Below are 71,502 nucleotides of genomic sequence, written 5' to 3'. Positions count from 1 at the left end.
CCAGTGTCTTAGGTAGGGCTATGCCCTGAGTTCTGTTTCAACTGAGTAGTCCTGGATGCTGACAGGAAATTCAGTAGTTTAGGGACTAAGTAGCTATTGCAAAATCCAGAGACCTTTGTTTTCTTTTTTGTGGTGCTGATGATTGAATTCCCAACTTCACACAGGTAGAAAAGTGCTCTACCACCGGCCTGCACTCGCGGCCCAACTCTGACAACTTGCCATGGTACCTTGGACCAGGGTAGAGGGCATGAAGCTGCAGAGAAAAGGGCTGGTGTGGAACGCCTTCGCATGGTTAAGCAGGGCAGACCTGCTGGGCGACCTGCTGTGGCTCCATGCTTGGTCCAATCTCACTGATGAGGTTCTTGGTTTTCCTTCTGGAGAAGACAGTGATGATCAGGCAACAAAGGGATCTGATTCGCCTCCAGTCATCTGACCACGAGTGTAAGTGACTCAGCCTCAGCTTTGAGTTGGTGGAAGAGTCATGTGGATAAAGAGATAAAGATGACCCCACAACCGAGAACTGAGGGGCAGACAGCGAGTGTACTAGAGAGGGAGGTACAGAGGACATCGTGACCACGGTGCGGTGCTGGCCCAGTGGCTACTGACGCCAAATGGATTCCACTCTAATTCACAGACACCCTTGTAAGTCTTACCCCTAACCCACACGGTTAATGAAAATAAGGCATGAATATATTGTTATTTGAGACAGGATCTTGCTATATAATTCAGCCTCGAACATACTGTGTAAACTAGGCTAGCCTTGAACTTGCCCTTCTCCTGCCTCAGCTTCCCAGAAGCTGAGATTACAGATGCGGGCAACCACACCAGGCAGTTCTTACTAAACGGATGTGCTTTGTAAAAGTAATACAGTTAGTCTCACATCAGTAATTTAGGGTGTGTCGTAAAGACCTCTGCCTCCCACAGTAAAGTACACTGCCGGGCCTGTATTATCTAAACATTTTTTATAAATGTCATGCACCTGTAATCTCAGCACTGGAAGATTGGAGCAAAAAGATTCTGATTTCAAGGACATCTGGGCTACAGTGAGACCCAACCTCAAATAACGATAAAATAAGAGGGCTGTGCCAGGTGGTGGTAGCACCCACCTTTTTGATCCCAGCACTCTGGAGGCAGAGGCAGTGGACCTCTCTGAGTTCAAGCCCCCAAACAGGCCCCCGACCAGCCTGGTCTACACAGAGAGAGTTGCAGGACAGCCCAAAGCTACAGTGAGAAGCCCTGTCTCTAAAAACAAACAGGGCCAGAGAGATGGCTCAGCAGTTAAAAGCACTGACTACCTGCTCTTCCAGAGAAATTCATTTTTCTGGAAATGTCAATTCCAGAGAAATGACATTATTACCTGTAATGTCAGCTCCCAGGGATCTGACAACTTCTTCTGCCCTCCTTGGGCACCCAAATGCATGCAGCATATACTCACACAAACAGGTTAGGGTTGGGGTTAGACATACACATAGAGACAGACACAGACACACACACCAAAATAAAATCTTTCGAAAACCCTATATGTGCTCTCTTCCAGTCTCTTTGGCCTCAGCGGCAGAAGCAAGATGAGGAAAAGACGTCATCCTTTGGAAAGCAACACAGTAAGACACACATGCTGTGCCGGCGCTAAGGCCTGCCACCCTCAAAAGTCCACCCGTGGCACACGTGCCTACCCTGCCAAGTACAAGAGGAAGTATAATTTGCAGCGCTAAGGCCAAGAGACGAAACTCAACTGGGACTGGGCACACAAGGTGCCTAAAAATTGTCTACGGCAGATTCAGACATGGATTCTGGGAAGGAACAACACCTAAACCCAAGAGGGCAGCTGTTGCAGCATCGAGTTCATATTGAGGATTTCAATCAGTCATAAAATAAATGCTCTGGTTTAAAAAGAAAAAAATGCTAAATATTGTTTCTGGAAGGTCGAGCGAGTGCTTGTGCTCAAACATGAGGACTGGGCTTTATGCCCTACACCCATGTTTAAAAAAGAAAGAAAAAAATCCAAGCTAAGAGGCATGCAGTTATAAAGCCTAGCTCTGGGAAAGCAGAGAAAGGTGGGTCCCTGGGGCTGGCTGACCAATCAGCCAGTGTGCGACCCTGTCTCAGAGAACAAGGTGGACAGTTCCTGGAGAATGACACCCACGCATGGCTTCTAGCCTCCACATGCTCACACAAAAGAAGCGCCTGCATGCACTTAGACACGCATGTCTGCCTCCTCCCCATTCCACAGTGTAAGCACATAGTTGTGACCTGGAGACTAGAAAAATGGCCAGCAGTTTGTGAGGTCCCAGATTACACAGTTTGAAACGAGCACGGACTTCTGATCACTACAAGGATGTGGGTAAGAAGAATTGTGGGTAAGAGAGAACTCCATCTACTGCCGGAGAGCCAGAACGAGGGCCCTCTAGGTCAGCTTTCTCCATCCTGCCCAGAAGCAGCTGGTGTCCCATGCTGCTGTGTCTCTCCTGCTCCCCCCCCCCCCCGGCATGCTCCCCAGCCTCTCCCTGCCAGCCTTCTCTGATTCTGCTCGTTGTGAGAAGGAAGAGGGCCCAGGATCAAGGTGGGGATAGGAATCTCGCGTGGGAGGGAGTGTCTAAGTGTATTTGGAGTACGGTGAGAGGCCCCATTTGTACAAACCACAGGTGTCCTACTAGGGAAGGAGAGGCAGCCCTGGAAGGACGTTAGCGTAGTTTATGAGAGGATCTTGAATTTTGCACTAGAAAATAAAAAGGCGTCGGGCGGTGGTGGCCTTTAATCCCAGCACTCGGGAGGCAGAGGCAGGCGGATCGCTATGAGTTCGAAGCCAGCCTGGTCTACAAAGCAAGTCCAGGATAGTTAAAGCTACACAGAGAAGCCCTGTCTCAAACAAACAAACAAACAAACAAACAACCCCACAGAAAATAAAAAGGCTCTTGGGAGATCACGCGAGAGTCATTGCTTCTTTGCAAGCAGACAGCGTCTCTTGTATGCCTCTGGAAAATCCTTCTTGGTACTATCTGTTCAGGATGGGCTGGGAGAGGTTAGGCTGCAGAGAAGGTGACAGTGCTGGATACAGGCTCATTACAACAGCCACGGTCAGGCAAGCCTGAGCCTGAGTAGTGGTTATAAACTGGGATGAAACCAGGTGAACACAGGTTACTCAAGACTGATTTTATCATATTCCACCTTTTCGTAAAAACCTGTAGAAGCATCTTTGGTTTTTATTACTTTACCAGACTTGGGCTCTTGTGCAAGCCCATTATTATCTGATTCTATTCTGTCTGCCCAGCTGATTTCTCAGCAGATGTTAAAGTCTTTAGAGCCAGGAACCACACCTTGCGTGCCTTCAGCCCTTACCACAGCGTAGGTGAATACCAAATAATTGCTGGTTAATTGACCCAGAATCAAAAATCTCCAAGACCTTGCTCTGGCTCCCGAATTCTTTGTCTTTCTGAGTTCTTTTGTTTGTTTGTTTGTTTTTTGTTTGTTTGTTTTGTTTTTTCCAGTTTCCCTGGGTTTATGGAGAAGCAATTGTCCGTCTCTAGTCCAGTGTTTTTCCACCTTCCCAATGCTGCGACCCTTTGATATGGTTCCTCGTGATCTGGTGACCCCCCCAACCATGAAATTATTTTCATTGCTACTTCATAACTGTAATTTTGCTACTGTTATGAATCTTAACGTAAATATTTTTGGAGACAGAGGTTTGGCCCACAGGTTGAAAAACACAGAAAGTCTAAGCTGAGATTTAAAGCTTTATGCTAATGCTTTTACATATTCTAGGCAGACTTTTTCAAACAGAGGTATTGGTGTTATATTTTCTAGTTTGTGATTTAGCACATGGCAGGAAGTGAAAGAGTATAGACAGTGTCATCATGGGGCTAAGGGAGGACTATATTAAAATTACAGTGGGGAGGCAAGATTGCTGTGTATAAAAGAGTTTACTGAATAAGCCTGATGATCCACACTTAAAAGCCAGAATTTATAGAGAACAGACTCTGAAAATTGTCTTTGTGCCTCTACCACACACATGCCGTGGTATGTACCCCTCCTCTGTCTCTCTCTCTCTCTCTCTCTCTCTCTCTCTCTCTCTCTCTCTCTCTCTCTCTCTCTCTCTCTCACACACACACACACACACACACACACATCAATAAAATAAAGATCTCATTGATTGTTAAAATTCTAGCAGGCAGCAATTTCTCAGGCTGTTTGATGGGCAATCTGTATTCTTGTTTTAAGAGTGACTCTGACAGGTAGTTCTAGTATATGCTTAATAAGCAGATCCTTGGGAATCTCCATATCTACATACTTTGGCAAGGCATGGACCAGGTTAGCTATGCTTACCTGTAGGAAGGTAAATAGAATTGGAGTGGTGGGAAGCAGGTGAGAAGCAGAAGAGCTAGCTGAACAAAAGCATTGGTCATTAGTAGGGGAGACTGAATAGAGGGCCTAGTGGATGCTGGGAAAGCACTCACTGCTAAGCTGCATCCGTGCCCTCTTTTTTCACTTTTTATTTTGAGACAGGGTCTTATGTTATCCAGCCTGGTCTGAAACTCACTCTGTGGTTCAGGCAGCTTTGAAGTTGTGATTCTAAATCTATGGCCTCCCAAGTGGCTGAGCTCATGGGCTTGTGTCACCAGGCGCAACTAGGCATTCAATTTGTAAAATCATTATTCTTTGTAATTTGGGTACTTTTGGAGATTTTTGTCTGCTTTTATCACACACACTCACAAACATAAACACACATACAGTGGGAGAAGGGATGTAACTCGGTAGTAGAGTGTTTGCATTAGCTTCTATCTCCAGAGAACAAATAAATAAAAACTATTAAAATTCAGGTATTAAATTTACACTAAGACTATTTTACAGAATGTTGTGTCTCTATTTAGAGACCTAATATCAGGTAGATAAAAGGAAGGTGATGACTGAACAAATTGCTCTAAGAGGAACCCACCCAGTGAGCACATTCCACGTTGTTGTGTCACTGACCATGCCAATCAGATAATCAGACAGGGTCCAGTCAGTCTTGCTCTACGGAACAATGAGACTTCATCTGGAGAGGCTGCCGTTGCTGTGACTACAAAAGCCAGGCATCTCCAGGCTCCTTTAGGAGAGGACCACAATATATCTGTTCCAGATCCTGCTGCTGCCCTTCAAAGTCATTTCCAGAAGGTTCTGAAAGAACCGTTCCACACATTCTGTATGTCATTCCCCGTAGCATTTGTGCTAGTTAACTTTTTGTCAACTTGACGGCATGCAAGAGTCATCTTGGAAAAGTGAGCCTCAGCTAAGGATTACTTTCATCACCTTGGCCCGTGGGCAAGTATATGAGGTATTTTCTTGATTTATGACTGATGTGGGAAGGCCCAGACCACTGCGGTCTTGAACAAGCCAGTCAGCAATATTCCTCATCAGCTTCTGCATCACTTCCTGCCTTCAGGTTCCTCCCCTGACTGACTCCTTCGGTGATCAACTGCGACTAGGATGTGCAAACCAAACCAACCTTTTCTTCTTAAGTTGTTGATGGTCATGTTGTTTATCACAAGAATCCAAATCAAAGTAGGACAGTATAGTCAGACGGAGACAGGTATACCAAGATTTGGTGACCATTATGGCAAGGTCTGGTTAACTCCTTTCAAAACATCAGCTCAATGTATTTGTTTCTTAGCTATATGTTTAGGGCTATTTGCAACACTTTAAATTCAGTTAAGCGCAACGAGACCAAGTACATTGCTTGATAGCTTCAAATGCTAACAGAAAAAAATCATTTGAAATTAAAATATAAAGGAAAATTGCTGTCCATTATCAGACAACAGCAGTAAAGTAGATTTACTTAAGTGGAAATGCCATTTTCCCCCCTTAAGTATTGACCTCATTTTTCTAGAAAGGGGTTTAAACTAAGTTGGTTGTTAATATCATATATAATAATTTGCTAAGAACCTAGAGTTCTTGTAATGCCTCCATTAAAGGGATTTTGAAATGAAGTCTAGTTTATATCTAACGGCTTTTAGTCAATAATTAACTCATCTCACAGACATTTGCACTCTTGTTGGCTATTTAAAAAGCAAAACCCAAAACCTTTGTGTATTCTAGAATCTTTCTAGTTTAGCTGACCCAGTGTTGGTGGCCATCTAAAAACTTCTCTGTCTTTTTTTTTTTTTTTTTTCCCTGCATTATTTTCTGCCTTCACATGAACGTACCTTGTGATCATAGAGCTACCAAAAGGCAGCTCTGCCATTTTGTTCGTTAACATCTTACTGGTGGAGAAGTCCACACACACCATATTGAATAGCTGAGTAACAGAACAAGTGGCTCACAAAATGAACAGTGGCTGATGGGAGAAACAGGTGAGTTCTATGTGATGAGAAGAAACCTGCTTAAATGCTTTATTCTAAAGCCCCCTGAAAGCGCCATCTTCTGTGCACACAAGCTTGGCCCAGGTCATTCTAGCCTTTGGGAATCAGAGGCCAGAAGACTGTGGGCTATATAGCAACTTCCAGTCAGCCTGATCTCCTGACTTATATACGGAGACCTTGTCTTAAAAATAAAACAAAAGAGCATGCAGATATTTTATTTGCTTTGTAATACTTCACAGTGGTTGAGGCAAAAAACCTTTCCCATGATTTAGCTATTCTACTTGTGAGATAAATCTCCAAACAGACTGAAAATAAAATGTGTGTGCAAATCTTCATAACAGCTACATTCACAGTAGTCAGAAGTCCAAATGACTACTGAAGATGAATAAACCATGCATTTTCACTTAGGAATATTATTTGGCCAGAAAAGAAAATGAAGTGCTGGTACATGCTACAGTGCTGACGAACATATTGCTATTTAAAAGAAGCAGCAACCGAAAGTCACTTTGTAGATACAGATAAGTAAATCTGCAGAAGCAGAAAGCTGATTAGGAATCACCAAGGACTAGGAGAAGGTGATACCCCACCAGCTACTTAGTCAGTGTGGACTTTAGCTTTGGGGTCATAAAAATGTTTGGGAACGGGAGAGCAGCAGTAGCTGTATAGCATGGGTGTATTAACTGACACAGAGCTGTTTATTTTTAAATGGCTAATATCAAGCCGTATAAAATTCATCTCAATAAAGACAAACAACAGAAACCCCCCCCCCCTTCGAATTTCTAAGAATGCAGTCGGGAGAACGCTTGTGGAAAAGAACACCAGGTCCCTTGGTCTCAAGTGAGGTGGGGGATTTAAAAGACTGAACCCGACTTATAGACCGGCCACTCTATTCTTCTGTATACTGCATTCAGCAAATGAGAGGCTCTTAGTTTTGGAATGGATGGTTCTAGAAGTCTTACCGCAACCCTGGAGGTTCTTGGTGGGCATTGTAGGAAGAGAACAATCAGCCATTGCCGATGTTTTTGACTCATGGTTGTCTGAAGTTGAAACAGTGAAAGCTGTAGACACAGAGGGCTGGCTGCAGGCTATATCCTCTGGAGGTTAGTACTGTTCGTGGCCACGTGGAGGTATGTGAGGGTGCACGGTGAGGAGGCCTGTGGGTGAAGGCACGTGAGGGTGCACGGTGAGGAGGCCTGTGGGTGAAGGCACGTGAGAGTGTACGGTGAGGAGGCCTGTGGGTGAAGGCATGTGAGGGTGCACGGTGAGGAGGCCTGTGGGTGAAGGCTTGTCAGGGTGCAGGGTAAAGAGGCCTGTGTAGTTCATTTAGGCCCGAGGGCCTCAAACTTCCTTGTCCCACTCTGAAATGAGAAGCCAGTTACCAAGAGGGTAGAAACTACTTCGGTGGAAGACACCCCTGCGTTGATTCAATCAGGGTAAACATTTGGGTCATGAGGAATTATTCACTAGAATCACAAATTACCCACAAGGTGGATAACGTGCAATAACGTAGTTAGGTGGAAAGGGAAGAGTTTCAGATCTCTGCCCTGTTCTGGTTTGCCCTGGCTCTGCCTGGTGGAGAATGTTTTATTACAAGGCTGACTCAGAAATGCTGATGGCTTTGCTGTTTGCATGCCTTGTAGTTGACTTGAAATGATAGAACTATGTATAAAAATGCTAATCTATTTCTGTTAGACACAATAACAGTTGCAGCCTGGCAAAAAGAAGAATCTGATCACAAGGCCATAGAGGAAGCGACTGAACTGGGTGGATTTGGGTTTTTGGTGACCCTCACTTTTATCTCTTTATTCCTTTGTATTTAATTTATGATTTTCAAATTGTTAACAGGAGGAATGGAACAAGTTGGGCAGCCTTGTGGGATACCCCTAATTAGCACCTAATTAACGTGGGCAACACTAGCAGGTCTTGTCAGGCCAGTTGGCTTTTGAACCACGATAGGGCTCCTTCATTAAAACATTTCAGTGAGTGTCAGCTGGGTGGTGGTGGTGCATGCCTTTAATCTCAGCACCTTAGAGGCAGAGGCAGGTGGATCTCTGTGAGTTTGAGGCCAACCTGGTCTACAAAGGAAGTCCAGGACAGCCAGGGCTACACAGAGAAACTATCTTGAGAAAAGAAAGAAAGAAAGAAAGAAAGAAAGAAAGAAAGAAAGAAAGAAAGAAAGAAAGAAAGAAAGAAAAAACCATTTCAGTGAGTGTCAATATTGATCCCCTTTCTTGTTGTAAATAAGAGTTTCTTCTGAATTCCAGGCCCCAGAGCCGGCTGCTGCCTTAGCAAGCTTGGCTCCCTTGTGTAAGGTAATTTTCTGTGCTGCCGAGCAGTTAAGAATTTCCTCAGCCTACTTAATCACTAGCGAATTGATAGAGACAAATTAGATTATTGCTCTTTGCTGTTCCAAGTCCTTCTGCCATTTTGGATTAGCGTTTCCAGTGTCTGATGGTCCCCTGAGCCATTCTAAAGGAGCCAAGAACAGAGAACAGTGGTCTGGTGTGGAACAGGCATCAGGATGCAACTTCTCAACTAAAAGAAGGGTAAAACTGAAAAGGTAGAAAAGACAACTTAATAAATGTTGTGATGCTGAGAGAAGAGACTGGGCCTTAGGTATTGGTGGCAGGTGCGGTACCACTGAGCTACACGCTCAGCCCTGAAGAGATTGTTATAATTAAGGAAGACTGTCACTTGGTTTTAAAATGACAAAAAATAAAATAAGAAGATTCAGGAAGAAAATTGGAATATATTTTTCTTGAATTTCATTGATTTTATAAAAAAAATAATCTGTTTTGTAGAGTGTTTTGCATCTAATTTCACTAAACTGTTATCACACAAACACAAAGAGTTAAAATACAACAAAATATTGAGAAATACCATGCAATTAAACCCTGGAGAGACTGATGCTGGGACCGTTCTGCCAGGTAGGGAGAAGTCTAAAGAAGGGAATTGTGTCCTCCTATGCTAGCAGGCTGTTAGAACAATGGTCCCAACAGAATTGGAGTTTCTCCTGGAATTCTGTGCTAGAGCCTGGAAAGCCTAGAGCCAGCCAGTGTGGGAACCCACTTTCAGTAAGAGATTTCACACTCTTCTGACAGCTTGTCAGACCACCCCCCAGGGAAGACTTGGAGTGGATGCTGGCGTTTGGTTGCCTCTTTCCTTTTAATCTATGGCAGTCAGGGTGGTCTTCCCACCTCAGTTAACCTAGTCTGGAAACTTTCATAGGCTTGCCCGCAGCCTAATTCGTTTCAGTAGCATTTTACAGGCATGCCCAGGGGCTGATCCACGCAATCCCAGAGTCTGCCGAAGTGACAATCACTATTCGCCACCCCAGGAGTCACCAAAGCCACACTGAGCCAATATTCTTCCTCGACTTTCCACCATTCCCGGCATCTTTAAATATGGAGAACAGATAGCCAAATCTAGCTTGTTAGGCTGCCAGAGTCCAGGCTCTAGCCCAGCGATGCCTGGAACAGAAGGCCTGTGGAGCCAGACATGGAGTTCCCACTTGTAATCCAGCTCCGAGGAGTCACTGATCCCGAGGAGGCAGAGGAATCAGGAGCCCCTGGCCAGCCTGGGCTACCTGGGCTATATAGTGAGATCCTGTCTCCAAAATGAGAAAAGAAAAAAAAAAAAAAAAAAAAAGAGGAGTGTGTGTGTGAGAGAGAGTGGGCGAGGGGGGGAGGAGGAGAAAGGGGAAAGAGAGAGAGAAAGAGAGAGAGAGATTTGGAACTTGACTTTTCTTATAAGATGCTCTTCAAGATCAGATATTACCTCCTCTCAAGCCATCCTTAACTTCTAGTGGATGGGGTCCTCGGCACACTGTTTTATACTCTATCTGTTCCTTTACTAGTCTATTAAAGAATTGAAAGTTTGCTGGGCGTGATGGCGCATGCCTTTGATCCTAGCACTTGAGAGGCAGATCTTCATGAGCTCAAGCCAGCCTGGTCTGCAAAGCAAGCCCAGTCAGCCAGGGCTATAACACAGAGAACCCCTGCCTCAAAAAACAAAAACCAAACAACAGCAAAAAACCCACAAACAAACAAACAACAACAAAAACCAACATTTTTTTTTTTTTCATTTACATGCTTTCTTCTCCTACGTCATCAGGATGCCCAAGAGAACAAAACTATCATCCATTCCAAACATACAGTTCATTGCACAGGTACTGAGTAATTCCTACATGCTACCCCTGAAGCACTCAGTGCTCACCTTCTATTTCTGGCCTTGGAAACATGCAGCGTGATTACTGAGCAGGCATTCAGGAACTGGTTGCCACGTAATCAGATAGCCGAGTGAGTGGAAAGCTCAGTGGCTGAATAGACTCTATTGTGTGAGGTAGAAAAGGCATCGATTTTTTTTTTTTTTTTTTTTTTTTTTAAACAGGGCAGTTTCAGTTCCCCGATTACAAACAGAACAGTCAGCACAGAAAAGTCAAGTTGGGAAGAAGTGAGGAGTTGGCATTCGGCTGGGCAACGGTAGCCGCCGCGCAGTTTCTAGAAAGCCAGCAGCAGGGAACACAGGAACTGGGCTGCGCAGACATCTTTAAAGAAATTGTGGCAGATGGCAGACCCTATCTGGTTCCTTCTAGGTGTGTGTCCGAGCTCTATTCTAGTCTGAGAAGTCAGAAGACAGATTGCTGAGTCAGGCTGACTCTCATGGCCCTGCTGCTACCAACCAACCTGAGGGTGTGGGAGCGGGGACGATGCCACCCCTTGGGGCAGAAGGCTTGCTGAGGAACGGGCAGCCCAAACTCACTGATTCCTGCCTTGTGGTAGTCTATCTTACCTCAAGAGTAATGTACGACTCTTCAGCTGCTGCAGATCACTTTTGAGAGCGGGGAGAACTTTTCCCAGGGGCTCCAGGGCCTTCCTCAGCCTGAGCCTGCTGTCAGCAGTGTGTTCCCACAGGGGTTGCCCGGTTTGCCTCAGACTGCTTTCTGTTTCTCTGAATCTCACACGTGGGACCCAATCTCATGACACAGCTTCTGTGAGACCTGTGATTGGGTTTGGCCCAAGGAAGGTGAGTACAGAGAAGCCATCACCTTTGACCGTGTTCCCTGCCGAGCCCCTGTCCCATTCTGCACAGCTATGCCAATCCCTTGCCTGCCTTGCCGTACCACCTCACTGTCAGCAGGTGGCGAAGCTCTCATCCGGTTTCACAGAGATAACATTTTTCCTTCTTTTCTTTCCACGCCGTGCCTGCCTTTACTTGTTCTCTCATATCCTTACACTTCAGAAAAAGAAGGTATATAAGCTATCTATTGCTGGATAACAAATTAGTTCCTAATTTAATGGCTTAAAAGAGTAAGCATTTTGGTGGTGTGGCTAGAGAGATGGCACAGTGGTTAAGAGCACTTACTGTTCTTCCAAAGGACCAGAGTTCAGTTCCCAGCACCAATCTTGTGCACGTCATACCCACCTGTACCTGTACCTCCAGGGGATCCAGTGCCCTCTTCTGTCTTCCACAGGTAGCAGGTAGTCATTCATACACACACATACACACACACACACACACACACACACACTACTATTAATAATTATTATTATTATTATCATCATTATTATTATTATTATTAATCTTTTTAAAAGACCAAGCATTCATGACCTCACAACTCCTGAGATGGCAGCTTGGAAGTCATTTGTTAGGCACCTCTGGCTCAGGGCCTTTCACAGGATCACAGTCAAGGTATCACTGGGTCACTGTCATTTGGAGATTCTATTCCAAGGTAGCATACCAACAGGGCTGTTTACAAAAGGCCCTCATTATTTGGATGTGTGTGTGTGTGTGTGTGTGTGTGTGTGTGTGTGTGTGTGCGCGTGCGTGTGTGTATGGTGTGTGTGTGTGTGTGTGGTGTGTGCATGTGTGTGTTTGCCCAGCCTGGTGAGCTACGAGAATCACATGGAGTAAGCTGTAATGTCTATTGTAGTTCACTCAAAGCTGCATATAAAACCTTCCTCAAAACAAAAAAACAAAAAACAAAAACAACCTTCTTCCAACTTGTGTTAATTGAAGGCAGTGACTAGACGCTGCCTGCTCTATCTCTGGAATAAAAGCGTACCAAAGAATTTGTGGACATCTTTTCAATCCACCCCAGAGGGACTGCCCTTCCTTTCAGGACTAACTCCTCCCCTGTGAGCCTGCACCCAGCCTTCCCTCTAGGACATGGCTCGTCAATGATGCTCTCTTGTTCTCTCAGTGGTGGGCTCTGTTCATGAAGCTCTCACCGTATCTTCCTACCATATATTTTATGTGGGTAATCTCAACACTACAGCAACTCCGCCCACATGGTGGGGGAAGGCAAGGAAGGCTCAGAAGTTCGAGAAGTTCAACGTCACACAAAGAGTACACATTTCTATTTAAACTCAGTCCCAGCTGAGCATGTAGCACACATCTGTCTTTCCCGGCATTTGCCAGGCCTAGGATCATTGAGAGCAGCCTGAGCAACAGAGCGAGTTTTAGTTCAGCCTGGGCTGCATAGGGACAACCCCAGCCCTCCACGGTAGTCAGGCCCCACTAGTTTACCCTACACTGCCCCGTGCATTCCTTCCACCTCCAACCCCCAGTCAGTTTCTCCCGCTAACTTCTCAGTTCCTCCTTCTTAGCCTCATCACAAACTTCATCCCAGGTGCCCTCTCTCTACATTTGTTGCCAAAGCAGTCCACGCACCGTGTCACCTTGTGGACCTCTTACCATGGCAACCCACAGCCCTGCTCCTACTTGCCTTTTAGGCCCTGCAACTTCCTGACCCCCAAGTTTAGGGCATCCTTTCCCGGCCATATTCTGCCACATCCTGCCCATTTCAAGTTAGACCATGTTTTTATTATCTCTGAAATAGGGATGCTTTCAAGCCAATCAGCAGCACTTTAAATTTGATAGAAAAAAAAAAAAAGGGCTGCTTGTTCCTTGTTGAATTTCAGCACCGCTCAGTTACTTTTCATGGAGCTTTTGAGTCCCATGCCATGGCATTCCTGTGCTAGACAGTTTTATGTCAACTTGACAGAAGCTAGAGCCATCAGAGAGGAGGGAACCGCCTCAACTGAGAAAATGCCTCCATAAGATTCAGCTGTAGGGAGGGTCCAGCCATTGTGGGGAGTGCCATCCCTGGGCTGGTGGCCCTGGGTTCTATAAGAACGCAGCCTGAGAAAGCCATAGGGAGCAAGCACGTAAGCAGCATCCCTCCATGCCCTCTGCATCTGCTCCTGCCTCCAGGTTTGCCTGTCCTGTTTGACTCCCATTCCCACTTCCTCCAACGATGGACTATGATGTGGACGTGTAAGCCAAATGCACCCTTTCCTCCCCAACCTGCTTTTGGTGGTGGAGTTTCATCACCATGATGTGGCCTCAACTAAGACAGTCCCTGTGGAAGGTCCTGACGGCTCTGCTGAGTCTTTTCCGTTGACCCTTCTCATCAGTTGACTCAGATGGCAGTATGGGCAGGTGCAATGACTCACCTTCTGATCCTGTGTGTTCCTGGGTGGTGCACCTTCCACAATCCTCCTTTCTGCAGCCATGTTTCCTCTCAGTCTCATCTCTTCCTGTGTAACCTACAGGTACCACAATTCTGTCTGGTCCACATCTTAACCCCCCCCTTCTAAGTCTCCCCACTGCCCCCATCTTTCATGTTGGCATCAACTTTGCAAAGGACGTTTCAGAGGCAGCTCAGTTTAAATCACAATTGACACTCTCATACGAAGGGCATCCGTCATACATAGATTGCCACTGGCTTAGCTGCTGCTCCATTGCTGTGAAGAGACACCATGACCAGAGCAACTTATAGAAGGAAGCATTTAAGTGGGGGCTGGCTTACAGTTTCAGAGGATGCATTCCATGATCATCGTGGTGGGGAACATGGCAACAGGCAGGCGAATATGTCTCTAGAGCAGCAGGTGAGAGCTCACATCTTATTGGCAATTTGGACAGAGAGAGACAGCAAGACTGGGCCTGCTATGGGCTTTTGAAACTTCAAAGCTCACGACCTCTCCCTCCAGTGACACACCTCCTCCAACAAGGCCACACCTCCTAATCCTTCCTAAAACAGTTCAATCAACTGAAGGCCAGGTGTTCAATTACAGAAGCCTATGGGGGGGGGGGGCAGGAAAAAGGGGCGGCGGTGGGGGTGGGGGGCGGTGTGCAGCGAGGTGCCATTCTCATTCAAACCACCTCAGTCACCAAATAAGCAAAACAGTTGCTAAAGTAAAAACCCAGTAGTGAGCAATAAGAGATTTGTTTGGGAGATGGCTCAGTTGGTAAAGGCTCTCTCTCTCTCTCTCTCTCTCTCACACACACACACACACACACACACACACACACACACACACACACGAGGACCTGAGCTTCTTATCCCGAGGATAGCTGGGGTTTCTGGCTTGGTGGTTTGGATGCAGTTATCTCCACTGGATACTGACTTGAGACAAAGCCCTTAGCACCATTTAAGCAGCAGGACAGCAGGCTGCGGAGGAGTTTTCGCAGTGTGAGGCGCCATAAATATGATTTTAAAAGACACTTGGATACACTTTGCATTTAGCACCATAATTAACCTAGACCTAGCTGGAGGTAGAGTCTAATGTACCTCCCGTCCCCACACCCACGCCGCCCTGGCATTCCCACAATTCTTTTGAGGTTTTTGAAACTTTCAGGACTAGCATGGTTGCAATTGAACAGTTTAAGCAGAGCCAGGAGTTTGCAAGTCTGGCTGCTTAGACAGATAAGGTACTTTCAGAGGTGTTGTGTGTTGCCAGGATTATTTTAAATGTTGGTCTTCTTTTGAATAGCTGCTACCTGGGGCCATCTTGCAGATGACTGGCAGAATTATGTCTTTTCCTGATAAGACAGTGGACTTAATGTCAGACCTTGACTTAATGATGACTGGGACCCTATGCTGCTCCTTGAGACAGACACTTGTGAGGAGCGAGCCTCTGGGGGTGGGCCTTGGGGCTGGCCAAGCCTTGTGAACACTCACATCTTGGACGGTTAGCATACTAGTTATCTTTCCTGTGTTTGGGGTGGGGAGGTGGGGGATTGAGGGGGTTGGGAGGGTAGAGGGGAGGGTTACAACTTTCCCTAGCTCTTGGTTGCCTACATTCCACTTTCTGCTTCTACAAACCTGACCCCTTTAAATATCCCTTATGTCTTAGTTAGGGCTACATCGCTGTGATGAAACATCATGACCAAAGGCAACTTGGAGAGGAAAGCGTTTATTTTGCTGGCGCTTCCAGGTTACACTTCATCACAGAGGGAAGTCAGGGCAGGAACTCAAACATGGTAGGAACCTTGAGGCAGGAGCTGATGCAGAGGCCATGGAGGGGTGCTGCTTACTGGCTTGCTCCCCATGGCTTGCTTATAGAACCCAGGACCACCAGCTCAGGGATGGCACCACCTATAGTGAGCTGACCCTCTCAACTCAATCATTAAGAGGTTGTCCCACAGGCTTGCCCACAGCCTGGTCTTATGTAGGCATTTTTCTCAACTGAAGTTCCCTTCCCTCAGTTGACTCTAGCTTGTGTCAAATTGACATAAAACTAACCAGCGTATCATATAGATGAAATTACGTGATAATTGTCTTTTTGTATGTGATTTATCTCACTTGGCATGTGTCCCCAAGGCTCTTTTCTCTGTGCTGTGTAGTAATATCCCCTTCCTTTTTATGGCTGAATAACAGTCCATTTGGTACACAAGCCCTGTTTCTCGGCTGTGAAGGTACACTTGAGTTGCGGCCACCCGCCAGCTTTTGTAACTAGTGCTTCCATGAAGTAGGGAACTGTGTTAGGCGCAACCTCAGGTTGCGATGCCGCTTGGCCTTCCCACTTTACTACACCCAGATCTGGCTAGCCTGAGCTACGTAGCAAGGCTCTGTATCAAAAATCACACGACAGTGGCAGCAACCAAAGGGGAGACTACCCGGCTCATGGAATGTGATAGAGCGCTTTCCTGTAATGTCAGAGGCCCTAGATTCATCTGTTAGCTCTTCCCAAATCAACCACACAGGAAAGTACACACAGGGCCGTTTCTCCAAGCCTTCCCACTGTCTTTTCCTTTCATTTCTACCCTAGTCTAGGAGCATCTATCTGTACGCGCCGTCATACTGAACCATGTTAGACACCATTATTTCCACCAGGGGGCAGCACTGTACTAGCAAGCGCTGATGTTCTCTCACAGTTTGCCCTAACGAAATTGGAAGAGACCAGTTTCTTGCAGGTTGTTGTTGTTTGCTTGTTTTATTTGCCCTTAGTATTCCACAGTGCCCTGAAAATCAAGTCTGAGCTCCGGCGTCAAGTGGATCTTGGATTTGTCTTTCTAGAAAGCGACAAAGGCTATGTTGTGTCTCATCCTTGGGCTGGCTCAAAGTTTGGTTTTGAGACTGGCTGATCTTGCTTTTCTCATCTGCAAAGCCAGGGCTGTGGCGCCACCCACTGTATGGGGTGTGACGATGAAATGCTTCTACCACAGACCCTGCCAATGTTAGTTTTTAGGGAATAGACTAGCTGAGTTATAAGCTCTGTTGGTCTCCAGGCTTCTCCTGCTCTCTAGCCAAGAATAAACCTTTCATTTTTAATGTTCATTATTATAACCATATAGGCAGAGAAAATAACTAATGGTGGTTAATTCTAGTAAAAGAATGAGAAGTGATTTTAAATTTCTTAATCTTCCAAGTCCCCTTCAGCATGCGATGGTTTTGTCTTTTGGGGCTCGAGCAAGAGACTCCTGAGTGCCAGCCAAGTGCTCTAGCCCGGAGCCACACCGATGGGCCACCAAACACCGCTTACTAACCACAAAGAGGCAATGCAATATAGTAACAGCTTGTTGATCTTAACGCGACAGTTTCCGGAAAACATCCAAATGCTTTCATCCTTGTCCAGGGAGCATCCAAGGATGAGCTGTTTGGCGATTTTTTTTTTTTTTTTTTTTTTTTAATGTTAAACATGTCCCTTGACACGGAGTAGGTAGCCGGTACTCAGTTTCTAGAAGACTCACAAAGGTGGCTTGCTTCAATTTCAGAGCTCAGATCTCTTCTCTAAGGTCCCTCTTTCCTCACCTACCTCTAAGTGGTGGTCCTAACTAAGCCCGCTCCCTGCTGAACTCCTCCTGGCTGGTTTTCGTCAGGTTTCGGGAAGCCCCTCACCAGCGTGCCCAGACCTCCTGACAGGAAGAGTAGTAGAGGCGGGTTCTTGAGTTGAGGTCCAATCTTTTCAGCAGCTAAGTGAAAACGCAACGCCCAGGACCATGGCACAAAGCGATGATAAAAGTAAATTAAAATGCACCACGACATGGACGAATGTTAGTTCTCCCTGAGTCTTGAGTGGGCTTTCCTGGGGTGATGCGAGCGACCGTCTAACACAGGCAAGCCACGCGCTTTGGCCCTGCCTTAGCGGTTTCTCATCTGTGGCTCCTGAGCTGCTGTGGTCTTCAGTGCTCTGCCTCCAGAGGCGCCCTCCATCTCCTCCACGACGCTGAGGATGGTGCTGGGCTGTTGCTGTTGTTTGACTCCTGTGGTCTTTGCCTCATCAGTAAAGCGGTCCAGACCTTCTCCATGGGAGGGCAGGCCAAGCATGACATACCTGGTGTTTCTCTCACAAAAACAAAATAAAAGTAGCAATGCCAAACGTGCTACAGACGTCCTGCAGACAAAAGTTCCAGTGCTTGGACGACCTGGACTGGACTGACCCTTCACTGCCTTGGTGGAAATTTGCTACACAACTTTTGCTTGTGTTTAGCGTTTAATATTTGGATTCCTTGCTATTAAGGGCCCCTTGCTACGGCTAGAGCTGGGATAATGTAACAACTCTTATAAAGGCCAGTGTTACTAAGAATAAAACTAATGGTAGTTCCCTGAGAGAATCAGCTATGAAAAAAAAAAAAAAAAATGGAGTCCTCGTGGGCGGGAATGAAGGGTTTTTTTGAGACAGGGTCTTTCTGTGTAGCCTTGGCCTACTCGGACTCGCTTTCTAGACCAGACTGGCCTCAAACTCATAGCGATCTGCCTGACTCTGCCTCCTCAGTGCTGGGATTAAAGGCGTGTGCAACCACGCCTGACTTAGAAAATATTATTTAAGTGGTAATTAGTAAGAAGGAGACACTGCATCTGAGGGGAAACATTAAAGAAGAAAATCATAGGGAAAGTCTAGGAGCTGACAAACTCTAACTGAATCGTTAAATTTTCACATTACTCTTCTGTGCATATCCAGCCTCAGAAACATGGAACTAGTATAACAGGAAAAGATTTTGATTAAATAATTAATGACAAACCTTGGTACCTGCCTGAAGGCACAGCAAGCAGTTTTTCTACCCTTTATAGGTCTGTAATAACTAAGAGATCAGATTGAAAGCAGGGTTTATGACAAAGACAGAGAGAGAAAGAAACATTTTGTCTCAGTCAACTGCCTGGCTTCCTGAGCAGACTCATCAGATAAGGACTTTTCTGGTATTGTAGAAAAATAAAGAACCGCTGGCCCTTGCTTAAGCCATGCTTGTGTGCTGCTATAAATGCTGCGCAGTACTTTAAGAATCAAAGGAAAGCATGGTGGTCTTATGTCAGAGATAAGAAAAAATTAGAGGAGGAAAAGGAAGAATTAAGCAAGGGACTGAGAGACTGGGTTTCTGCAGAAAGAGGAGGTATTCATTGTCACAGGTGAGTAAAGTGACACAGGGCAAGCTCAATATAACAGGTAGTAGGGAATAGCTTCTCATCTACTAAATTTGTCAGGCTTAAACAGAGCCAGCCTGTCTAGCATCTCTCTAATCTCAAGGCCTTATGACACCCATTTTAAGAAAAAAGACATTGAGTTAAAAGAAAACTGATTTTATCATAATGTTAATTTTTAGTTCTCATAAAATTTGCTGTTTGCTCACTTTGTTTCTTTTACTTTTATATGCTTATGTAATTAAGGAAGATTTTTTTTTAAATGTGCCCTTAAAATTTTTATAATCATTGATTAAAGTTTTTGCTTTTTTTGTTTGTTTGTTTGTTTGTTTTGTTTTTTGAGATACAGTTTCTCTGTGTAACAGATCCCTGGCTGTCCGAGACTCACTTTGTAGACCAGGCTGGCCTCAAACTCAAGGAGATCCGCGTGCCTCTGTCTCCCAAGTTCTGGGCACCACTACCACCCAGGTAATGATTACAGTTTTTGAGGAAGTGATTTTATGTATAAATAAAGCCTATGAGAGAGACACAGTGAATATATATATATGTGTGTGCATATATATATATATATATATATATATATATATATATATATGGAATTTGAATCAATGGAAACCCAAAGATGGTGCAGCCAAGCCCCTAGGTGGAGTCCCTGCAATGATCTGACCTTCCCAAAACTTAACTAGTTTTTCCGTTGGCCTTGTTATGTACCCTAGATTCTTTATGGCTCAAGTTGTCCAGTCACCTAGACTCCTAACTAGGTCTTCTAAATGTCTAGGCTGTGCTGGAGTCCAGAGCTCATATGGGCAGCAGGACAGGGGTTGTTTTGTGACTGCTAAGTGTTTCAGTGTGTGTGAAAGGTACAAGGAGGAAGAAAATCAGACAGCTCACATGCTTTTAGTCCGCATGGGTGTCTATCCCAGAAACCTGAGATTTCAGTGATATGGTGGCAGAGCCCGGCTGTGCCCCCTTTGGCCTCTGCTCCTAAGTGCCTCTAAGCCCTAACAGGAATATAGAGGTGGGTTCTCTCAGTCATACTGGGGTGGGATGGTGTTCTGCCACCGCCTGTAGCCCTTCTGTTCAGACTACTCAAACTTGGAGCCTGCATTTGGCATGCATACTGCTTACTATCTCCAGGCACCCTATAGCTGGCCCCCTTGTCATTTAGGCTACAGATAAACTCATAAATGGAGATCAAATTATGCCACTCTCATGTTCTCACACACACAGTTCTACGCCTTGGATGTCCAAGACTCACACTGAAGTTGTCATTGCTGCCCCTGGCCTTACAATGCAAGAATCCTGGCTCTGGGGGGTCCCAATGGACAAGCAGTAGTGGAAGGCCGAGAATGGAGATTTAATGAATGAGGGAACATTGGGGAGACCAGAAAAGGGGGCTTTAGTCCCTCATTAAAGGGTGAGCAAGAAAAAGAAGATGCTTGGGCCTTGTCCTGGCTACGTTCAGGACAATTTGACACAAGCTAGAGTCATCTGAGAGGAGGGAGTCTCCATTGAGAAAATGCCTCCATAAGATCTAACTGTGGGCAGGCCTGTGGAGCAAATTTCTTCACCAGTGATTTACTGGGGAGGGCCCAGCCCCTTGTGGGTGGTGCTATTCCTCGGCTAGTGGTCTTAGGTTCTATAAGAAAGCAGGCCGAGCAAGCCATGTTGAGCAAGCCAGTAAACAGTATCCCTCCATCAACTCCTGCTTCCAGGCCCTGAGGTCCTACCCTGGATAACTGTTATACGGAACTGTAAACAAACTAAACCCTCCCCTCCCCGGATGCTTTTGCCTGTAGTATTTTATCACAGCAATAGAAACCCTAGCTGAGGCAGGCATGCCTAACTGATAGATCTCAGTCCTGTTCTGCAAGGGTTTCTGGGAAGTCCCTATCCTGTTATCACTTGAGGAAAGTGATCTGGGCACCATTAGATAGTGCCCTTGTTCCATATGCACCATCCTCACCATCACGGGCAAGCATCTTCATTTATGGGTGTGCTAACCTGTCCTTTGTGACTCACTGGTGCTTGGGGGCACTTCAGTCCCTCTGTCATAAAGATGTTTGTCATTCGAGCCTGGGATCCAGGGTCAATTGCAGAAGAAAAACATTAGAAGCAGAAGTAGAGCCGGAGAGGGACAAAGTGGAGTAGTGAAGCCAGTGGCATGGCCACCTTCGTCGTGGCGTCATCCGGTGCTTGTTTGTGGAGGGCATTGATGCCGCTGTCATGGGCTTGGCCTAGTTACTTTAAGGGTGGATTCCCTAAAGGAAGGAACTGTCTCACACGCTTGCACACTTCTTCCCATGTGATGTCATGAGGAGTAATGGAGTCAGAAGCCTGTCTCCCAATGCTGGCCCTCAACCTCAGGCATTCCAGAGTCCAGAACAGTAGGAAATGTCGCTGTTCCTTATCAGTTTCCCAATCTCGGGATTGTTACAGCAACAAGCCAATGGCTAAGCCACCCAGTATCTATGAGGCGCTAGTTGTGCACAGAGTGCTTCAGCTAAGGAGCTGAGGCTGGCCAGACTCACACCTAAGCCCTGTGTGTGCTTGGCTCACGCCGTGTGTGCCTCAGTTGTAAATGCTGTAGGAATCAAAGTGAGCAGATTTGGGCCCAGTGTCCTCTAGTCAGATGAATCAGAGCATCCCCTTGAGGCCAGACAATCCACCTCTGGCCTCTAGTCCTGGATGCAGGGGATGACAATACTGCAAGCCTTCTCCCCTCCCTGCCCCAACCCTCCCAACTGCTCCTTGCCTGGAGCATTTCTCAGGTTGTGCTTACAAGTGAGCAGCTTTAATGACCCCCTCATCTCCCCCACCCCAGATAACAGCACAAGATCATCTCACTGCTAATGACTACATGGTACATTTTCCAAATAGGAGGGGGCACATGCCTATCACCTCAGCACTCAGGAGACAGAAGCTAAAGGTCGCTCAAGGCTAACCTGGTGATATCATCTGTGGATTGTGACCAGGTTTCGTTTCCTCTGTCACTAAAAGAATAAAAGGGCAGGGGATTCTCACCTTGACAGGCAGCACCCTGAGAATCTTGGACACAGCAGCCAGGAGCAAGCAGAGAAGAAAGGCTTTGAATAGGGGGTAAAGAACACACACAGTTGGGCTCACGGAGAGAAAGGCCCTCCACAGAGTAGAAGCCGGGTCTCTACTTGAGGGCTGAGATTTTTTTGAATGATCTTTCTACTCTGGCTTAGGGTTGGTCAATATAAACAAGGACAGTGAGGTGGTTGGGTCCACTACTTTGGGGTCAACAGGTCCTAACGTAGTGTAGAACTTGTTGAACTGGTCAGGCAGCATTTGGGTCTTTATCTCTGGTCAGGAGTATGGAAAAGAAGTCAGAAGCTTGGCATTTTTATTATCTATTGTGGTTCCTCCCCTTCTGTCTGGCTATAAGGGATCCTCTAAGTCCTGCGCCCCCCCTTACTAGAATATATACTGAAACATTATCTAAAACAAACAAACAAACAAACAAACAAAAACCAACCAGACCCTTCCAAGGAAGCCAAGGCAAGTTGGGGTGAGGGCAGCACTTGACCCAGCAAGTAGTGCAGCATCTCCATCTACTCCAGCTTCATCTGCATCTGCTCCACCCTCATCTGCATCTGCTCCAGCTTCATCTGCATCTGCTCCACCCTCATCTGCATCTGCTCCACCCTCATCTGCATCTGCTCCACCTTCATCTGCATCTGCTCCACCTTCATCTGCATCTGCTCCACCTTCATCTGCATCTGCTCCACCCTCATCTGCATCTGCTCCAGCTTCATCTGCATCTGCTCCACCCTCATCTGCATCTGCTCCACCTTTATCTGCATCTGCTCCACCTTCATCGGCATCTACCCCACCCTCATCCTGCCTGACTACAATGATGACAATAACAACATGATAAGTTCAGTGACCTCCTTAAAGCAGCTGGTGGTCAGTGTTGAACCTTTCTGGTCTGGCTTGTTTGGATGAGCTGGAGCAGAAACCTCTAGAATGTAGGTATCACAACCTCTAAACATCATTACAGAAATCGCAAAATAATTGAGTCGTTCTCCTGAGGCACAAGGCAAGACTTATACGCGTCATTTTGAAATAGCTGTGTTGGACACAATGTTACTTTCTTCTTGGCAAACAACTTAGAAGAATGGGTCCCCTTTTTTACACTTTCAGTATGTTATCACTCTAAGGACACAAGGCAAAAAGTATAAAAGGGTGACCAGACACTAACCTGGAGCCTCCATCTCTCCACCCAGAACAGACAGGGATGGCACGTTTTCACAGGACAATGAACACAAGTGGCCAGTGTCCCTGGATGCTGGTGGCTTGTCCCTTCAAAGCAGTGATGGAAGGACCAGCTGTCCCTTACAGGGCAGTGGGGCCTGGCAGGAGCTGTGCTGCCACAAGGTGCTGGTTGTGTAAAATAAAATTGTTTAAAAAGAACAGTTAACAGCGGGGGTGGGGCAGGAGGGAGGGGGAGGGGGAAAGGCAGGGGGAGGGGTTGGGAATAAACCAGCTGCCTGTGCGCTCATTTCACCTGGCTAGGCTTTTTATTTACCTGCTTGTTTTTTTTCCTATTCTGGTTTAAGTAAGTTACCTCTTCCCCACCGAACTGACAAGGGCAGAGGGCATCCTAATGAAGGAACCAGCCCCCTTAAGGACCCTCTTTAAAGCCAAAGTCTGAGAAAATGTAAAAGTCAGCCTATTCAGTCCTCCCTTAAAGACCCCCATTAAGGCCAAAACATTTACATTTCTAGGGGGTCCAGCTTAAACCAAGGACAGACAGATCACTGTATGTGTGTGACAGGGACAGGAAAAACCTTAAAAAGTCCAACTTGACTCAAGGTCTCTGTCTGTGCTCAGAGTCCAGCTAGACTCAAGGACAACCAGCTGTGTTTAAAATTTCCACTACTCCTCCCCAACTAAAAAAGTTCCTAAACGCCCCCTGTGACTGCTTCAACAAATCTTTCTCATAGGTCAGCTTGCCCCTCCACCCATTATCCAACCACCAAACGCCAAAACTTGTAACTCCCTGCTTGTAGTTTTTCTGCCCAAATGCCAACCAATCACATACTGTAAAACTCATTTCTTTGTCTAAAACCTATAAAAGGCCTGTGCCTCTGTTTCTCAGGGTCTGCAGCTTGAAAGAGCTAAACAGACCCCATCGCGATGGCTCAATAAATTCCTATTCCTATGCATTTACATCGACAATGGACTCCGTCTCTTAGTAGAGACTCCGAGGATAGACTAGAGATCTCTGTAGAGGTCTCAGTCTTACAGTGACTCTCTCTCTCTCTCTCTCTCTCTCTCTCTCTCTCTCTCTCTCTCTCTCTCTCTCTCTCTCTCTCGTGACTGGCTCAGCATTTTTCTGCAGAAGAGGAGCGGCGTGTTTAGGTTGCCCTAAGAGTGGAGAAGAGGCCTGGCGGACTTCCGGCCTCCTCTCTGCAGACAGCTTTTCTGCAAGTGTTCTGCACTAGAACCTCTGCCGAGCCTGTGCCCGAGCTTTCCCAGCCACGGCACAGCCGAGGTGCAGGTTGACAGAGAACTTCTCCCTCTACTGGACAAAGTGAAATCTACTTCCCACAAGCTAAGGAGTAGAAGAGTCCCAGGTGGGGCTCCTCCCATTGTTGAGGCTAGAGAGGATAAGGATATTACTTAAGGTTTCAGAAGCGGAAGGAGAGTCTGTGGCTAGGAGAGGAACACCAGCCCTTGCACACCAGGGTCCCCGTAGCGTCCCTTAGGATTCTTCGAGTGTAAGAGGCTTGGGAGGCCAGGCCTGGGTGCCTGAGAAGGTAGCACACACCCTAGCCTGCAGGACAGACTAGAGAAGGAAGAGACACAGAGGTTCTGGGCACCTAACTCCTGTGACGATAGAAAAAAAAAAGGACTTTTTTTTTTCTAACCCAGATAAGTGTGTGAACCAGGACCAGCAATCAGTCCACCCTCAGAAGACAACTGTCCCCAAGACTGTGTGAGGGATCCCTTCCTGTCTACTCCAAACTCCCAGAAAGCCATGTGGAGATAGGTCTTTTGTAGGTCCAGTTGTCGCCAATGCCTCCTTCCTTCTCTGTGCAGTTTTTATGGCCACGCACGGCTACAGGTGTAGTGGAACCAGCTTTGCTCCACATGGTGGCGCAGGAACCCAGACTCTGCCTTCAGTAACACGTGGTGTCTATGGGTGTCTTGTGGATGAGAATGGAGAGAGCAGTGCAGGAAGAAGCACGGAGGGTGGCACGTGGCAGTTGTTGTGGTCCAGGCTGGGAAGCGGGGAGGTCAAACTCAGACATGCTCATTGTCCAGAACTCAGTGGTCAAGAAGGCCCCACCTCAGCTAAGTGTTGATGTGACGGAAGACGGAACACCGCAATATACATCTCACAGATCTCCTATTTCAGGGAGTTCAGTGCAGAGGTCCAAGATGGAGCTTTGCCCTGAATGTGCCAACTTCAGTTCCCTGCTGATGTCTGAATACAAGAGACACCAGAAGCCAGGAGACCATTGGTTTTACCGACTTTGGTAAAAGAATGCTTGCCAGCCAGGCATGGTGGCGCACGCCTTTAATCGTAGCACTCAGGAGGCACAGGCAGGTGGATCCTTTTGAGTTCGAGGGCCAACCTGGTATACAAAGGGAGTCCAGGATTGCCAGAGCTACACAGAACCCTGTCTCAAAAAAGAAAAGGAAAAAAAAAAAAAAAGAAAGAAAAGAAAGAAAGAAAGAAAGAAAGAAAGAAAAAAGAAAAGAAAGAAGAAAAGAAAAGAAAGAAAGAAAGAAAGAAAGAAAGAAAAAAGAAAAGCAAAGACAGAAAAAGAAAAACCCTGCTCTCATAGTTTTGCCAAACCTTCCTTAGACTATGTGGTGGGCCCCACCCCACCATGTCTCTCCCTCTCTCTCTCTCCACAGACTGGAGGATCTAACCCTGGGTAAGTGCAGCTCTCTTGGCCAAGCGTCCTGTCCTTGTTCTGTGTCCTCTGGTGAGTGCTGGAAGCAGTGAGAGGCCGTAGCTGATGCGGAGTAACACAGCTGTGTGCGGTCACTAATAGATGCTAGAAGGCATTTCAGGATACCGCTGCCACGAGGGGTCTAGGAGACCCCCCCTAAATCCTGGGGGAAGAGGGGGGAGAAAGGCCCAAAGAGTGGGACCCTGGGTCCCAATAAAGGGTGCTAGTGTGCCCCAAGAGTATAAGGCTGGGTCCCCAAGACAGTCTAGTTGACTGGAGGAAAGGAAGCAGGTCGCTCGCACACTTGCCTGGCAGAATTTGTTGTCTAGCCTTGTGTTTGTCTGTCTGGTTATCTGTGGTAATTGTTCTTATTTGTTTGGACGAGACTTTGGACAACTAAGACGTATGCTATGAGACAGACCCCCATCTATATCCCTAGACTCAATTCTGGCTCATTTCAAGGAGAGCCTGGTTACTGTATAGGCTGCTTCTGGTTAGGTTTCTGGAGGAATGTAGCAAAGCCCACTGGCTTGCGGGATCTAAAGTTCTGAATTTTTATTCTTTTATGTGCTGTAGCAGTACATTCCCGTTTGTATGGTCTTTTTGAGTTTCTGTTTTCTTGTAACCATCTCAGTTTTGGAAATGGGCCAGGTCTCAGGCACAGGGGCTTGAGCCTGGTACCTCCCACTTCCTACTTGAACACTCAGTTGATGCTAACTCCTGGGTGGAGAGGCCTCCCACACATGGAGGGCCCTCTGGAAACCCCTGCCACAAACATGGAGACTCCTGGATCCATGCTAGGTGGCTGCTGTTCTGGCCTTGGTGAAAGCTTTTTCCAGCTTGCAGGCTGGTCACAAGACTGCTCGCCAAGTGTGGTACATTGTTCATCAGATCAGGGACACCGTAGAAAAGCCCCAGCTCCTGCCTGTGTCAATTGCGTTCAACAGGTGACAAGGTACTTTTCCCTTGAAATTACAGCTAGAAAAAGTAAAAAAAAAAAATGTTTTGTTTGTCTACCTTATTGTATTAATATATATAGCCACTATATGTTTGTTATTAAATGTATAAATGTATTGTGTTCTGTACACCTTGGTATAAATTACTGGTTATTAAATATGGTTAAAAATTCTTAAAACCTGTAACAAAAAGGTTAACTTAAATTTGTAATTTAAAGTTAGAGCCATTCTAAACAAGTGACATAAGCCAAGAGGTCTCCAAAGCTACTTTTAAATTAAGGCTTTATGTAATTCTTGTCCCATACTTAAAACTAGACTTATAAAAGACAAGATCCAAGACAATATTTCTTTAGTAGGTTATTAAAGCTGTACCTCCAGCCTATATAACTTAAGGTTATACCATGAACACATATCTAAAGGTTTATAATGTGCTTATTGGGTGTGATGTTTAAAATCTAAGTTCAGACTCTTGTTTAGAACATATATGTGTGCATATATGTTTGTAACACAGATGTTTTAAAATAACAGCCATGTGTGCATATGTGTCTGCAGCCTACCATGTGACTCCACCGTCTTCAGATAGCCACATGGTATAAGACAACAATTTTAGAGCTTCTTGGTCTTCATGACCTCTCTACTTGTTATAAAGGTTAGTTCAGATTAACAGACTGTTATATTGTAGACTTTAAAAATGAGTGATTCTAAAGATGCCTTTAAGTTGAGATATATTAACGTTACAGATATTCAATTGTTTACACTGTTAAAAATCTGGTTGGGGACTAGAAAGATGGCTCAGCAGTTAAGAGCACTGACTGCTCTTCCCAGCAACTACATGATGGCTCAGAACCATCTATAATGTGATCTAATGCCCTCTTCTGGCCTGCACGCCTACATGCAGGCATAGCACTGTATAAAGAATAAATAAATAAATAATTTTTAAAAATCTGGTTTTGACTTCTAAAAATTATGGTTATACTCTGTGACTTCACTCTTAAACAAACACAAAAAGACCCATTTGTATTAATTATGTTACAGTCGATACAGAGTACTAGCAACTTAAAGGAAATGTCTGTAAATTATAAATAAAACATATAGTAACACTGATAAATTATTTTGTGACTGAATGGAACAGGAGCAACCCTACAGGGGGCTAAAGGGGTTGTCTTCCTGAGGCTAAACAGAGAGGGCATGAGGAGGAAACTACAGCTTCCTAACTGTGTCACCAAATGCTGTCACGGTTCCCTGAGTGAGAACAAACCTCCACTATTGCAGTGAGAGCACAGAATTCCTGCCATAGTCTCCAGGGAGCTGTGGTAGCTGCAGCAACAAGAGAAAGGTGTAGCAATTTGAAAAAAATATTTTGTTATTTTTATCAACAAGTTCACAAGCCAGAACAATACAGTGATATCAATCTACCAGCTTATAAAAATCCAGATGACTCTAAATTATTTTGTGACCGAACAGAACAGGTTAAAGTCACCCATTCATATGACTAAACTTTCTGTTTTCAAATGTATGCAGGTTGTGGACTAAATTTTCAGATGAAGCAAGTTGCTATATCAGGTTGGTGTATAAAAGCCCTGTTTACTGCTCACATGTCCTTTTCTCTGCCTCTGGTGAGTTTAGGTGTTAATCTCAGATATTTATGTTTTAGCTAGGACTGGCCAAGCAAACAAACTTTCAACCAACATTACTGGGAACCAAGATCCTTGGAAGTGAAGGCCCAGCCAATATTGAGTATCTGGAACTAAGACCCTCACAACAAACCAGAGAGAAGAAGAAATGGGGAATCTGGGTATTTACACCAAATTTACTCACTGAATTAAAATGTCTTCCAAGCCCAGAAAGCATTCTCAATTGCTAAGTGAAATCTGCACGTCAGCAGCAATGGGCCAAGCCCCTAGGACAAGTAGTCTAGTCAGTGCTTAGACTAGCTCATGCATTCTCCACACTGGAAGCTGGTGAACCATGGGTAAAGGCCTGTCTGGACGTGCTCCTGCTTGCTCAAAGCAGGCCCACATCATGTCAGCCACTGAAAGCACCATTCTTGCAAAAGGAAAAAAAAAAAGTATGCATGAGGCTGCCAAGTGTGTGGAGATGAGACTGAATTTTGGACGTGTTATGATTAATAATTAAAGCAGTAAGATATAAGGTAAGATTAGGTATAAGGTACCAAATACCAGGTATAATGTTGTAGAGGAGTTTATTAAATGAGATGGGGGGAGAAGGAAAAGTGGGGAGGGTACCCCAAAGAGACAGAGACAGAGGCAGAGATAGTAAGAAGATGAAAGAGGAGGAGGAGAAGAAAGAGGAGGAAGGAGAGAGAGAGAGAGAGAGAGAGAGAGAGAGAGAGAGAGAGAAAGTAAGTAAGAGTAGAGCAGATAAAGGGGCAAGAGAGAGAGAGAGAGAGACCATGAGGAGGAAGGTCTATGCTTTTACATGGCCCTGGGCAGGGTCACACCCTCATGGCAGGTAAGCAATGACATCACAAGTAGGCAGACTGAAGCAGAATGCTAACAGGACCTGATTCTTGGGGACAAGGCTTTGGGGCTATTTATCAGATAAAGAAATAGGGTGGTCTGAGGTGTAGGAAAAGTGATTGTAGGTGAGGGTTAAGGAAGCAATCAGTGATCTTTGTCATAGCTACCTCACATGTTATATGTTGGGTTTTTTTTTTTTTTTTTTTTAATTGATGGCATTAGCATGTTCTGAGGGTGAAATTTTAAGCCCTCAGACCTCAAAAGGTCACTCTTGGACCCCTATGCCGGCTCCAGGGAAGGACCAATGGTTAAACTGGTTTTAAACCTTTAAGTTCCTGAAAAACACAAGAATTGCTATGGTGCCCCAGGCGTTACCTCTAGCTAAGCTAATAAAAATATACACGATCCCTAAAATTGGTGGTAAAAGCAACTTGACAGCACATGAAGAGCTTCCCTGACTCTCATAAACCTTCTCCTCCTGCTGCTGCTCAGCTTTTGTCTTGGTGATACTGGGCAAACTAGTAACTATTTTGTGCCTGGTTCCTTGTCCTAAATAACAGCATCACACATTTTTTTTTTGGAAATTGAGAACTTGTGGTCTCTCATTGCACGGAGTTTAGCTATCCTGAAAGAGGCCTTGGACCAACTTCACTACCCTCTCGACTGTCCAGTGTGTAAAACATAACTAACCAATGACAAGAATAGCTTCAGTATAATGATAGTTTTTCTTGGTATCTTCTGATTGGGCCATAGGGAGAAGACGTATTTCATGTGGTCCGTCATCTGGCTTGGTGGCTGTGAGTCGCACACACATTTGGCAGCATCCATCATCTACCTGTATATTACCCTCCCGAGTCAGCTTTTCCGCAAGAACTTTGAGGCGAGAGTTTCCCTGGCTTCTCCATGAGCCGATTTCCCAAGTAAAGTCACCTTTCCTTGTCTCCATACCCTGTATTTCAAGTTAATTGACACGCCTTGAGAAGGACAGCGATCCAATTTCTATTACTGCTCAGAGGAAAATAGGAGCTCGGGCAATATTTTTTTTTTTCTTTCTTAAAGATGGGGGCTTACACTGTATCTTAGGCTGGTCTTGAACTCACGATCCTCCTGCCTCGGCTTCCCAAGTGTTGGAATTACAAATGTGCATCAGCATGCCCTGCTACTAATTCGAGAACCTATTTAATGTGACTTTATATACTCTTCTAAGCAGTGAGCTGAGGGAGAAACAGAAGTATGTGTTTTCCAGTGAAGCGATTCGATTGGGACAGTGGAGAAGGCCATGATTCGAAGATGCTCTCAGAAACTGCACCTTCTGCGCATTTGGGCTGGTGTGTCCTCCTCCCACGTTCCTGAGCAAGTTAGTGCCCTTCCGGATTCTGTGCCGAATCTGCGGTTGCAGACGCGGCTGCTGCGCGCGCCTGCGGGGAAGTGCGGCTGCGCGCGCCTGCGGCCTGACTGCGCTATTTCATCATGCACCGGGCGGGCCGCGCGCCGCTTCCGTAGCCGCCCTGCGCACCGCCTAGGCGGCGTGCTCATGCCCTGTCCGCTCCCCACGCTGCTCAGAGCCACCCGCGCCGCGCTGCTGCTACTGTCGCCGCCCCGAGTCGTCGCAGCGCCCGCGACTCAGCGGCTCCTTAGCGTTCCCGCGCAGCCCGCCGCCTCCCGGAGCAGCATGGACAGCACCGAGGAGCTGCTGGCCCCGCTGCGGCTAGCCGTGCGCCAGCAGGTACCGACCCTCGAGCGCGGCACCCCCTCCGGATGGTCCTTTCCCTGTCCACGCGCGGCGTCTGCCCCCCTGATCCTTGGACCTCGTACCCTCGCTGCATACCCCGAATCCAGCCGCAGTCTCCGCCACCCTCTTTGAGCACCCCGGTGGCCTGGTTCTTGACTGGTTCCCAGTTTACCGGCGAGCCGACGCTGCGCTTCTTTTCTCTGGTTTTGGGGATGGATGCTTTGGGAAACGTTCCTTCCTTTTTACCTTTCTTCGGTGCTTAGTCTCAGGATCCACTCAGAAGATACGGCCGAAACGTGGCTGAGGGGAGGTATCGAACCTCCCACTCCCCAGTACCGATGCGAATTCATGTCCCTGACCTGTCAAAATTTCTGCCTTCTGAAGAGGGTTTCAGGGACCAACGAGCTTTCGGATGGAAATTGTAGATGGACTGACTGAGCCGCTCGGTGAAGTCATCCATTCTTAGGGTGGGACACCTGGAAATGTGATTTGGCGGAAGGGAAGGAAGGTTTCTTAGCTGGAGCGTCTGGGATTTAATCTAGACCTCCCTTTTTTGTAGTATTGAGTGGAGATCAGACTTGAGAGAGGGAAAGGAGAAAAGCATTTAAGGTGAGAGCCAGAGCTTTCGGTAGGGCCCCAGCATCAGTGACCTACTACCCGTAAACACCAGTCCGGTTGCTCCTGCTCTGGCGCCTGATGCAATCGTTCCTCTCTAACTTAGATCAGTGGAACCTTGTTTTCGGAAACAATTCATTGGAGCAGAGCTGCTACTGCTTCAGGAAATTCTGCCACTTTTGCTCTTGTTTGACCTCGACTCTTTCATTTCAAATTTCACTATGTACTTCATTTTTAAAAAAATTATATTTCTGTACATTTCATTCAGTCTCTTTCCAACCACCCTCCACTTTCCACAAGATTAGGTGTGGCTCCTCTGCTTTTGTTGTAACTTAAAATCTCCTCCTTTTGGAAGAACACATCTAATTTGGAGGGGGAAAAAGCACACACCCCAAACCCCTCCCTCTGCCACGTTAGCCTGGAACGGCAGTACATAGTATCCATCTGCAGTAAGACTTGGTCTAGTTAGCTTCAGGACGCTTTGATCAGGGAGAGCTTTCCCAAACTACTTGTGTGGCATTTGTGTCCTTTGTTGTTTTTGTTTGCTTGTTTTATTTTTGTGAGTTTGTTTGATTGGATTTTTTTTTTTAAACTTTGGGATATTTTCTGAATAGTTGAATAGTGTGTGTGTGTGTGTGTGTGTGTGTGTGTGTGTGTGTCGCGTTGGATTCTTTTTCTAATTTTCCGAAAGTATATATGTATTGACTAATTGCCTGGAAATTTGAGTCATTGAGTCCAGTGTCACTGGAAAGAGTTTAAAAATCCTCTAGTTAAACTTCCTTCTTTTGGACGTGGATGGAAATGTGGAATCCAGACTGTCCTTTTCACAAGTTTCCATTGTGAAGCTTGTGCGATGGATGACTTACTACCAAACTGGCCTTTAGAGGGTAGTAAAGGATTGCTCTTGACAGTGGTGTGTATTTTGGAGGATGTTACCAGTAGTAGTTGTACCCCCAAATCAAATTCAAAACTAAAATTTTGGAAAACGGGTTTCTGTTAAGTCTGAGCTTGACAGCTTCACAATATTTATTTTATTTTATTTTATTTTTTGTACGGGATAAATAGTGTTAAGAGTTTTTCACACTATGTGATAAATGATGCTCCATATGACCAGGACACGGTGTGATCAAAACAGGCATTGGTAAAGATTTCTTCAGAGCCCTAAAATACATCCCTGGGTTTATGTAACAGTATGAGAAATTGAGTGCTGTGGTTTCTGAGTTAGAAATAACTTGTTTCCTTTTGAGATAAGAACCTATTGGTGTGGCCTAAGGCTTGAGGTCCTTTTCTCAGAGATACTATGTATCCCAGGCCTCAAACTCAGCCTGGCCCGAGGATGACCTTGTACTTCCAGCTTCCACCCCCTTAGTGATGGGATTGCCCTTCTGTGCTGCCACCCAAGGTGCTGGGATGGAACGCTGAGGTTTCTTAGTGCTAGGCAAGCCTACACCAACCGGGCTGTCGCTGATTCTTTGAAATCACTTGAAAAATATTTTCATACATTTTTTATTGATTTTCTGTATGTGTGTGCACATACGTGCCCTATGCTCATTTGGAGATCAGGGCAGTGCTCAGAATATCATTTTTTAAAAAAATGTTTATTATTGTTTGGTAGCACTGCAGGAATAAATTCTCTCCTCCCACCATGTGGCTCCAGGGGTCAAGCTTGGGCTGAACCGTCTCTGGGACTTCTGAAATGCCTTGTAAGAAACTGCTTGTCAGAGCTTTGATCAAAGAAGAATTTCCACAGTTATCTGAAGTTACTTTTAGAATTCTGCCCCCTTTTAATTAGAAGTTAAGAAATTAGCAAAAATCATCACAAGACTTTTTACTTTTGAAAATAGCTATTTTCAGAATGATGCTCATGTTTTATTGAGTTTTTCCATTTGAAATCATTTTTATATCTTTAATTAATTTTTCTAAATTTTTATTTTGTAATACAAGTATTCCTCTACCTACAATGGGGTTGTGTCCTGGTAAACTCTTTGTATATTGAGACTAGTGTAAGTTGAAACTGCCTGGTAACACTTCACTTACCTAAGAACATCTAGCTTAGCAAGCAGGCCATTGTGCACTGTCTCGTTTACCCCATGATCGTTTGGCTGACTGGGAGTGATGGCTTGCTGCTGCCTCCCATCATCACAAGAGACTCATATATATCTCTGGCCTGGGAAACAGTAGACACTCAAAAGTCAAAGCACAGTTTCTACCAAGTTTAGGATTTGCAAGTTAAGTTACCTTAAGGCAGCAACTGGCTGTTCAGAAATAGCTCACAGAAGAGTGCTTATTCTTGGTGATTTCTAATGGTTAGAGAGGAGTAACGTGCTCGCCATGCAGTCATGAGCATCTGAGTATGATCTTCAGCATCCATGAAGAAAGCTGGGTGTGGTGGCACAGTGCTAGAAAGATGGGAACGGGTGGTGTGAGGAGCCGCACTCCTGAGGGTACCCAGGTGGGTTCCCCAAATCTACAAGCTTTTGGAGGTTCCAACAGTCCTGGAAACGCTCTAGCCACCAGGCTTGCTGTCTTCACATCCTCCTTTCTCGTTCTCTCTGTCTCCCGTACTCTGCCTTGACCTTCACCACTTTGCACACCACAGTTTACCTGAACAAACAACAAGCATAAACAAAAACCCAGGCGCGCTGAGCTATACCTTTAATCTCAGCACTGGGGAGGCAGAGGCTCTGACAGCGGCAGGTGGGTCTCTGAGTTCAAGGACAGCCTGGTCCACAGAACAAGTTCCAGGACAGTCAGAGCTACACAGAGAAACCATGTCTTAGGGGGAAACACCCTCCAACCCCCAAACAAACAAACAAAAAAGTAAGGAAGGATTGCTTTTCTTTTTGGCTCTGTCTAAACAGTGATTCAGGGTTATGTAGTTATAGATCTTCATATTTGTTGGTGCAAACAGGAGCTTTGGAGGTGACTGGCCTGTTCTAGAAGTCATAGGTACTGGTGGAGCAATTAAACGAAATTCCTGGTGTCACTGTCTGGACTTGAGGATGTGGGTTTGCCTTGAAGCTCCAATAGAGTTAACTATAGTGGGATTTTTTTTTTTTAAGTCTGAGGTGGAATTTAGTAGTTGTCAGTATGGGAAACGCGTTGAAGAGTTGCTAGGTGGACTTTTTTTTTTTTTTTTTTTAAATATCCCCGTCTCTCTCTCTCTCTCTCTCTCTCTCTCTCTCTCTCTCTCTCTCTCTCTCTCTCTCTCTCTCTGTGTGTGTGTGTGTGTGTGTGTGTGTGTGTGTGTATGTGTATGTGTGTGTGTTAAGGATTAAACACTGGGGGCAATATATGTAGCCTTGAGTAGCCTTGTCATTCAGAATGCACGCTTTGAAGCTACATTTTCAAAGTTGAAATTGTGGTTTTGCTCTCATAGCTGGTGACTTTAGGCAAGTGAATTAACCTTCAAAAGCCAAACATTTTCATTTAGTGTACAGAACAGTTTTAACCTTGACAAAGAAGTCATGTAGAGTTGAACACCTCCTGCCTCTAGGATGTAGGATGCTCTTAGGCAGTGTATCCTTCAGGTCTGCTCACCATTAGAAGGCTGCTTCCCACACCACTGTTGGCCCTGAGCTTACTTGTTTTCTTAGATTGTTAGTCTGCTTAGCATTGTGAATCTGTATGAAACTTGCTGTCTTCTAATCTTGAGAAGGTAACAGAAAAACCTTCCAGAATTCCTTCTTGGGTCTGCCACTCTAATAGGGGAGATTTAGCACAAGGAGCCTTGAGTCTTTCTTGGCTTTAATTTTTCTGAGCCTAGAGTTAAATGATTTAAACATTTACAAAGGCAAATGAAAAGTTTATGACGTTTTTTCAGTAGTGATAAAACATTTGGAATTCTAAGGTGGATTCATTGACCCTAGCAAGAACCTACTAGGCACATGTGTGAAGCCAAGCATTTTCTAATGTGAGGAAATGGTTCTGTGTTCTTCTTGGGCAGCTGAGTATGACTTGGGCCCATCCCAGAAGGGTAACTGAGGATTGACCCCTCAGGATCATGTTTTCTGTTAACCATTCTTCTTGTGTCACACTGAGCAATCATGTATTTATTGTATGCTTCTACTGGGAACAGGGCCTCTAGTTTAGCCCTTGATGTATTGCAGGCCAGTGTCATTCACTGTGCACACAGAAGCCCTCAGATGTTGAGTGCAGAAGAAAAATAATTAGCAAATGGGAATTCTTGGGGCTGAGGCATCTCTGCGATTCTCTCAGTTTAGAACTAGATCTCTATAAATTGAGATTTTAATTATTCTGTTACTCAGAACAAATGGAACTTTCCCTTCTTTGCTGGCCTGGAAAGACGGTGAACTCAACGGTGGCAAGTCTCACCTTTACAGAACTGTCATGTGAGGGCTGGCCACTGACTACCTGTGCCTTAAAAGACCAAAAGGGAGTTGGGGTGATGCATTTTTAGCCTTTCGTACCCATTTACCTATTGCTTGCCAGTGCCTAATGAAAACTTCCAGGAGAAAACAGATGATGTGGGGGAGCCCATACTTGTCACTGGGGAGATTTTTAAAGAGGACTTACCTAATCGCTCCCAACATGGAAAAGGAGCCCTTGCCACCTCTTCATAACAAAGGTTCATCCAGGCTTCTTTTTCTCATCAGAAAGCACAGGAGACGGATACTGTAACTGGAGGGACAGAGTCACCAAACGAGTGGAGAGTGGGCCAGTAGGTAGTACTGACTGCCGAGTGCTTGGCACGCTAGGCTAATGGGATCAGTCAACAGATGCCTGGGTGTCATAGTGGACATGTCTGAATGCCTTTCTGGAACTGCAGATGAGTATGTTAAATGAGCCTGTGCAATATGTTTAGATCGCAGGTACTGTGAGGAAGATGAGATGAATTAGAGTGTTGATTTAGTTAGAGATAGATTAGGAACTGCTGGGGTTAGAGTTCAGCCTCCTTAAGAGACAGAGAGGGGCCAGAGACTGGTAGCATGGCTCTTGACCATGTCAAACGCTGTCTTCTTTTTACCTCAGATATGTTAGAATTCCTTATTGTTCTAGTGAAATTCATACAGGTAGCGTCTCTGTGTAGATCATAGAACTTGAAGTGCTGGTGCGCACCGCCTTGCCCAGCTCAACTACATTAAAAATATGTGTACAAATAGTACTATATGAAGAAATAGAAAATGAATTTAATACATTAACAGTTAAGTAATGTGTATTTCAGTGTGATAAATTCTGGGCCTGTCTTCTGGGAGCTGTAATGGAGTAAGCAGATACTTAAGCCACTGCTTAGATTTACCATGCTGCAGTCGCTGTATGCGTGTACTGGTAAAGGCACAATGTTTTGGTTGCTAGGATACTAGCACCATTGCTGTTGTTAATGCTTTGTTTTTTCAAATATTGAACAACTTTTTAATCAGCCAATGAATACCTTTTTATAAAAGTTATTCACAAAATAAGGTGTAGTCTTAACTGGGCACAGTGGCACATGCTTCTAATCCCAGCGCTCAAGAAGCAGGCAGATCTCTGTGCGTTCAAGGCTAGCCTGGTCTACAAAGCAAGACCAGGACAGCCAAGGATATACAGAGAAGCCTTGTCTTGAAAATGAAACAAACAAAAAAGGTATAGTCTTTATATTACATTTTACTGTGCTTGCTCCTGGAATATGCTTCTGAAGGGACAGAAACAGAAGTGTTGTTGGTTTCTGTTTTGTTTTCACTTTCTGACTGGGGTGCTGTAGAGAACATTGGCTCTGGAAGAGACTGTCCAGAATGGAGAGAAGAGTGGCGATTTGGAAAGGGATAACAGCCAGAAGAGAATGTGCTCAGGAGCCCTCCAGGGCCTAGGATCTCAGGAGGGAAGAAACATGGCTGCCGTCCCAGCCGCTGTGGATTTGGGAGAAGCAGCAGCTTCTTCCTGGGACAGCTTTGGGTGCAGCCAGGCTAGCGAATGTGGAAATGTGGTAGGCTGCTTTTAAGCTTCGGGAAGCACAGTGCGGGAAGATGGGCACTGTGAGCACAAGGTGGAGACCGTTACCCAGCTAAGGGTGGTTTGTGTTTATAAAGATTGAAGACGAGGCTAGCATGAGTTCGGGTTATTTGGGACCAGTTTCACGTTAGTAGTGTTAGATGATTTGGGGTGGGACAAGCTGGCAGTCAGGTCTGAGAGGGGAGGGTAGGGAGACTTGAAGTGAAATCAGCCACGTGTCAGAGGTAAAGAAGCACAGCTTGATATTTTCTGAGAGATGGCGGATAGAGAAAACAATTTAGTGAACAGATTTGGCTTGAAGCGTCTGTGGCCTCAGTCACGTTGAGGCACCTGACAGCAGAACAATAGCTGTCAGTCACATTGCACGTACTCTTGGGGCTGTTGAAATAGTTGATGTTCTGTGACAGCCCAGGAGTCGAGGGTAAGTATGCAGTGAATTTATTATACTCAGGAGCCAGAGAGATCTTCTCTTTGCTCCAGGAGCCACAGTTAGCTAATGAAAGCTAAGTCTGTACACTGCAGCCTGTGGGTTATACTGTGGCTTGCCTGGGTGTGGAGTTTTGTGTGTACATGTTTGGATTTGTGTGTGTGTGTGTGTGTGTGTGTGTGTGTGTGTGTGTGTGTGTGTGTGCGCGCGCGCTTCTTGATCTGATTATTAGTGTCTTTGAGCAGTTACAGACATTTCATAGTTACTGTCTTCCCCTTTCTTATGTATTATAGTTGAATCTGTTAGACTGTATCTCTCTTTACCAGCAACTGTGCTTTTCTGAACTATTTCAGGCAGTTTCTTCAGTCTGTCTGTTAGGCCATTAGGTCGTTAATTCTCTCTCTAGTTGTGTCTGATCTGGTGGTAACCTGTCTGTTCATTTCCATCTAAGCTCTGCTCTTCTCTCCCCACAATCTCACCATGTGGGCGCAGTCATTTGTATTCTTCTGGTTTGTGTATGCTGAGAACACAGGCCATCAGTTGTTCAAATGGACTTCTTATAAATGTGTGAAATTGCTATTTGTGGACAAATACTTTCTAAATGAATTTTTAAAAATAGGTTACTAGTGTTTCCTGATGACTGAACTCAGTCCTGAATGTAGCTTGTTTGTTGGCTAGGGAGACATCGTGAGGAAGTTGAAAGAAGATAAAGCCCCACAAGTGGATGTGGACAGAGCGGTAGCTGAGCTCAAGGCCCGGAAGAGAGTTCTGGAAGCAAAGGTAAGTCTTAGAATGCTAAGATAGAAATGTCAGTAGGTATAGGTTTATTCCTCTTTGTTTAATTTCTTCGGGTAGGAAAGATCTCAAAAGCTTTCTGAACAGGTGCCATTGGCCATCCATTGTTTTATTCAGCACACCTTTTCCTCCTCTACCTAACCAACTTCTTGTCCTTTCAGAAACTCAAGGCCATGTAGCTCAGGGCTAGAGTGGGGTTCGATCCCTAATACTTTGAGAACAAAGTGCAGCTTACAATGTCACTTTTTCTCCAAAGCTTCCTTAATACATGAACCCACACTCCTACTGTCTCCCAAATCCTACCTGAATTTCCCAGAAGACATTATGTTCCTCTTTAAGAATTCTCCTAGGCTTATATTTAATGGTTTTATTATAATCCATCTTATATCTAACTCCAGACCTTTTCAAATTGTAAACTTCGTATCATTAAACTTAAATAGTCCAGAAAGTTGTTGTTTTGGAGTAGGGGAGGGTTGTGTGTCTGTCTCTTTGTCTGTCTGTGTTTCTGCATGTAGAGGCTGCAGGGCTATGCCAGATATCTTTCTCTAAAGCTGTCCCTTTTATTTTTTGAGACAAGCATCTCTCATCAGTTTGGCAAGACTAGGTAGCCAGCGAGCTCCTGGGACCCTCCATCTCCCCAACATTAGGGTCACATGGGTGCTGAGTTCTGAATTCAGGCCCCTGTGTTAGTCAGCAAGCACCAGCTGGGCCATCTCCTGAGCCTTGAATCTGAGGGTTTAAGGTGATATCATACTAGTAATACATAAAAAACTGAGAGATTGCTTAAATTGCTTCTCAGCGTCTGCATATGAGGAAGCGTAATAGGCCTGTCTGCTTTTTTTCTTGAGACAAAGTTTTACTGTAGCCAAGGTGGCCTTAAACTCCTCCTTCTTCTGCCTTGATACTCAATACCAGGGTTATAGGAATGGGCCACCATCCTGTCTCTCTAATCTTTAAAGTAATCATGTTTGTTACAGCAGTGGAAGTGTCTGCATTATTTAGCTCCCCAGTGCTGTGACACACCTGAGAGGAAGCAAAGGCAGAAAGGATGTTTGGCTCATGGGGTGAGGGATTGCAGTCTGTGTTCAGCCTGTTTGCTTTGGTCTGTGGTGCAAATGGCACGAGGAGGAACATTTTCGCCTCATGGTAAAGAGAGAGACATCTCCTCGAAGGCCTTGCTTGCCTCCATCACCTAACTCCTGATGTTCCCATCACTTCCAGCCGTACTGTCAGCTGGAGAGCAAGCCTTCAACGAGCTACTGGGGATGTTAAGATCCAAACTGTAATGGCTTCTTTTCTGTTGCTCAAAGTGTTTGTGGAGGCTGAGGGCTCCACTTCAACTTCTCTAAATCTTATCTCTCTGGCACTTTATGTTGGATTCTGCTAAGGAATAAACTAAAATCGGATGTGGAAGTTCAGGTTTCCACGTGCCTGTCCACTCACACGCTTCTTGGTTACTCTTACAGGAGCTGGCATTGCAGCCCAAAGATGACATCGTGGATAGAGCAAAAATGGAGGATACTTTGAAGAGGAGATTTTTCTATGATCAAGCTTTTGCTATTTATGGAGGTAGGGGGTGAATGAAAGTACAGTGATGCTGTTGGTGGCTTTCCTACGTTAGTCAGGAGCTTGGCCTACTACTGGTGTCTAATTGTATCAGACCACATAAAGAAGGGAGGACAAGGCGATTTGCTTTTTTGTTGTTTAAGAGTTGGCATTTGCTATAACGCCCATTCTTAGTAGTCCCACACCCTGTCAAGCCTTTATTTCATTTATTTATTTACTTACTTGTTGGATTTTTAAAAACAGGGTACCTCTGCGTAGCCCTGGCTGTTCTGTCCTGCAGCTCTGTAGACCAGGCTGGCCCAAACTCAGAGGTCTACCTTCCTCTGCTTCCTCAGTGCTGGCATTAAAGGCGTGTGCCACGACTACCCAGCCTTATAACATTTTTAAAAATAGATTATTTTCATGTAATATATTCTGATTATTGTTTTCCCCTTCCTCCACTCCTCCCAGTTCTTCTCCAGTTTCCTCCCATCCAGATCCAATATAAAACAAAAATAAATTGGACTAGAATGAAACCAACAGAAGAGCCCAAGAAAAGGCAAGAAACAGATACAGTTGCAGAGACCCAATTATTCACACACTCAGGAATCCCATAAAACACAAACCTGGAAGGCATAATATATGCCCAGAGGACTAGGATAAAAAAATAAATGGAACCTCCAAAGACACCTTAGAGTTCCTTTTCTATTGGCCATCTACTGCTGGGTATGCAACCTGCCCTTAACAGTGGTTTGTTTCCCCAGTGAGACTCCCTTGGAGAAAACTAAATTTTCATTTGCAAGTGGTAACCAATTGGAGGTAGCTTCTGAGCTAGGGATTGGGGACATGCCTCCCCCTCTCCTTTCTCCTCACCTGGTGAAGGCCCATGCAGGCCCTGTGCATGCTGCTTCAGTCTCTGAGTTCATGCGTGTGCCTGTGTGTCCCTAGCTCTTGTTTCCTTGGTGTCCTCCACTGCCTCTGGCTCTTAAACTCTTTCTGTTTCCTCTTCTCTGGCGTTCTCTGAGCCCTGAGGGGAGGGATTTGATGGAGACATCCTGAAAGACTGAGTGGCCCAAGATCTCTCGGGCCATCCCGTGAATTCTTGAAGCCTTTTTTCTCTTAGCGTGTAGAGGTCGCTGGGGGCAGATATTAGGCATTTGCTGTGGCTGTGTGTTTCTACGTTGGTGCATTCTTCCTAGTATCTCGGGTGTGTAGAGCACTGTTGTAGCTCTGATGACCTGGCTACCCCTTTTGACAGGACCTCAGTTATCCTGGTCCTTGGCTTACTCTTTGTGGCCATCAATCAAGGAAGATGCTCTTCAGGCAGGAAGATGATGCACATTTTTCTGGGTGCTATGAGAGTGCTGACTGGTTAAACAGTGATCCTTGCACTAATTGGCCTGTAGTACTTGTTACTGAAACTTAACCTGGGTTTGACTAAACAGGTCTTTGATTGTTTTACCTCTTGATGTTTGAATAACAGTCCAAATACCCAAAATTAGACAGTGCAATGCTGGCCCTTAGATCATTGCTCTCTGCTAGTGTGGCTGGTTTTCCTCATGTGCTGCTGTCTGCCTTTTCGTCCTGCCCCTGTATCTGTGGCTTTAGTTTCACTTGGGGCTAACCCTTTGTGCAGTTATAATGGTGAGACAGTGAGTGGAGGAAAACATTAAGTTTCCCTTGGCCAGCCAGCTGTAACTAGTGCTCCTTGGCACCGAGGGACTTGCATTGTGTGCAACATATGGGTGGCAGAGTCACAGGAGAAGCCCATGCTCGCGTCTCTCCCTCACAGGTGTCAGTGGTCTGTATGACTTTGGGCCGGTAGGATGTGCTTTGAAGAACAATATCATCCAGACCTGGAGGCAGCACTTCATCCAAGAGGAGCAGATCCTGGAAATTGACTGCACCATGCTCACCCCTGAACCAGTTTTAAAGTGAGGCTCTGCTTTGATGGGAGAAGTCCTTTAAAAGTTAATATTTAACTTCTTGATTACAAAAACTATCCGTGCTCATTTAGAAAATTAGCAAAAAAACACACAAAAGAAACATACCTGGTGCTCACAGATAGCCAGGTTAAAATTGCTGTTTGTCCTCTCTGTCTTCTGTATGTTTCTGTTTATTTGAACATGGCCAACATATTGCATTTCTTCATGGAATGTAGGTGAAAACTCAGAGTTAAATCTGCCATATGCATTTGAGCTTGTTGGGATTGTTTACTGGGTAAAAGTGCTGCCAAAGCCAAGCACCTTAGTTGAATTCCTTAGTACCACATGGTATAGAGGGTGACCGACTCCTACAACTTGCCCTCTGGCTTTTCCCTTACACCCACATACATAGACACACCTGGACGTAACATGGATAATTTTAATTCTAAAAAGTGTTTTTTGATAATTGCATAGTGTTGTTTTATGAATGTAATATAATTTAGTTAGTGCCGTATCATAGGCATTTACGTTGAAGTGTTTCTGAATTTGTGTTCAGGTAGCTACATTTTGGCTATACTCTTTTTTTTTTAGATTTATCTATTTCTTTGTATATAGTACTCTGCCTGCATGTTTACCTGCAGGCCAGATCACATTATAGATGGTTGTGAGCCACCATGTGGTTGTTGGGAATTGAACTCAGGACCTCTTGGAGAGCAGGCAGTGCTCTTACCCTCTGAGCCATCTCTCCAGCCCTTGGATATACTCGATTATTTCCATGGCGTAAGTTGTTAGTGTAATAGGCATTCTCACACATGCTTTTTGTATTAAAGTTTCAATTCAAAGGCAGATGCTCAAGATTATTGAAAGTAGGACAGTTTCTATTACTAAGCAAGAGGAATCCTTACCACTTCAAGTCTCATCCGTATTATCATTTACTATTGTCTGGTAAGGTGGCCATTTTATGGTTAGCCTCTTTGAGATGCTCTTAATAATCACAGCCAACTAAGAAGAGAGGCATCCGTGTTGATGAATCAGTAAGATCTGGATAAAGGCATTGTGCGTGCTGTTTTTCCCACTGATAGTTACTGTAGAGAGAATATCAATGTGAGTATAGGTCAGGATCTCTACTGAGCTGTGATGCAATCTTGGCTCATCAAGTTCCTGATGACTTTGGCCTTTGCTTAGATCACTGATAATAATGGAGTAAGTGAATTCTCCTGAAATGCCATACAGCCTGAAGATAGCTTGTAAATGTGTATCGTCTAGCTGATTTCTTCTTCCATGGGAGAGAGCTACTGCAGAGGGGATACGAGAGGAGTTTTCTCAGGCACCCGTTTCTGTCTGCCATGGATAAATTGCTACTCTGCATCTTGAGTGTCCATCTTTGACACACGTGGGTCTAAACTCGGGGGATTCTTCTAAGGCAGTGTCCCGTATTCATTTGAGTGAGGGTGACAGATTAGCATTCACATGTTCACCTAGGACCTCTGGCCACGTAGACAAGTTTGCTGACTTCATGGTGAAAGACATGAAGAACGGAGAATGCTTCCGTGCCGACCACCTGTTGAAAGGTAAGGGTCTCATCTTTCCTGTGGCTGCTCAGAACAAAGGCTGAACTTTTTTCTCAAAATTTTCCACTGTTTTTAAAAAATTTGGTTGTATTTATAATATTTAGATTAAACACACAGATTAAGTCCCATATGTTATAGAGTCACCTATAGATTGGTTATATTCAGATAGTAATTTTTTTTTTTTTTAAAGACAGGGATTCTCTGTGTAGCCCTGGCTGTTCTGGACTCAGTTTGTAGACCAGAATGGCCTCGAACTCACAGAAATCTGCCTGCCTCTGCCTCCTAGAGTGCTGGGATTACAGGCCTAGCTCAGATAATGAATTTTTTTTTTTTTAATCAGTGAGTTATGAGGACATAATTGTGGGCTGGGACGGTAGCTCAGTGTTGAAGGCCTTGGGTTCTCTTCAGGTTTGTTTTCAGTGGCTCAGCATTGGCACTCAGGAGTTGTGTTCTCCTTTTGTTGCTGGAAACTGACACTCACCAGCACTGTTCTTGTAGCTCACTTACAGAAGCTGATGTCTGATAAGAAGTGCTCTGCTGAGAAGAAGGCAGAGATGGAGAGCGTCGTGGCCCAGGTGAGAAGTTTGGAGATCAGTCAACACCCCCTGTGTGTCTTCTGGCGGCTCTGCCTAAGCCAAGTGCATTGAAAGCTTTTCTATACGTGTTCACTCATGAAGTCTCATGGAGCACACCTTAAATTTTCTTCTGTGGTTAAAGGCAAATGACTGTGTTTTTAACTTTCCTTACTTTGTTTTCTTCAGTCTCAGTCTACCCCAGAGTAGTCTAGACCTCACTGTGTAGCTGGAGCTGGCCTCCAGCTCAGCCCCTCACTTGTTGGGAGTCCAAGCATTGAGCCATCACACCCAGCTCCAAAACCTGTTTCTTTCCACTGATCTCTCTGAAACTGAGTAGAGAACTTTGTTACATTTATCTATTCATCTTTGAGGGAAGGGCTGGCTGGTGCAGCGGTGTAAGTGTGGAGGCCAAAGGACAGCTTTAGGGAGTCAAGTTGCTTCTCCTTCCACTTCATAGATCCCTGTGTTTAAACGCAGGCCTTCAGGCTTGGCGGCAAGTTTCCTCACCACTGACCACCGTCCTACCCACACCCTTTTGGGTGCTTTGTTTTGTTTTTCGTTTTTGTCTTTTGAATTTGTTCTTCCTCGACTCCTTCCAAGTGCTGGAATTATGGGTGCAAGCCACTGTGCCCAGTTTAATATTCTGCTTTGCTTTCATGGAAGTTACTAGATTCTTTGCTGCCTTACCCCATTTTTCTTTTAAGCATGCAGATTCTCCTCTCCGATAATTAGCTTTTCCTTCCAACATCACATGTGAAATTTTCTTCTTCATTTAAATTTAAAACTTTGTTGATCTGCCAGTTTATGTCAGTCCCTGTAATGTATAATTTGTCCCTTGCCTGAAGCTTGTTGGCTAATATTGTTAAGTTTAGAAAGTCATTTCTTCCTTTCTTTTCTTTTCTTTTCTTTCTTTCTTTCTTTCTTTCTTTCTTTCTTTCTTTCTTTCTTTCTTTCTTTCTTTTTTTCTTTCACCCTGATACTGCAGTTGCATGTTCTAGTGGTGGGGACGGAACTATGGCCTGCGTTCTTAGTCCCCATATGTTCATTTTATTTCCTTCCTTTTCCAAAGGATTAACATTTTTTAAAAAGCAAATGTTAAAAGGCCTCTAATAGCCCCTGGTTTCCTGCCCCCCTCTTTTGAAACAAGGTTTCACTATATTGCTCTGGCTATCCTGGCGCTCACTATGTAGATCTGCCTGCCTCTGTCTCTGTAGTGCTGGGATTAAACCCACACACCACCATGCCTGCCAGCCCCCTGAAACCCCTCATTGTCGTCCATTCAAAATTACTAGGGACATTGCCCTGTGTAAGCCTTGGAGTGTGTCTTTGATCTAACCTGCTGCTTTCATTTCCAAGTAAACTGAGAACTGAGAGTGCTTGATCGTGTGGCTGTGAATGCAGTTTGAGCACTAGCCTTTTCGTATTCGAGGACAATGATTTGTTGTTGTTGTTGTCATATATAAAGTCCTGAGTGAAGATGAGGGAGCTAGTGTATTCCTCCGAAACTGCCTATGCAGTGTCACTGGCTCCCAGCCCACCTGGTGTGCAGCTGCATCATGGTGATGTCATCCCCGGTTTGTTTCAGTGTCATATTGGGAACCATGAGAGTCTGAAGTGCACAGATTCACCCTTCAGTAGAAAGAGCTCTTTCCTTTTTTGTGGACTCAATAGTTGAAACTTGCTTTCCCTAACCCTAGTCTTTGTTGACTTATCTCTGCATATAGCAGGTTATAAAAATCAGTTTTAAAATGTTTTGTTGCAAAAAATATAAAATTATAAAATATTCTTGAAAGGTGAAGAATTCTTTAAAGTTCCTTGAAATTAACTTTTGTACTTTGTGAAGTATGACTAAATGTAATACAAAAAATTCTAGTCACTATTCTGTTAACCTGATTGTTCACTTCTATCTGTGATATTAGCATTGGCACATTTAATAAGTCTTTTCTGAAGCTTTGGTCATCTTTGTGGGACAGTCACTGGTGACCATGGCCAAAGCCCATTGGACAATGAGGGTTTCAAAATGACTTTGTCCTCTGCTGTTGCTTTTGACTAAAGAAAACAGGGAAACGTCCCCTATCAGTTATGAAGAAAATTGAGAATGCATGTCTGATCCATGCCTCTATCCTTCTGTAACCCATTTGTTGGATCCTTACCACCCAAGCGGAAGGGCACAAACCATCATTTCCGTAAAGCCCAGATGGACACAGTGAGCTCCCATCTGTTTCATTGGTTCTGTGCCTTTCTCTGTTCTGATTTAGAAGTTAAACGCTGGCAGCCATTACGCTTACTGATGGTTGGATTGTCTAGTTTGTGCTGACAGGATGTCTGCTGAGTCAGTACACCTGAGCGCTCTTTGATAACTTCCTTGCTCTTTGGTGTGACAGGATAATTGCTGGCTCATTTTGTTCACGTCGTGTCTGGGGCCTGTAATCAGCCGTTTCCCCCAAGCCTACCTTGTCCCTATTTGTGGAGGTTTTACTGGTCATATGTTTGGGCTGATGACCTGCACTTAGTGTGGCTAGAGCACTGACGGGTGCAGCCGTGTATAGTACTTTGTCTTGCATCTTGTTCTGTAGTTTTTTCACTAATTATTTTCTTTACATGTCCTTTAGCTTGACAACTATGGACAACAAGAACTTGGGGATCTTTTTGTGAACTATAATGTCAAGTCTCCCACTACTGGCAATGACCTGTCCCCTCCGGTACCTTTTAACTTAATGTTCCAGACCTTCATTGGGCCTGGAGGAAATATGCCTGGGTATGTATTGCTTTTCATTTGTCTGTTTACATAACATACTTATTAAAATTGCCTGTGACAAAAGGTAAAATTCAGTGCCAAAGAGAAAAGCTTTCATAACCATAAGCATAATGAGCTACTTGTGTTTGCTGTTAAATCGGTGTAGACATCCATGGTCATCATACTTTTCAGTGAGCTGCATAGGATGGGAGGGGCAGGGAGAGATGATTTTGTTTCTTTGGTTTTTTACATCATTGTACGTAAATGTATACTTTAGAATGACTGAGTCCACCTAGTGCAGTCTGCGTCCTGTGCTGTGCTGTCCCTTATAGCTACTAGTCATGTGTGGCTTTTTAGCATGTAAAATGAAGCCAGTGTGTCTCATTGGTTGAATTTCAACATTGACTTCCCTTTCACGAAACTTAAGTCAATGTGCCTAGTGGCCCTCTGTGCTGGCGAGTGTGGTCTAGCCTACACCCTTGAAAGACAGTTTCTATGCGTAAAGCAAAGCTGAGCATTTCATGGTGCTCTCCATAGCTAAGGCTATTCCCACTTCTCTTGACACTTCACTGCATCACGTCCAGTTCTTTTTCTCTTTTTGATGTAATGTGGGTCTCTATAGATGGCATGTCGTTGGGTCTTTACTCCCCACCCTCCCTTTTATTCTTGTTTTCTGAAGAAATATTTCAAGCTCACTACAAAGTAATGAGTATTGTAATGGAATTTGCAGTGATTTTTAGTTATTAGATTTTCAGTTATTTTCATTTTTTAATGTTAATTCTCCATTATCTGGGTTCCAATGGCTGAACTTGGGTTCATAGTTGTGGCAGCAAGCATACTTCCCCAGTGAGCCACCTTCAGGCTGTACTGGCTAGTTTTATGTCAACATGACACAGCTGGAGTTATCTGAAAAGAAAGTGAGAAAATGCCTCAAAGAGATCTGGATGTAAGGCATTTTTTAAATTAGTGATTGATGGGGAGGGCCAAGCCCATGTGGATAGTGCGTCTCTGGACTGGTGGTCCTGGGATCTACAAAGAGCGAGAGGAGCCAGCCAGCGAGCAGCAGTCCTCCATCAGCTCCTGCCTCCGGTCAAGTTCCTGTCTCAACTGTGCTATAGAAGAGCAGGCTAAATAAACCCTTTCCTCCCCACGTTGCTTTAGTCATCGTGTTTCACCATAGCAATAGAAACCCTAACTAGAATGCAGGCCATTTAAGGAGATAATTTAAAGGAAAAGGAAACATAACCTATTTGTCCACTGACATGAGAGAGGTTAAACTAACAGTAGCGAAGTAGATCATTTCAGTGTGGCATTCTGTTGCAGTTAACCCGAGAACATTTAGTTATTTAGAAATGGAAAGGTATAAAATCATGCAGGAAGTGGCATGCTTTTATACACTTCTTAGAAATGCAACCTGTAGCTGCACTTGCATTTTAATGAAATCTGGAAATGGACATAAAAATGAATAGTTGGTTTGTTAGAATGAAAGACAGTAAAGTTTGGGGTTTCTTTTTCTTGGTTTTAAATTTGCTTTAATTTTTTTTTCATTGAGACAGGGTTTCTCTGTGTAGCCTTGGCTATACTGGACTCGCTTTTATAGACCAGGCTGGCCTCAAACTCATAGAGATCTGTCTGCCTCTGCCTTCCTGAGTGCTGGAATTACAGGCATGTGCCACTACACTCAGCTTTGCATTAGTATTTTGAAGTAGGCCTCTTGGAACGCTTTCTAAGTGAATATTTTACATTGAATCTTCTCTGTGAAATTAGAGAGAAGGCACTGGCTATAATGCTGTTGGGGTTTAAATGCGAATGCTCCCTTAGACTTACATATTTGCATGCTTAGTCCCAGCTGTTTTAAAGGATCTTTGTTGGTGTAGGTGTCTTTGTTGGAGGAGGCATATTACTCAGGTGGGATTTGAGCTTTCAGAAGCCCATGCCAGATACACACACCAGCAACCCACCACCTTACCACCCCACCACTCCATTACCCCCGACCACCACCCCCACAACCCCACCAACTCACCGCCACCACCACCACCAGTACCACGCTGTCTGTGGTTCCGGATGTAGAGCTCCTAGCTAGTGCTCCAGGGTTATGCTTGCCTGCTACCACACTACCTACCGTGATGGTCAGGGCCTTAACCTCTGGAACTTGAAAGCAAGTCCCCCAGTTAAATGCTTTTCTCTTACAAATCGCCTTGGTCATAGTGTCTCCTCACAGCAGTAGAACAGTAACTAGAACAACTGTATTTGGTTGACTTTATTTTTAGGATAGAGAAATACAAAAATATTTGGTTGAAAATATAATGCAAAAATAGACCAAAGAATGAGAAATTGACATGACTTGGTTAATGACTGAGCACTGGCTGCTCTTGCAGAGGACTTGGCCTTGGGTTTCCAGCACTCACATGGCAGCTCATAGCTGTAATTTCAGTTCCAGGGACCTCGATGCCCTCTTCTGTATCTGAAGGCACTGTGTATACATGATAATATACATGTAGGCAAAGCATTCAAACGCGTAAAATACAAATAAATAGCTCTTAATTAAAAAAAAAAAAGTGGAGAGGAATACTTAGCCATGAGGGGAGGAAAATATCTTAAGGAAACAGACAGGGAAAATTAAAAAAAGAAGAGCAATGGCATACGTGTGATGTAAAAAAGCAGAGGCGGGACTGAGTGGGTCTGAGGAGGGGGCCATCAAGAATGAGATAAGGGGCGATAGGGAAGACCAATGGGGATAAGTAGGGAGAGAATAACGTGTGTGGAGATGCCTATTGTGTGGATGAAACCTATTGTTTTATAACAAAAAGCACTGCCAACACACACACACACATCACACCACACACACATACACACACACACACACACACACCACACACACCCACACCACATACACTGCACACAGCACATATACATACCCATACACACATACCACACACACCCCCACACCACAGACACACCACACACACATGCACACACACACACCACATGTACACACCGCACACATACGCACACTCACATATCCCATACACACACACCACACCCCCCCACACCACATACACACACCACACACCACATACACATACCACACCACACCACATACATGCATACACACACACACACCACACACACATACACACAAAGACCACACACACACACACACACACACACACTCTTTAAATGGAAACACAAAAAATCCAAAATAGCTAAAACTGTCCTGAATAATAAAAGAAGTGCTGGAAGTTCTTGAAATCATCATATATTTCATGTTGTATTACAGAGCCATACTAACAAAAACAGTATCGTGTTTGCATTAAAATAGATACATTGAGGAATGGAATCCATTTGAAGCCACAGGCACAGGTCCACACTCCTGTGAACACTTAGAGAAGTTAACCACTGGAGTAAAGAAATAAGGACAGTTCTGATTGGCACTGTGACCATCTCAAGATCTTAGTCCACTCCATGGTTCTGTGGAAGTGTTTGCTGCTTAGGACAGGCTCTTTCCTTTGAAAACTTCTATTTTAGGCCTTAAGCATAGTTTTGCTGTGAAAAAGATATATGTGGTACTTTGTTGTATTGTAAGACACAATTTCTTATTTGTAACAGACTGATTTACTTAATTTTATAGGTATCTAAGGCCAGAAACTGCTCAGGGAATTTTCCTGAATTTCAAACGACTTTTAGAATTCAACCAAGGGAAGCTGCCTTTTGCTGCTGCCCAGATTGGGAACTCCTTTAGAAATGAGATCTCGCCTCGGTCTGGACTGATCAGAGTCAGGTATGACTGTTGGAGTTGGGCTGGAGATGTAAACTGACATACTTGCATATCAGTCTTGATCACGGTTTATTTCTTTATTTCTGTTTTTTCCAAATGTACTGTCCGGGAGGGTGGCAGTTTTGATGGAGGAGTGAATTATAAAGTAGAAGAGAGAGCATGGATGATGGCTTTTGGCTCCTGTTTATTCTAAAGTTATCCTTTCCTTTGCTCACCACTTGTTTTTAAGATGTAGAAATATTGGTGTTAAAACCAATACATTTCTGTCAATGGTGTGTAGTTAGAGGGTTGGTGTGTGTGTGTGTGTGTGTGTGTGTCTGTGTGAGATACACAGGATGGGAAGTGTCCCGGACAGGTGACATTGCTGGGGGGCATGTCCTGGGTGCAGCCTGTGTATCCTTAGGAGCTTCTGACATAAGGCAGTTGGCAAACCAACACTGCTGAGTTCAGACACTGGCCTGTCTAACATTCTGCTCTGCCTAGTGTGCCCAGGCATGTGTGAGAGGCGTCCTGGCACTAGCTAGTCCCTTTTTGTCTAGAATCTTACTGTGATTTAAGTTTGTCATTTCCACATTTATTTTTGACATCATCTTTCTAAGTAATATATTCCACACAAAAATTGTCTATGTAGCCCCATTTAGCTTTCTTAGGCTCCAAAACAGCCTTCTGTCCAGATCCCACCATTTCCTCTCTTCTTGTTTACTGTAGCTAGTGACTGTGGTTGTCAAGGTGTATTGATACACACACACACACACACACACACACACACACACACACACACACACGCTGATTACCACTGGCAAGCTTGTAACCAATCTGTCTATTACATCATTGCCTTTCACTTGTTACTCTAGTGTCCAGCCATAGCCCTTTCAGCAGGTACTGAGATGGTAACACTATTACTGCATTATTAACTCCAGTTGACACACAGCTTCCTACAGAACACATGGGAAGACCTTGGCGGCAGCCCTGGGGGATTCTAGGTAGGACCCTGGTAGAGCTCTGTGTAAGCTATGTAAGGACACAGCCCCACCTCACCTCACATTCCCATGTGCACAGACACATTTCACAGTTGTTGAAAGGTAATTAAGACTTAGTGCTGTGGGACCAAAAAAAAAATATGCCATTAATGAGTAAAATTAAAAGCCCAGAGCTCTTGGCAGTACATTTCCTACGGTATGGCCAATCTATGCCATTTTGTGTTGCTTCTAAAACATTTGAGATAATTGTGAGAGTACACCAGTGAGATTGTGTCCATTTTTTAAAAAGATTTTTGACTCATAAAATTAACTCAAAACACTCTCCCTTCCCCTGTAATAGCCACTAAATTGCAATTCAGAGAAATCTCTTTGGAAAAACCATTGCTCTGTGCATATTTATTTCGTCATTATGTGCTGAGCTTGACAGTGGCTTGTTCAGCTTATGCCCAGTGTCCTTTGCCTGGAATAGCGCTTTATTTAGAAGCTCTTACTCTAACGAGACCATCTGTTTGGTGCCATTATCAGTCATTTACTTGTTTGGAGCTATAAAACACAGCCAATCAAACTGCTTTAAAGCCTGGAGAACCATTTCAGTTCACTTTTAATTTCCCATTCTTTGAAAAATGTAAATGTCTGTGGCTTCCTTAGTATATATTTATGCAAAGACCCAATGCTTAAGCTGAATCATTTTATGTGGATGTCACTGTTCAGCATCTCATTTCTCTTGTATGTGGCCTTTGCTTGTTTCCTATTTTAAAGGCTGTATTAATCTGGCTTGACAAAAATTATTTTTATTTGTAACGGATACTCATGGGTATAGCTATACAGAAGGAATTCATATTTGTAAGGAGGTTGCTGTTGAAGCTATTGACTTTAGTGTTGTTATTTTGGTACTAGGGACTGGACTCGAGGTCTTGAGCGTACTAAGCTTGCTCTCTACACGGAGTTATAGCCCAGGCCAATTATTGATGCCTTTTAAAAAGCAGCCACCCCCACAAACCTAATCCACAAATCTGTGGGCAATTTCCTTAGGAAGCCAGGGTTCTCTCTATCTTGAGGAGTGAGTATCTGGACAGAGGAACATGCTGACTGAGGTTGATAGTTAGGCATGAAAGTTCTTATCCTGTTCTTTCTTCTAGGGAATTCACGATGGCAGAGATCGAGCATTTTGTAGATCCCACTGAGAAAGACCATCCCAAGTTCCAGAGTGTGGCTGACCTCTGCCTTTATTTGTACTCAGCAAAAGCCCAGGTCAGCGGACAGTCTGCTCAGAAGATGCGCCTGGGTGATGCTGTTGAGCAGGTAAGGCTCTAGAGGGAGCTGGTTTAGGTTATGCCCAGTCAGGGATGGTAGGACTTAGCAACTAGGCTATGCACTGAGTGAAGAAGTATTTGGCGCCAGCAGTATTTTGTTTATTTTGCAGCATTGCAGGTTCAGCCCCAAGGCTTGGCAAGTGCATGATTGCATCCTCAGCACTGACAGATTTTGTCTTTTGTGCACTGGTGAGCAAACCTAGGTCCTTGTGTGCTGAACAAGTGGCCTGGCTCTATGCTAAAGCGCCAGTCCCCGTGTAGTAATTGCTTTGTATAAAATTTATTTTATGGTAGTAGTATCAAGAGAGAAAATTATCAGAACCACCAATTCTGGACCAGGAGGCTAACATTGAGAAAATGTTTAGCAGAAGGGCCTGGTAGGTAGCTCAGCAAGTAAAGGCATCTGCTGCTAAGTCTGATGACCTGAGTTTGATTCCTGGGACCAACATGGTGGAAGGAGAGAACCAGGTCCTGCAAGTTGTCCTCTGCACATACACATAAATTTAAAGTGAAAATTCTTGTCTAGCAGAGCACTTGGAAAACAGGTCTTGGCTCGAACTGTACTGTATCTAACTGATCCTATTATAACAGTTTGCACAACCTTGGAAGAGACCGAATTTTACTCAGGAAAAGCAAACACCAAGCCCCTTGTGCTGCCCCTAGCATTGGCTGCCTTACAGGCCTTGTATATTGCTGGGGTTTTTGTTTGTTTGTTTTTTATCTGCCTGGAGAAATAAGTGAGTGAAAACCTACCCTCATTAGCTGTTTTCCCAGTAGTGAGTGACTTGCCTGGAGAAGCATTTAGCCTTCTGGCCCAGGAAGTATACAGGAAGAGGTCTCACCCACTTGTGGAAATAATCTGCTATGCTAAATATTATAACCAACTTGGTAGGAAAGAGTTTATTTTAGATTGCGTGCTGTGGGGCTGGAGAGATGGCTCCGAAGTTAAGAGCACTGACTCTTCTTCTAAAGGTCCTGAGTTTGATTCCCAGTAGCCACATGGTGGCTCATAAGTCTTTCACCTTAATTAAATGCTGTAGCTCATCACTGAGGGAAGCTAAGGTAGGCGCTTGAAGCAGAAGCCAGTGGGGAAAGGCTATTTACTGCTTTGCCTCTCTTGTTACATAGCTCAGGCCTATCTCCCCAGGGATGGCATCACCCATAGTGGACTGGGCCCTCCTATATCAATTAGCAGTCTGCAGGGCTCTCTGTATCCACCATGGCCAGCAGAGTAACTGTCCTCAGGAGGTAAGAAGATAGTTTGGTTCAATAGGACTCAGTAGCCAGTGTTGGTTCAAATTTGGAGAGTCTGACCCCGAGTGGTTTATTTTAGGCATATATGAACACAGCACAATTTGGAAGAGTTTTCTGGTGATAGTTAACTCAGTCCCATGTGCACAGCAAACTTAAGACATGACTACACAGAACTCTTTGTAAAGTACAAGTGATATCTTCCATAAAGATTGACTGAGAAGACAGGCTCAAGATAAGTAAGGGTCTGGGACAGGATTGTGCTAGCCTGAGACAAACACGCTCAAGATACAGGTCTGGGGGAGGACCAGGTGTGGCCTGGCCACACAGACAGCTCAGAAGTCACCAGCTGTTTACCGAGTCTATTCCCACCTTTCTCCCTGTTCCCAGCCTTTTGGGAGGAAAGCAGGTTATACACCTCTCCCTTTGAAGAGACAACCCTACGTATGTAATGTTGCTTTGAGCATTATCTGTGAGCACAAGGACTTACAGACCTTCTACAGCCATCAAGAAAATGTCTACTGGCCTGTTGGTGGAAACAGTTCCTCAGCTGAGATTCCTTTATAGGCATGTCTAGGTTGGTGTCCAGTTGATAAAACTAACCAGTAGACATCCTGGCAGTGATGAGGGATGGATGATGTCTAAGGTCCAGTACTGAAGTTAGAAAATAATACGTACTGTTTGGAGCAGATGAATTTCAGTGGGTAAGAGTACACTGAAGAAAAAGCAAACAAAGCCTCTCCATACACATACATGCCTCTTTAGTTCGATGATTTAAATTAGGGTCACTTATGACGAAGGAAGTATATGGTATAGGGTTGATGTGCTGGGGCAGCTGAGTCACTTGGGCAGACTTTTTTTTTTTCTCTGTTTTAAGGCCGAGTCTCACTGTTTAGCTCTGGCTGTCCTGGAACTCACTATGTGACCAGTCTAGCCCGGAACACACAGATCTGCCTGCCTCTCTCTCCCAAGTGTTGGATGTTGGGACTAAAGGTGTGTGCCACTGTGCACAATGAATTAGACATATTTTGAACAAGTTGATTATTTACTTGTTAACTTTAAAATAACCGAGGTCACATTGTGGGTATTTTAAATTGTTCTGAAAGCAGGAAGAACATTTACTCTGTGTGTCCTTTGTTTAGTAGACTCTGAAATAGGTAGGTAGGTAGGTAGGTAGATAGACAGGCAGATAGTACACTGGCCTTCAAAAGTATTAATGTGTACTTTTTCCCTTACCACACTCTCTGTTTGTTTAGGGTGTGATTAACAACTCAGTATTAGGCTATTTTATTGGTCGCATCTACCTCTACCTGACGAAGGTTGGGATATCTCCTGATAAACTCCGCTTCCGGCAGCACATGGAGAATGAGATGGCCCATTATGCCTGTGACTGCTGGGATGCTGAGTCCAAAACGTCCTATGTAAGTACACTGCAGTGGGGTCTGTACTGTTGCTTGCTGTGTCTTGTGCCAGAGTGGACCAAAGGAACTAACCAGACACAGTTGGCTTGTGCCTCCTTATAAAGAGGGGCTGCCCTGTGTGTTTGAAAACCCTTAGGAGATAGAGATAGCTGCTTTAGGTATGGAGGGAAGAGTGATGGTAGGGTGGCACAGGTGTGCCTGTTCCTGTGCGGATGGTGCTGTAGCATCCCTCAGTAGACCTGACGTGGGCTAGCCTCCTGACAAGCATCCAGGAAACCCTGTCATGGTGGTAGGGTTAAAAATGTTACAGTACTCTTAACTTAGAGAACTATTTGGTAGGTTTAGGAGATTCTCTTCTCCTTTTCTCTGTATTTAATAAGCCCCCCCGCCCCCAGCTTAGCCTCCATCATATCCTCCCATTCCTCTCTACATGAGCTTGAGTCCTAACGTTTAGGGAAGAAAAGCTGCAGGATGTAGCTGACTCTGTAGGGGGGGCAGGGTCCCGGAGACAGCTAAGCAAGCAGCCTGAGCGCTTCTGCCTCTTCCTGTTTGCCTGCTGGAGAGAGAGAGGCTGCTGGAGCTCAGCGTCCATGAGTTACACAGTTCATTGGCTTTGTGTCTTACTTTTATAAAATGGCTCTGGCTGTGTTAGCGCAGGCTGGCATAAGCCATGAACCTCTTGCCTCAGCCTCAAAGTACACGATTCCAGGCATGAGTCACCATATCTGGCTTAGTGTAGTGTTACGCTCTTTTTAATAATACTAAAAAAGCAAAAAAAAAAAAAAAATTTATTTTTTTATTTTTTTATTTTTATAGACAGGGCTTCTCTTTGTAGGCCTGGCTGTCCTAGAACTTGCTGTAGACCAGGTTGACGTTGAACCCAGAGATCATCTGCCTCTGCCTCCCAAGTGCTGAGATTAAAGGTATGCACTGCCACTGCCTAGCTGAAAGTAGGATTTCTAATTACATGCCTCTCCTCGGAGTTTCTGCTGTCATTTGAAGTTTGAGGTCAGCCTGGTCTACAAAAGAAGTCCAGGACAGCCAAAGCTACACAGAGAAATCCTGTCTCAGAAAAGGAGAGACAGACAGACAGAGAGACAGAAGGGGGCGGTGGTTAGTGTCCATTTGGCAGCTGTGTATGTTTCCTCCAGGTCACGCACTCCCTCCTAGAGTGAGCAAGCAGACCCCGAGGCTCATGAACCGCACCAGAACTTAGAGAACCAGGGAGCTCAAACACCTCTAAGACTCAAGAGTGCCCTGCCCCAGGTCAGCTAAGCCATAAACCATAATTAAGGGACAGGAACCTGCAAGGTGCATAGGGACGCCAGTGACTCAGCTGTTTTCAGCTGTTACTCTGTCAGGGTGGGGTTTTTGCTGTAAAGCTGTTGGAGGTCACCCATGTTCTCGTGGGTAACCCTAACAAACTTAGTGGCTCACCAAGCTGACTTGAAAGAGACTGTGATTTAGTTTGTCTCTGCCCTCTACGATAAGCAAGCATTTCTGTATGACTTCCCAGGAAGAGCAATACAGCAAACAAACCTGCTAAGAACAGACTTTAGTAATCCTTATCTAATTCCACAAAGGCAAAAAGAGAACATTCCAAGCAGCATCGGCAATAGCTGCGGCGAGCCTGTAAGCCCAGCAACTGATAGGTGGAGATGGGACAGGTTCAAGGCCAGCTTTAGCTACAGAGGACAGCCTGGGCTACACAAGATCCTGATTCAAACAAACAAATCCAGACACTAGAGAAATGTGCATTATCACATACTTGCATATACATGTTATACAAGGAAAAAATATCTAGAAACCAGGGATGTTGGGACCCGTCTATATCCTAGCACTTGAGAGGCTGAGGAAAGAGGATCACTGTGGAGTTCTTGGCCAACCAGAGCTAGAGAGCGAGGGACCCTGCCTCAAAACATAGACACAAAACAAAAATTATCTAGAAAGGTTCAAGGCTACATAGAGCTATTTTGGTCAAAAACCCAAACATAAACAAAAATAATCTACACTTTGGATTAATAGAACAGTGGTGCTCACTGTTTAAAGGCTATAAAAAGGGAAAGTACAAATGGAGACTCACAAACCAAAACATTTGTACTGGTTGGCCCTCTTCTGTTGTTGCTAAGGTATACTTTATTTTTATTTATGTGCACATAGGTGTGTCTGTAAGTATCTATCACGTGTGCTGGGGTGACCAAGGAGGCAAGAAGAGGGCAGCAGATACCCTGGGGGCAATTATGAGCAGCCAACGTGAGTGGTGGGAACTAAACTGGGATGTTTTGCAAGACTTAGCACACATTCTCTGCTGCTAGGCCTTCTCTCTAGCGCCGCTGCGTGTCCATACACACACACACACACACACACACGCACGCACGCACGCACGCACGCACGCACGCACGCACGCATGCACGCACACGCGCACGCACACACACACACGCACCAGGCACCTCATATGACAGCAGAAACTGCTTCTGTCTCCCACGTGCTGGGAGTAAAGGCGTGCACCACCATGCCTGTCTGGATAGTAATTATTTTAAGAGTTCAGGTGTCACTAAATTTCTTTCTACTTTTCCTGATTTTTTTTTCTTATTTTCATATTAAATTAATAAACATCTTTCTTGCTTGTGGGTGATAAGTATTTAAGTTTTTCTCTTTTTCACCCACTTCTCTTGGTTTAATTTGAAAGTAGCATTACAACACAACAAATGTCAGCTGAGACCTGGCTCTGGCTCACCCTGCCTTTCATTAGCTTTATTTGCTTGTGCAGTCACATTTGTTGCTGTTCCAAGCCTTGTGCCCCTCTAAGTGCCACATATGTAATCATGTAATCCTCTGTAATCTCGCCTCTTCATGAGGATGTGCAAATGCTGAAATGTCAGGGTTCTCCCAGGTCTTAAGCTTAGGAAGTAGTGGAGCTGTGTTAGAGTCCAAACTGACTCCAAGCCTGTGTCATGCTTGTTGCTTTATAACCCGCCTCTGGCTGCTGATCTGAGAATGCCTATGGGGAGGGGATTCTAAACATGTGGTCCTAGAATAGAGCCTGGCTTCTGTACGGCTAGTAGAAGTCAGAGCTATATAAAAGCAAGCGCTTCAAGGATAGCGGAGATAAAGCAGCACTCTTCAAAGACACCCTGTGCCATAGACTCACTGGTGTGGACCCTAGGCTAGCCTGGAACTCGACTATGTAGTTCAGCCTTGCCTGGGACTCGGATCTTCCTGTCCTGGCCTCCTGAGTGTTGTGTGGCCCTCCTCTTTACAAACCTCTGTGCTTTCTTTTCATGTGTTTCCCTCATAGGCAGATTTAAAATAAAAAAGTAAGAATAGTCAGTTACATACACCCTTTTCCTTTTTTTCCGGAGAGGGTAGCCTGTTTCTCAAATCTGCATTCCCAGCTGTGTTTTTGTCATTCTACCCTTTAGTTTATAAGTACGGTAATATCAATAGCCACCAAGTTGTATGTTTAAAAATGCAAGTAACACTTATGAACATGTTAAGTAGTGAATGTTAGATTACCAAATTACACACGCTCAGTGCTTTTTTTGTTTTGTTTTAAAATTTCTCTGCTTATTTGAGCTTTGCCTTCTTTTGTTTTGTTTTTCTTTTTCCAGACAGGATTTCTCTATGTAGCCTTGGCTGTCCTGAACTCCCTTTGTAGACCAGGCTGGCCTTGAACTCATAGAGATCCACCTGCCTCTGCCTCCCATGTGCTAGGATTAAAGGCGTGCGCCACCATGCCTAGGTGCCATTGTCTTATTTACTCTAAGCATCCACTAATGTCTAAAATTTCCAGTATTTTCCAGATAAAGGCAAATATATATATGGACTACCCTCACCAGTAGCTGAAGTTAGACTTTATACAGTTTCTTGTTATCACTTATATAGTACATCTGGAATGATTGTCTTAGTTTCTGGAGGGTGGAAGTTCAAAACAGGTGCCAGTGTGGTCTAGCTTGACGAGAGCTCTGTATGAGAGTGCTGATTGCCATCTTCCTCTTTGCTCACCTGATGGGAAGAGGGCAGGAACGCTCTGCTGAGTCCTCTAGTGAGGGCACTTAGCCCATTCATTAGAACTGTACCCTTAAGACCTAGTAACTTCTAAAGGCGCCCCCTCCTCATGCTGTCACACTGGTGTCAGGGTAAGAGTTAGGGGTGACACTGGCAGTCAGTCCAGTGATGTTGCTTGGAAGTTAAGTGTCTTAGGTATTAAAAAGAAATGGACCTGTGACACCCTGGTTCCTCTGTGACTGGACCTTCACCACTTTTGACAAGTTTCCTTTTTTTTTTTTTTCATTTAAGTGAATTGAGCACTAGTGCTTACATGCATGGGCAGCCATGTTTAATTAGCAATTTAATGGCATGTTATCAGAGGAAGAGTAATTTTTGCCACATTTGAGTCCTGGCTACAAATTTGAGCCAAATCTGTAGGTTTTGGTTAGATTCCTGTTTAATTTCTATGATAACTTGTAGATTATTTATTTACTGTGTAGTAATAAGACATTGTAAGGCAGCCTGAGAAATACAGCTGCTTTGTATACCATGTGGATTCCTCTATGTAGTTTATAGATCTGTTAACTGCCCCATGTAGGAGAAACTATTCTCTTTTTAATACTTTACAAAATTCAGTTATAGAATCTCTAATTGAATTGTCCCTGAATACTTGCAAGAGTTAGTGTTACTGTCTGCATGCTTTGACAAACAAAGCCAGTGTGAGCAGTACATGAATTTGTTAGTTCTGTCTTCCTAGGGCTGGATTGAGATTGTTGGATGTGCCGATCGTTCCTGCTACGACCTTTCCTGTCATGCTCGAGCCACCAAAGTGCCACTGGTAGCTGAGAAACCTCTGAAAGAACCCATATCCTTTCTGGCCACTGCAAACGTAAGGCGACAGGCGTGTGAGCCCCAGTTTGTCCCTCGCTCTTTGCATGAATGGAGGGCTTTCGAGTTGCTTAAGCTTGTAGGCTGGCATCCCTCCTCACTCCTAGTCTCTGTAGGACCTAACGAGCACCCACACCCTTAAAGACATGTTTAGAAGTATGACCAGCATGCCTTATAGGGTGCTACTTTTCTCAGATGTTTCCAACATGTTTCCACATCTGCACCTGTGTGCCTCTGGATACAGGATGTCTGGTGAATGTGTTCTGCTAAAAGCTGAGTGCCATTTTAAGATAACTTAGCTCACTGGCTCTGTAAATCAGAATAGGAATTTGCTTTTCTATCTGGCACTGAGATTGTGAGCTGATTCTTAGGTTTGACTAGTGATAAAACCAGATTTTTTTTTAAATTACCTTTATTTATATGTTTATGCTTTTGGTGCCGCACATGTGTGGAAACAGGAGGACAACTTTCAGGATTCCTTTTCCTCCTTTCATCATGTGGATCCCAGGGACTTAATTCAATTTATCATCTAGGAAGCAAGCATCTTTCCCACTGAACCACCTCATGGCCAAAGACATTACCAGAAGCTTTTATGCTACGTATTGTGGATTAGATAATATCTCTTTTATTTCACTGTAACCTTAAAAGTATTTGTTAATGGTATTCATTGATTCTTTGTGTGGTGTGTGTACATATTCATGGGTGTGGGTGCATGCAGAAATACATGTGGGAACCAGAAGTCCACATTGACTGTCTTCCTTCACTGAAAATTGAGTTCACTGACTTCAGCAAGACTTAGCTGAGCCGCACCCTCAAGGAGCGCTTCTGTCTGCCTCCCTGATGCTGGATTTGTAGGCATGTATGAACGCACTTGGTTTCTGTGTGGGTGCTGGGCGTCTAAGCTCAGACTCTCAGGCTTGTGTGGAAATCAGTACCAACTGAACTGTCCCCCAGCCCTGCTTTCTTCAGTAAGGCTGGGCACAATGCCTTTGTGTGTATATACAAAGTCACCTTGTGCTTGGCCAGAGTCTGTGGAGCTGTTGCTCATGGGACTGGGTGGTGGCTTTAACTTGGTTGTTGAGTGTTTGAAGATATTTTCCAAAATCCTAAATCTGTGCTGTGTTGTGATTCCTTGACTGTTTCATACAAAACAGTCAGCATTGTACAGTTTGAGCCCAATAAGGGAGCAGTGGGCAAGGCGTACAAGAAGGAGGCAAAGCTGGTGATGGAGTACCTCAGTACCTGTGATGAGTGCTACATTACAGAGATGGAGCAGCTGCTGAACGAGAAAGGGTAAGGTGCTGTGCCGCTTCTTCCTGGCTGAGAGCCATGCAGACGAGCGGTCTCAGAAGAACAGCAGGAACAGGTTCTTTCCTGGAGTTTGTGGAGAAGAAATCACTGACAGGTGTCAGAGTTAGATTAGAAGCTAATTAACCTCACTTAGAGGCAGGGAGTACTCTGGAATCATAAACATAAATATAGAAGCAACAGAGAGGAGTCCTTAAAGGAATACAACAAAATCCAGCACCAAACAGTATAGAAACTATAATATAGAAAATTATTGTACATCTGTAAAAGCAGTGTCGTGTGACTTCTGATGAGGGAAGTTAATTAAAAGAAAGACAGAAAATAAACAGACATAACTAGTAAATGCATAAATATAGTAAGACTGTTGTGAATCTGTTTAACATTATCACGAATATATGAGAAGGGTCGGAGTGATGGCTCAGCAGTGAGGAGCCGGCTGCAGGTCGCTCTCTGCCCTCCGTTGGCACCAGCCCACATGTGGCGTATATTCACACACATAAGTCTGTAGTAAAGAATATAAGGGAGACCGTGAACTGTCGCAAGAAACAGAAGTACAAACACGAATACCAACCAGAAGGAACCTCTGGTTCCTCAGTGTATGAGGCAACAGTGGATTAAACAATGTAGAGGGATTATTATTAGACCTAGGGACACAACCTCAGAAGCTCTCCGTGGAGCATCGAAAGCAAGAGGCTGGGGGATGCCACGAAGCAGTGCCACACAGGTGACATGTGTGATAGTCACAGTGTGCGGAGCAAACATCTGATGATGTGGTAGCACGGAACAGTTTCAGACTTAAGAGCTTGACCCGGGCAAGCTGAAGACACAAACTGCTAAAGCCCTGGGATAAAGAGAAGAATCTTTAAAGCAGCCAGCGGGGGAGGAAGAGTCATCATATGACAGCCAAGAAAGAAAAGAGTGGTGCAGAGTTCTTGTCAGTGTGGCACCTGGGTGAGGGGCTTCAGGTGTCTAGAGCCAGAAGTACAAACATGCTAGACTCAGTAATCCTGTCACACAAAGCAAAAGCTTCATGATGCACAGGGTGCAGATCTCCAAACTGTAAGAACTTTACCAACGGAAATGTATGGTGAGTGTAAATCGTGCTGTAAGTTCTTAGGAGACAGTGGACTGAGCACTGGGGAGATGGATAAAGTGCTTACTGTGCAAGCATGAGGGTGTGAGTTCCATCCTGACCCCCACATAAAAGCGAGGCTTGGTGCAGTGCATCTGTAACCTCAGGCCTGCGGGGCAGATTTCAGGGCCTCAGGGAAGACAGTCCACTCAACCACTGACCTTAATGTATGCCCACATGGACAGCCCCATAATATGTTATGGAATTTGTATTTGGAAATAAAATGCATGCCAAAGAAAGAGTAAATGTATGGGAACCCACTGTTATAAAATAGATGGGGTGGTAGAGTCCAATGAAGCACGGGCAGTAAATGGCAGGACTGTTGCCTATGAGGAAAGCTCACAGATACAAACTTAGACATAAAATACAGTTTCCAAAACAAAACCTCTAGAAGACTGAAAAAGAGGAAAGAGAGAAAACAACACAGAAAATAACATGAGGTGACAGATTTGTACTAAATGTCATTGGTTAGCATGAAATAAAGTGATCTAAACTGAGTGCTGGTGGTGCACGCCTTTAATCCCAGCACTTGGGAGGCAGAGACAGATGGATCTCTGTGAGGCCAGCCTGGTCAAAGAGCAAGTTCCAGGATAACTAGGGCTATCCTATATTGAAAAACCAACCAACCAACAAAACAAACAAACAAATAAATAAATTGTTTAAGCACTAGAATAAAAGCCACTGATTGTTAGTCTGCTTCAGAAGTTCCAGCCTGGTGTATAGAGCAAGTTCCAGGACATCTAGAGTTGTTACGTGGAGAAACCCTGTATCGAAAAACCAAATAAATCAATTTAAGTTTCTAAGCAATAGAATAAAAGCTGCCATCAGGCCACAGAAATGCAAACTGACCTTTATAGTGTGAGAAAATGTAAGGCCCTATGGAGTGCCCTTGGTAACCTGTACCTGATCTTAGGACATACGGCAACCATGGGGGGAATGTTTTGTACTCAGAGCAAACAGAAAACTTGCTTATTGATGTTCAGTTACTGTATTTTAGGCGTTATATTTGCTGGGATAGTGTGTAAAACAGTGGGCATTTTACCTGCAGAGCTATTTCAGACAGATCTGATTAAAACAATTGTCTTTGCTTTGTTTTGTTTTTTTATTTATTTACTTTTTACTTTTTTTTTTTTAAGTTGTTATATTTAATTTTGACTTCAAGATCAGAGGAATTTGCCACTAAGTCACATGTAAAATTGTATAAAATAAGCCCCATTTTAGAGATCCTCTCCAGGGTAGGTTGGTGTTTTCCTTTGGGTGATATTTAACGTGGTGGTTCTTAGGAAATGACTGACTTGACGTGAGCTATCACTGTAGAGAAGACCAGATTGTAGTAGCTCTTAAAATGAGGAGTGGGTCGGCGTCCTGGAGAAGGGTATGTGTTTTAACTACTATATAATGAATTTTGTCTTTTTGTCTGTTTGTAGGGAATTCACTGTTGAAACTGAAGGAAAAACATTTCAATTAACAAAAGACATGGTTAGCGTGAAGAGATTCCAGAAAACACTACACGGTAATTTTGAGAGCAATAACAAAACAAGCTGAAAACAGCCATTACTCCCGAACTTTAAGAAGTAACAGAGTTTTGTGACGCAATCTTTACATCAACTTTGAGGAGAGAAACAGCTTGGTGAATAGGGTAAAGCGTTCACGTGGGCATTTTTCTCTCTAAGGATGCTTGTGCTCACACTGAACAGTGACGGTGCCGTTGTGTTTCCTGCAGCCTGAGGTGCAGAGGGTGAAGTCTCTAAAAACATTACTACTTTTAGGAAAAGGTCTTTTTGTTAAGTAGAAGGTACTGCCCTACATTGTTGGTTTTGCTTGTTTTGGTAAAACAATTTAAAGAGAGTTCTTTCCTTTTAATACTTTTTTTTTTTAAATAAAGCTAAGGATAGTGGGGGTTTTGTTTTGTGTTGGTTTTGGTCAGGCAGATTCTAGAGTAGGCCCGTGTACCTTTTGGAGCACACATGAAGGTTACTTGGATCAGAAGTAGGGCTCCTAGAGACTGTGGTAGATGTTTGAAATGCTCTAGGCAATGGACAGGTCAGACCTGGCCTCGGGGTAGAACAGGACAAACCTTGGGTCCCAGCAGCTGCTTCCAAGCCTTTGCTGTTTCTCAGATGCCACAAAGGTTGGGCAGAAAGAGTGCCTTCCTTATCTTTCGAAAATGCTGTTTCCCCCTGTGGTACTAAATATTGAACCCTGGAATGTTGTACATAGCACACTTTCCTCCTCTTCCTCTTTTCCTTTATAATGGTGTGTGAATCTGTTCTCACAATTTATTATGCTGGTGATGCTGATGATCTCTGGCAAGATGATCATCATGCACTCAGCCAGCGTGATGTAGCTTATGATGAGTGAAGGAGAAACTAATGACTGCAAGTGTGTCGTAACAATGATTCCAGCACTCAGGAGGGAGGCAGAGGCCAGCCTGGTCTACAGAGCTAGTTCCAGGACAGCCAAGGCTACATAGAGAAACCCTATACCAACCAAACCAAACCAAACAAAGCAGCAGCCTCTCTCTAGCACAGTTTGTTGTTGGTCCTAGTTTTCTCATTATGCACAGAGCAGGAGTTCCCCGAGGCCTGGAATAGCGCTTCTCCATGCAATAAGTCACTAAGGCAAAAAAAAGTCACTGAGGCAGTTCCTGAGTGTAGTCTGTAGGAAAAGCTGTCAGGCCCTGTAGAATGTGTTTGATGAGATGCTGTCCCTGAGGGGACTCTACCTCCAATGTCACCTGGCCTGAGAGTGGAATACAGTGGTACTAACTAGGTCCTACCTAGTTGTCCAGGGCTGGCTTTAAAGTTGCTCTAGCCCAGGCAATTCTTAAACTAGTAATCCTCCTGCCCCAGCCTTCTGATTATAAGTTTGATTCAGCAGGACTACCTTAAGGTATTTGATTTTGTTTGTATGTTTGCTTGTCTTATTTCTTATTTATGTGGGTGTTTTGCATGCATGTATGTCTAGGTGCCACCTGTGTGCTTGGAGACCAGAAGAGGACTTGAGATTTCTTGGAACTGGAATTAGAGGGGCCCGTCTAGGAACACAAGCTCTGTTTTTATCATATGTGCATAGAATCTTAGGTTGGATTAAAACTTGGAATCTTAACTTTCCCCTCAAAGGAATCCTGTTTCCTACCAGCACGTGGTTCTTATGAGTGTATTCGTCCTGCTGTACAAGGATCACAGCCCTTCTAGGATAGTTTTAGTGCAGAGGATTATTTCAAGGCTGGTTTGCATAATAGGTTCTTGAGAGACTATTACTAAATTGTCACCTCTTTTTGCAGTGGAGGAAGTTGTTCCGAGTGTCATTGAGCCCTCCTTCGGCCTGGGCAGGATCATGTATACCATATTGGAACATACATTCCATATCCGAGAGGGAGATGAGCAGAGAACGGTGAGCTGCCCCTGGGCTGAGCCCCTTGCTGTTGTTTACTGGTGGCATGCGCACTCAAGCAGAGCACTCTTGCAGTCTTGCCTGAGCTTTAGCATGTGCAGGTTACTCTGGAAGCCTTTGTCACAGCTGCTTAGTGATATCTGCACCAAGATAGCGTCTCTGGGGAACTGTTGCATTGGTGACTGACATGATTTGGCCCTTTGTTTTTGGAAAATTGAGGAGGTCATTTGGCTAGACTACCAAATTGTTTATATGCTGTTAATAACCAGCTAAGCTGCCTGGAACATCTGACATACTTGTAAGATATGATGTAAATTCCTAGGTTCTGTTCTATTTTCCTTAACAACTCCCCCAACACACACAGCAGAATCCCAGTGTGTTCACCTGACAGATCTTAGAGTGGACAGCACCTGGGGCAGAGCTTTCTGGCATTCAAGCACTGAGGAAGTAGAAATTTGTAAAAAGCCTCTCAAGTTTTCTCTTCATTTGATGATCCTGCGTCTTGGCACCATGCCTTCCGTTCATTCTCCTCAACCTTGTGAGCCTTCGTCTTTGTCATCTCACTCTGTCTATGGAACGTGTATTCCTGAAGCCTCTAGCAGATTTCCAGGAAAATAATCAAAAGGCTAGCTAGAAAAAAGAGGGGTTCTGTCTGTATCTTATTGAATAAAGAAACAGTCTCATTTACACACAGTCCAAAGCTGAGCATTTGTGTGGGATATCAACCCACATCTTTGCAAAGCAGTGAGGCTTGAAGAATGAACTGGTGACTGCTTGGTTCCAGTGTTCTAGAAGGTCTGACACACAATTGTATTATGTACATAGCTAATAAAATTGTCCTTCTAATCTCTGCACTGAAGTTGCATATTGATTCCCAGCATGAGCTGTTCTTCATGTGGCAAATAGTAAGCCCCTGGCCCAGGCAGCAGGACACCCGTGTAGACAGAGTCCATTGCAAGGAATGATGGTGTGCATAACTGACAGTGTTCTTTAGATGTCAACTTTGCTTCATGTTTTTCCTGCTTATTTTTCTAATAGAAAGGTTTTTAGATTTTAAGAAAAAAATCTTTGGCTGTTTCTTTGAATTGAACAATATTGACATAACTAGAGCTTTAATAGACATTTCATAAAGGCTAATAAATAAGAATAAATTAGTCATACTGTTATGAATTTCATACAGTCCCTTCATGAAGAGAAATTTGATTAGGCTGTGGGAAGCCAGAAATGTTTCTGGATTATTAGCACCTACTTACTTAGTCCATTTGCCTACAAAATTGGTATGAAAACATTTCTAGTGAAAAAAAAGAAAAAAGAAAATCTGTAAAGGCAAGTTCCTGCTTCTCGTGGTGAAATAGGTTTATTACAAGTTAAAGGAGGGAGTTGGGGGTCTGCACACCCTGTGACGTAGGCTTCTGTGTTGCTGGGTACAGGGTCTCTTATAGCAGGGTATTTGTCATTGCCTGCCGCCAAGGGGTAATTAAGCTTTGTGCAGGAGCTGGCCTCAACTCTGTCACTCAGTGATTTAGTGGGACAGATCCACTCCGAAGTTGCATGTTCTTGCCTTCAAATGCACAAACACTATTTCAGAAGTGCCTTCAGCTCTCATTTCCAACCCCAGATGGCCAGCTGGCTTGCCTGCCGCAGAGCATCTGTCCTGCTTAGGAGGGTTGGACCGTTCACTCCCTATAGTGATGGAAAACCTTTTGTACAATGTCCTCTTTCTGGGTTAATTAACATTTGTGGTTGTACTTGGCCACTAGGGCCCATGGATTCTTCTTTAAAGAACTGGTGGGTTGGGTTTTGGCCCTGCCACATGTTATTTAATTTTCTGGGAGGTGCGTCAGGTGGTCCTCAGAAAGAAGTAAGGCTTTCCTTTATGTAGGTCACCGAAATAACCACCATGCACACACAGCGGCATTCAGGATGATTTCACATCACTCAAGTTTAGTATCTGTGAGCTCAGCAGAGCGGGGAGTAGAAACCCCTCTTAGAAGCAGAAACAGTTAGGAGAACTCATCAGGCTGGGCCACACTCAGTCTGACGCTCTGGTCCCGAGTCCCCTGGCGCCCCTCCTGTCATGCTGATTACCATACCCCCTGCTCCAGTGTTCTGACAGGGAAGTGCTCTAAGGTACCTACTGAATATAATGCTTTGGGACATTAACAGTTACTTATAAGCTAACATTTGAATTTTTTTCTTTTTAAACCATCTAGTTCTTCAGTTTCCCTGCCATGGTTGCTCCATTCAAATGTTCTGTCCTTCCACTGAGCCAAAACCAAGAGTTCATGCCATTTGTCAAGGAATTATGTAAGCAAATCCAATTGGGTAATCTCCATGGGGACACCGTCACAGACTCAGTTTTACCGAATGTATCATTTGTTTCAGTAAAAGCATAGATTGAATATGAATAAATGGGATCCCGCCTCTGCTTGTGTTTCTCACAGAGTATTGGGTGACTCAGGAGCAGATTTAGAATTGACTGCTGCTCTTACAGACTTTGGTACTCTCTCCCCAAGACCCTAGTGGAATGTAGCACCCTGCCAGATCTACAGCACAGGAAGGGAACCCAGGAGTGCTAGCCCCTAAGTTTCAAAAAGGGGAGCCTGCAGGAGCAGCTCAGGATCATGCAGACGGAGGTGGCTGCTCCCACCTCAGCACCATCCAGCCTCCTTCCTGTGCAGCTGCGTCAGGCGTAGGTAGCAGTGACTGACTGGGCTCCTGCAGGGGACTTAGTAAATATCTGTGCACCTGGGTCTTGCTGCTGTCTAGTCTCACGGTCCTTTGTGTTTCCTGAGTCCTGTCTGAGTGCATTCTGATGGCACTGAGCGCTTCTGCAGTATTTCACTCTTCTCTCACTTTGTTCTCAATAGCGGAGGCTCTGACCAGGAATGGCGTGTCTCATAAAGTAGATGATTCCTCTGGGTCCATTGGAAGGCGCTATGCAAGGACTGATGAGATCGGCGTGGCTTTTGGCATCACCATTGACTTCGATACAGTGAACAAGACCCCACACACTGCAACACTGAGGGACCGAGACTCCATGCGACAGATAAGGGCAGAGGTGACTGGCCTTCTCTTTGGCACATTTAGTCTTGGACATGTTCACAGCTTCCTCCTGGCTTGCGTTGGGCTTTGATGCATTTATATTCTTGGTCTTTTTCTCTTTGTAATATTAATGATGGGTTCGTATCAGACAAAGCCCAGATTCCCAGAACTGTTTGGTTTAATTATGAAACTACCCATTAGCAGTTCTCTAATATTATATAGACATTTGGATTGCTCTGTGCTCCTTTTCCAGCAGTTTGTTTTTATGGTTGGTTGTTTATTGGGCAAGAGGAAGGTCATCCCATGAGGCTGTTGCCATAGTTTTATTGGCAAGCTGTGGGGACTTAGATGTCTTATCATTATATTTCTGTAAAAATGTAAAAAATGTGTGAATAAACTTTGTGTTATTCCATTGGAGATGGACTATTTCTGTAATTATTTGTAAAGAGAAGGGAATAGTGAGATAGGACAAGCTCAGAAAGGTGGTTGAGTGGTACAGGGAAGGGCTAGGGGGCTGGAGCACTGTCATTGACAATTGCCTGGCTAATTTACTAACTTATTCAGAATACTATTAGTGTTCAGCTTTTTATAATAAGGAAAATAGAAATAAAAACTGCTTTTATCCAAAAGGGTTCACAGTCCACTTCATAAGTCATGACTTGTCCTTATACACCAGCCCTGGCTACTCTGGACTGACATTCCCAGTGGCTACGGTTCTCAGAGTGAGTCCCAGATCAGCCTCAGCACAAGCATTTCCTGGGAACCTGTTAGAGCCGCAAAATCCCCACCCCTAATGTGCTGACCCACTATCCAGTGGTAGGAGAGGGAAGGGCAGCCAAAGGGTTGAGCAGGCTCTCCAGATGCTGCTTGTCCATGCCCAGCCTTGTAAACCACTGTTGGTGGCCACCGACACTTGGGCATAGCTGGGCAGCAGCTGGCCCTGTGCTGCACTTCATAGACTTGATGAAATACAGGAGTTAACAGGCATGAAATAACTTTAGATGCAGAATGGGATGGAAGTTCTGTGGCAGAGCTGAGCTGTGCAGGGAGCTGGTAGGCTTAGTGGACGGACAAGAGAGCAGAGACCCAAGCCTGAGACGGGATGAGCACAATTAAGAAAGCAAACACAGCTTGTAAAGGGACGCCATCATTATGGCGCTGGTGCTTTGCTCTGTCCTGTGTAGAAGGGCTCCTGAATTCAGGCCAAGTGCTCTCTTCACAGATGTAAAGTTGGCTAATGCTTGGGCTTCTCTTCTCTTCCCAGGTCTCTGTACTGCCCAGTGTAGTCCGTGATCTGGCCAATGGCAACATCACCTGGGCTGATGTGGAGGCCAGGTACCCTCTCTTTGAAGGTCAAGAGACTGGCAAGAAGGAGACAGTAGAGGAATGAGCACAGCTGGCAACGTGTGACCACCTGTGCTAATAAATAAGTCATCATGTCCACCACACACAATTGTGATGCTTCCACGGACGGTGGTTTTCCTCAGTGGCTGCTTGATTTTACCCCCACAATTAAAGTTGAAGGAATTCTGAACCCATTTATAGTCTGTTGTGCTTCCATTTTCTTAGCAAAGACGTTTCTCTCAGACATTTGGTCAGTTGCGCTTGTGTGTAATGCGGTACATCTCTAAAAACTTAAGTTTTCCTGGGGTGTAATTTATATACTACAAATTGTTCTAAGTGTACAACTTAGTGTGCTTACGGAGTTATAGCCACAGTACAACTTTAGAACATTTATAACCAAAAGAATTCTTACACCCATTTGTCATAAGCCGCCTGCTAC

General features: G+C 44.6%; 1 protein-coding gene across 2 annotated transcripts; it reads left to right on the top strand.

Moving 5' to 3' along the window:
- The first annotated feature begins 30,830 nt into the window (after positions 1–30,830).
- Gars1 (glycyl-tRNA synthetase 1) lies at positions 30,831–71,289 on the top strand. 2 transcript variants are annotated; one of them, XM_051152327.1, is made up of 17 exons: positions 30,831–31,072; positions 38,748–38,849; positions 40,331–40,433; positions 42,202–42,343; positions 43,817–43,905; positions 44,404–44,480; positions 47,093–47,238; positions 50,849–50,998; positions 53,115–53,277; positions 55,796–55,960; positions 60,708–60,816; positions 61,987–62,131; positions 64,706–64,791; positions 66,565–66,674; positions 68,888–68,981; positions 69,545–69,735; positions 70,984–71,289. In XM_051152327.1, exons 1-17 carry the CDS (start codon positions 30,881–30,883, stop codon positions 71,107–71,109), a joined length of 2,190 nt encoding a protein of 729 aa, XP_051008284.1. In that variant the 5' UTR covers positions 30,831–30,880; the 3' UTR covers positions 71,110–71,289. The 2 variants fall into 2 exon arrangements, with proteins under 2 accessions (XP_051008284.1, XP_051008285.1); XM_051152328.1 differs by having other exon boundaries at positions 60,708–60,820; positions 61,991–62,131.
- Positions 71,290–71,502: the final 213 nt, after the last annotated feature.

This window comes from Acomys russatus, chromosome 10, assembly GCF_903995435.1.
Source record: "Acomys russatus chromosome 10, mAcoRus1.1, whole genome shotgun sequence".
In the NCBI taxonomy this organism is placed as follows: domain Eukaryota; kingdom Metazoa; phylum Chordata; class Mammalia; order Rodentia; family Muridae; genus Acomys; species Acomys russatus.
Note: the sequence above shows the minus strand (reverse complement) of the source record. Positions and strands in the feature narration are given on the sequence as shown.

Bases quoted from the DNA above. Each gene is read 5' to 3' on its own strand.
- Gars1 (XM_051152327.1), top strand. From the start codon at position 30,881: ATGCCCTGTCCGCTCCCCACGCTGCTCAGAGCCACCCGCGCCGCGCTG. The intron at 55,961-60,707 runs GTAAGTACACTG...CTGTCTTCCTAG, and splicing joins CTGAGTCCAAAACGTCCTAT to GGCTGGATTGAGATTGTTGG. The intron at 66,675-68,887 runs GTGAGCTGCCCC...TAAACCATCTAG, and splicing joins AGGGAGATGAGCAGAGAACG to TTCTTCAGTTTCCCTGCCAT.